The following is a 72,089-nucleotide window of genomic DNA, read 5'->3' as shown; positions in this document are numbered from 1 at the left end:
GTGAGTTTTCTATTTGTTCAGTGTGGCGTGGGTGTACTCCACATGGTATCCGTGGGGATATTTGTAATAGCATTTTGGTTATGTGATCAATAAAGCCTATGTTTCACTAGAAAAAAACTCGTCCGCTGGCCTTTCGAAAGCCCACGTTTCCCTGACGTAAACAAACTGTACATGACAAACTGATGCAATAGGCTTCTTGCTGTCCGAGAATTTTCTAGCACTTGCTCATCCTTTGCAAGGTACTCTTGTGCGCGGAATACAGGGATAACTAGTCCATCATACTCATCTGAATCGACCCCGTCAAATGAAGCGTTAAGCGCAAGTTTTGACCTTTAGACTCAGCATATGTAAAGTGTATCCACAAGACAGAATAAATACATCTGTTTCAGAAATAAGAAACATGCCCACTCAGAAAAAAATATATACCGTCACACTGGTAATAAGAACCACCACGGGGTACATACATCCACCTTAATTATCAAACATAAATTCAACAACAGCTTGGTCTAAACACATGAAAGACAACCTCCAAAAAGACTTCTTTTTAGATAATAGGCCGCAGCTAGGCTTTATTTTTTTCGATAATGGGCGCTTTATTACTTCAAAAATATTACACCCGACACTACATAGTTAGGATGCACACAACCATACAAATATAATAAGAACAACGAAAAAGACTGAAGTTCACAACCAATATTGAAACATAGATAAAACACGTCTATGGAGAAGGGGGCCAATCCGCAAATCACGCTGACACCCATGTTGGAAAAAAAATATCATTCAATGTATCATCCAATTGTGTAAACACCTCCGTAAAAAGGTCGCAATTCTCCGCACGATGTAGAGGCAAACACAAACGAAACATAGTTGTACAACAGTAGATGGCATGCATAAGAGAAGAAGACTTATTGTTTAAAACCTTGTCATTTCTACATACCCGTAGCGACCAAATAACGGCAATATCTCCCACCCTAATAAGTAATTTAAACATATTATCTACACCACTTAGCCGGTTGCTGATTTTTTTTTTTGCAACAGTACGTGGTGGATACAAGATAGACCCTATTTGGATGGTTGGCCATATAGATCTCGCAAAATTGCATTGGAATAAATGCTTAATATTCTTGTCATGATGACAAAAGATGGATGTTTTTTACTTCCCTGCCAATTGCGTTTTGCAAGGTTACCCTTGGTGAGAACCACCCCATGAAAGGATCGAGATGGTAACCTAGAGGGGTGAATATGTTCTACAAAAATTTATCCAATTTTATTTGAAATTTTAGGCTTTTGCGGATAGATAAAGTGGTCTAATGCAAAACTAGATCAACAACCTATAAAATATGATATTCAATTTCAAGCATGATGGCCATCATAGAGTAAATAAAAAGGGATGTAAGTAAGCAAATGTAGGGATACGTTGCATAGAAAACAAAAAAATTTCCTACCGCGAGAACGCAAACCAAGCCAAGATGCAATCTAGAAGATGGGAGCAACGAGGAGATGATCGAGACTCACCCTTGAAGATTTCCAAAGCCTACAAGATGAGGCTCTTGTTGCTGCGGTAGACGATCACTTGCCGCTTGCAAAAGCGCGTAGAAGATCTTGATCACGGTGCCACGATCGGGCAGCACCTCCGTACTCGGTCACACGTTCGGTGTTGATGAAGACAACGTCCTTCTCCCCGTTCCAGCGGGCAGCGGAAGTAGTAGCTCCTCCTTGAATCCGGCAGCATGACGGCGTGGTGGCGGTGGCGATGGAGAACTCCGGTGGAGCTTCGCTAAGCGTTGCGGGAGAGGTGGAGGAGGTGGGGCGGCTAGGGTTTGGGAGAGGGGGAGGTGGCCGGCCACTATGAGGGGTGCGGCCACAATGGCTTTGGTGTGGCCGGCCCCCTCCCCTTGCTCCTCATTATATAGGTGGAACACCCAAGAGTTGGTCTACAAGTCTTCGAATAAGACCCCAAACCAAAACCTTCCATATGACATGAAACCTACCCAAGGTGGGATTCCCACTTGAGGTGGGACTCCCACCTTTCCTTGGGAGGGGGTGGCCGGCCACCTTAGGTGGAGTCCACCTGGGACTCCACCCCCTAGGGTTGGCCGGCCATGGTGGTGGAGTCCCTTCGGGACTCCGCCTTCCAAAGTGATTTCTTCCGGACTTTTCTAGAACCTTCTAGAACCTTCCATAAATGCACCGGATCATTTCCAAACTTGGAATATGACTTCCTATATATGAATCTTATTCTCCGGACCATTCCGGAACTCCTCGTGATGTCCGGGATCCCATCCGAGACTTCGAACAATTACTTCGAACTCCATTCCATATTCAAGTTCTACTATTACAACATCAAACCTTAAGTGTGTCACCCTACGGTTCGTGAACTATGTGGACATGGGTGAGAACTCTCTCCGACCAATAACCAATAGCGGGATCTGGAGATCCATAATGGCTCCCACATATTCAACGATGACTTAGTGATCGAATGAACCATTCACATACGATACCAATTCCCTTTGTCACGCGATATTTTACTTGTCCGAGGTTTGATCATCGGTATCACTCTATACCTTGTTCAACCTCGTCTCCTGACAAGTACTCTTTACTCGTACCGTGGTATGTGGTCTCTTATGAACTTATTCATATGCTTGCAAGACATTAGACGACATTCCACCGAGAGGGCCCAGTATATCACGTCCGTCATCGGGATGGACAAATCCCACTGTTGATCCATATGCCTCAACTCATACTTTTCGGATACTTAATCCCACCTTTATAACCACCCATTTACGCAGTGGCGTTTGATGTAATCAAAGTACCTTTCCGGTATAAGTGATTTACATGATGTCATGGTCGAAAGGACTAGGTAACTATGTATCGAAAGCTTATAGCAAATAACTTAATGACGTGATCTTATGCTACGCTTAATTGGGTGTGTCCATTATATCATTCATATAATGATATAACCTTGTTATTAATAACATCCAATGTTCATGATTATGAAACTAATCATCTATTAATCAACAAGCTAGTTAAGAGGCTTACTAGGGACTCTTTGTTGTTTACATATCACACATGTATCAATGTTTCGGTTAATACAATTATAGCATGGTATATAAACATTTATCATAAACATAAAGATATATAATAACCACTTTTATTATTGCCTCTTGGGCATATCTCCAACAGTCTCCCACTTGCACTAGAGTCAATAATCTAGATTACATTGTAAGGTACCTAACACCCATGGCATTCTGGTGTTGGTCATGCTTTGCCCTAGGGAGAGCTTTAGTCAACGGATCTGCTACATTCAGATCAGTGTGTACTTTGCAAATCTTTACTTCTCCATCTTCGATGTACTCGCGAATCGAATGATAACGCAGCTTGATATGCTTCAGCCTCTTGTGTGACCTTGGTTCTTGTGCATTGGCGATGGCACCCATGTTGTCACAGTAGATGACTAGTGGGTCCAATGCACTAGGAACCACACCGAGCTCTACAATGAACCTCTTCATCCATACCGCTTCTGATGAAGCCTATGAAGCCGCTATGTACTCCGATTCTGTTGAAGACTTCGCCACCGTGCACTGCTTCGAGCTTGCCTAGCTTACTGCAGCACCATTCAATATAAACACGTACCCAGATTGTGACTTAGAGTCATCAGGATCAGTGTTCCAACTTGCATCGGTGTAACTTGTTACAACGAGCTCTTGGTCACCTCCATAACAAAGAAACATATCCTTAGTTCTTTTCAAGTACTTCAGGATATTCTTGACCGCTGTCCAGTGATCCATTCATGGATCACTTTGATATCTGCTAGTCAAACTAACAGCATGTGCTATATCCGGTCTTGTACATAGCATGGCATACATGATAGAGCCTACTGCCGAAGCATAGGGGATCTGACTCATCCTTTCTCTTTCTTCTGCCGTAGCCGGATCTTGAGTCTTACTCAAGACCTTGCCTGGTAACATAGGTAAGAATCCTTTCTTACTTTCGTCCATTCTAAACTTCTTTAGAATCTTGTCCAGGTATGTACTCTGTGATAGCCCTATTAGGCGTCTTGATCTATCTCTATAAATCTTGATGTCTAATATATACGATGCTTCACCAAGGTCTTTCATTGAAAAACTATTATTCAAATAACCTTTTACACTGCTTAATAGTTCTATATCATTCCCAATCAGTAATATGTCATCTACATATAATATCAGGAATACTACAGAGCTCCCACTCACTTTCTTGTAAATACAGGCCTCTCCATGACACTGTATAAACCCGAAGTCTTTGATCACCTTATCAAAGCGTCGGTTCCAACTTCTCGATGCTTGCTTCAGTCCATAAATTGAACGCTGAAGTTTGCATACTTTGTCAGCATTTTTAGGATCGACAAAACCTTTGGGTTGTACCATATACAACTCTTCCTCAATGTCTCCATTAAGGAACGCCGTTTTGACATCCATCTGCCAAATCTCATAATCGAAAAATGCAGCTATTGCTAACAAAATCCTCACAGATTTTAGCTTTGCTACAGGTGAGAAAGTCTCATCGTAGTCAACACCTTGAATTTGTCGGAAACCCTTAGCGACAAGTCGAGCTTTATAGACAGTAATATTACCATCAGCATCTGTTTTTCTCTTGAAGATCCATTTATTCTCGACAGCCTTGCGGCTATCAGGTAAGTCTACCAAAGTCCATACTTTGTTATCATACATGGATCCCATTTCGGATTTCATGGCTTCTTGCCATTTGTTGGAATCTGGGCTCATCATCGCTTCTTCATACGTCGCAGGGTCTTCATCATTGTTGTCCACAATCATGACATTTAGACAAGGATCATACCAATCAGGAGTGACACGTTCCCTTGTTGATCTGCGAGGTTCAGTAGCTATCTCATTCGAAGTTTCATGATCATTATCATTAGCTTCCTCTGTTGCCGGTGTAGGTGGCACATGAACAACTTCCGGTACTGCGCTACTCTGATCAACAAGTGAAGATTCATCAATCTCATCGAGTTCTACTTTTCTTCCAGTCACTTCTTTAGTGAGAAATTCTTTCTCAAGAAAGGTTCCGTTCTTAGCAACAAAGATTTTGCCTTCGGATTTGTGATAGAAAGTGTACCCTATAGTTTCCTTAGGGTATCCTATGAAGACACATTTCTCCGCTTTGGGTTCTAGCTTGTCCGGTTGTAACTTTTTTACATAGGCTTCGCAACCCCAAACTTTTAGGAACGACAACTTAGGTTTCTTATTAAACCATAATTCACACGGTGTCGTTTCAGCGGATTTTGATGGTGCTCTATTTAAAGTGAATGCGGCTGTATCTAATGCATAACTCCAAAATGATAAAGGTAAATCAGTAAGAGACATCATAGAATGAACCATATCTAAGAGAGTTCGATTACGACGTTCGGACACACCGTTTCGTTGAGGTGTTCCCGGCGGTGTCAATTGTGAAAGTATTCCGCATTTCTTTAAATGCATGCCAAACTCATAACTCAGATATTCACCTCCGCGATCAGATCGTAGAAATTTAATCTTCTTGTTACGTTGATTTTCTACTTCACTTTGGAATTCCTTAAACTTCTCGAAAGTTTCGGATTTATGTTTCATGAAATAGATATACCCATATCTACTCAGATCATCTGTGAAGGTTAGAACATAACGATAACCACCGCGCGATGCTACACTCATTGGTCCGCACACATCGGTATGTATAATTTCCAATAAGTCAGTAGCTCGCTCCATAATACCAGAGAATGGAGTATTAGTCATTTTTCCCATTAGACATGCTTCGCATCTATCAAGTGACTCAAAGTCAAGTGATTCAAGTAATCCATCAGTATGGAGTTTCTTCATGCGTTTCACTCCAATATGACCAAGGCAGCGATTGCCACATATAAGTAGAATTATCATTTAATTTAATACGCTTAGCATCAATGTTATGTATATGTGTATCACTACTATCGAGATCTAACAGAAATAAGCCATTCTTTTCAGGTGCTCGACCATAAAAGATATTATTCATAAAAATAGAACAACCATTATTCTCAGACTTGAATGAATAACCGTCTTGCATTAAACAAGATCCAGATATAATGTTCATGCTCAACGCGGGTACAAAATAACAATTATTGAGGCTTAAAACTAATCCCGAAGGTAGATGTAGAGGAAGTGTGCCGACAGCGATCACATCGACTTTGGATCCATTTCCAACGCGCATCGTTACTTCATCCTTTAGTAGTCTTCGTTTATTCTTTAGTTCCTGTTTCGAGTTACAAATATGAGCAACCGAAGCAGTATCAAATACCCAGGTACTAGTACGAGAACCAGTAACATAAACATCTATAACATGTATATCAGATATACCTTCTTTCTTCTTCTTGACAAGGCCGCTCTTCAGATCCGCCAAATACTTGGAGCAATTACGCTTCGAGTGTCCCGTCTCCTTGCAGTAGTCGCACTCAGCAGCAGGCTTAGGGCCCGTCTGTGGTTTCTCAGGAGGCGTGGCAGCTTTCTTGCCACCCTTCTTGAATTTTCCCTTAGACTTGCCCTGTTTCTTGAAACTGGTGGTCTTGTTGACCATCAACACTTGGTGCTCTTTCTTGATCTCAATCTCAGCAGATTTCAGCATGGCGAAGAGTTTAGGTAACTCTTTGTTCATGTTCTGCATATTGTAGTTCATCACAAAGTTCTTGTAACTAGGTGGCAGTGATTGAAGGACACGATTAATCCCCAGTCTGTTAGGAATCACTATTCCCAAGTCATTGAGTTTCTTCGCATGCCCGGTCATGGCGAGCATGTGCTCACTAATGGAGCTGCCTTCTTCCATCATGCAGCTGAAGAAGTGTTTCGATGCTTCATAGCATTCCACGGCCGCATGAGTTTCAAAGATAGCTTTCAGCTCATTGACCAACTCATGAGGATCGTGGTGCTCAAAACGTTTTTGAAGATCGGCTTCCAGACTGCACAGGATGGCACACTGAACTTGAGAGTACCGAGTTTTCCGAGTCTCGTAAACATTCTTTACTTCATCGGTTTCAGTTTCTGCAGGAGGGTCACCTAGCGGTGCATCAAGCACATATTGCAGGCTTCCACCATTGAGGAAAATCCTCACATGACGGAACCAGTCAGTGAAGTTGCTACCGTTGCTCTTAAGCTTTTCTTTCTCTAGGAACTGGTTAAAATTGATTGGGGATGCCATATCTACAACATATATTTGCAATAGTTTAGACTAATGTTTATGACAAATTGAGTTCAAATTTAATTCAACAAAATTAAAAAACTAGGTGAACTCCCACTCAAAACAATATCCCTCGCATTGTCTTAGTGATCACATGAACCAAATCCACTACATCAAGTCCGATCATCACGAGACAAGATGTAATTTCAATGGCGAACACTCAAAGTGTTCATCATATCAATCATATGATTCATGCTCTACCTTTCGGTATCACGTGTTCCGAGACCATGTCTGTACATGCTAGGCTCGTCAAGGCCACCTTAGTATCCGCATGTGCAAAACTGGCTTGCACCCGTTGTATGCACTTGTTGATTCTATCACACCCGATCATCACGAGATGCTTCGAAACGACAAGTCTTGGCAACGGTGCTACTAAGGATGAACACTTTATTATCTTGATATTTTAGTGAGAGGGATCATCTTATAATGCTACCGTCGCGATCTAAGCAAAATAAGATGCATAAAAGGATTAACATCACATGCAGTTCATATGTGATATGATATGGCCCCTTTGTCTTTGCGCCTTTGATCTTCATCTTCAAAGCACGGACATGATCTCCATCATCAACGGGCATGATCTCCATCATCGTCGGCGTAGCGTCAAGGTCAATGGCGCCGTCTTCATGATTGTTCTCCATGTAGCAACTATTACAACTTCTTTGAAATACTACTCAACATGAAATTTAAAGACAACCATAAGGCTCCTGCCGGTTGCCACAATACAATAATGATCATCTCATACATATTCATCATCACATTATGGCCATATCACATCACCAAACCCTACAAAAACAAGTTAGACGTCTCTAATTTGGTTTGCATATTTTACGTGGTTTAGGGTTTTCGAGTAAGATCTAATCTACCTACGAACATGAACCACAACGGTGATACTAGTGTTGTCAATAGAAGAGTAAATTGAATCTTTACTATAGTAGGAGAGACAGACACCCGCAAAGCCACTTATGCAATACAAGTTGCATGTCGAGCGTGGAGCAAATCTCATGAACGCGGTCATGTAAAGTTAGCCCGAGCCGCTTCATCCCACTATGCCACAAAGATGCAAAGTACCCAAACTAAAGACAACATAAGCATCAACGCCCACAAAACCATTGTGTTCTACTCGTGCAACCATCTATGCATAGACACGGCCCTGATACCACTGTAGGGATACGTTGCATAGAAAACAAAAAAAATTCCTACCGCGAGAACACAAACCAAGCCAAGATGCAATCTAGAAGATGGGAGCAACGAGGAGATGATCGAGACTCACCCTTGAAGATTTCCAAAGCCTACAATATGAGGCTCTTGTTGCTGCGGTAGACGATCACTTGCCGCTTGCAAAAGCGCGTAGAACATCTTGATCACGGTGCCACGATCGGGCAGCACCTCCGTACTCGGTCACACGTTCGGTGTTGATGAAGACGACGTCCTTCTCCCCGTTCCAGCGGGCAGCGGAAGTAGCTCCTCCTTGAATCCGGCAGCACGACAGCGTGGTGGCGGTGGCGATGGAGAACTCCGGCGGAGCTTCGCTAAGCGTTGCGGGAGAGGTGGAGGAGGTGGGGCGGCTAGGGTTTGGGAGAGGGGGAGGTGGCCGGCCACTATGAGGGGTGCGGCCACAATGGCTTTGGTGTGGCCGGCCCCCTCCCCTTGCTCCTCATTATATAGGTGAAACACCCAAGAGTTGGTCTACAAGTCTTCGAATAAGACCCCAAACCAAAACCTTCCATATGACATGAAACCTACCCAAGGTGGGATTCCCACTTGAGGTGGGACTCCCACCTTTCCTTGGGAGGGGGTGGCCGGCCACCTTAGGTGGAGTCCACCTGGGACTCCACCCCCTAGGGTTGGCCGGCCATTGTTGAATTGTGTGAAATGCAAAAATATAAAGATGTAGATGGTGACATTATAAAATTAAAATTGTTCCTTTTCTCATTAAGAGGAAGAGCTAAAGATTGGTTGCTATCTCTGCCTAAGAATAGTATTGATTCATGGACTAAATGCAAGGATGCTTTTATTGGCAGATATTATCCCCCTGCTAAAATTATATCTTTGAGGAGTAGCATAATGAATTTTAAACAATTAGATACTGAGCATGTTGCACAAGCATGGGAAAGAATGAAATCTCTGGTTAAAAATTGCCCAACCCATGGACTGACTACTTGGATGATCATCCAAACCTTCTATGCAGGACTAAATTTTTCTTCGCGGAATTTATTGGATTCAGCTACTGGAGGTACCTTTATGTCCATCACTCTTGGTGAAGCAACAAAGCTTCTTGATAATATGATGATCAACTACTCTGAATGGCACACGGAAAGAGCTCCACAAGGTAAGAAGGTAAATTCTGTCGAAGAAACCTCTTCCTTGAGTGATAAGATTGATGCTATTATGTCTATGCTTGTGAATGATAGGACTAATATTGATCCTAATAATGTTCCGTTAGCTTCATTGGTTGCACAAGAAGAACATGTTGATGTAAACTTCATTAAAAATAATAATTTCAACAACAATGCTTACCGGAACAATTCTAGTAATAACTATAGGCCATATCCTTATAATAATGGCAACGGCTATGGTAATTCTTATGGGAATTCTTACAACAATAATAGGAGTTCACCCCCTGGACTTGAAGCCATGCTTAAAGAATTTATTAGTACACAAACTGCTTTTAACAAATCTGTTGAAGAAAAGCTTGGGAAAATTGATATACTTGCTTCTAAAGTCGATAGTCTTGCTGCTGATGTTGATCTTTTGAAATCGAAAGTTATGCCTAATGAAAATCATCATAATAAAATTGTTACTACAGCAAATGCCATTCAAGTTAGAATTAATGAGAATAAAAGATTAATGGCTGAATTGCGTGCTAGGTGGGATAGAGAAGAAAATGAAAAACTAGCTAAAGAGAAGAATGTAGCTAAAGTTTGGACTATTACCACCACTAGTAATGCTAATGCTACACATGTTGCTGCACCTCCTACTAATAATAATAAAAGAATTGGTGTTAGCAATGTTTCCACTTCTAATGCAAAACGCGAGAAAGCTTGCACTGAAAGCGCTAAAGCTGCTGAAAGCTGCCCGTGATAAAGCGCTAAAAAATTTCCAACATTGGGGATGATGATCCCATTGCTTTAGATTATAATGGTTTGAATTTTGATGATTGCCACATCTCTGAAGTTATAAAGTTCTTGCAAAAACTTGCTAAAAGTCCTAATGCTAGTGCTATAAATTTGGCTTTCACACAACATATTACAAATGCTCTCATAAAAGCTAGAGAAGAGAAACTAGAGCGCGAAGCCTCTATTCCTAGAAAGCTAGAGGATGGTTGGGAGCCCATCATTAAGATGAAGGTTAAAGATTTTGATTGTAATGCTTTATGTGATCTTGGTGCAAGTATTTCTGTTATGCCTAAGAAAATTTATAATATGCTTGACTTGCCACCGCTGAAAAATTGTTATTTGGATGTTAATCTTGCTGATCATTCTACAAAGAAACCTTTGGGGAAAGTTGATAATGTTCGCATTACCGTTAACAATAACCTTGTCCCCGTTGATTTTGTTGTCTTGGATATTGAATGCAATGCATCTTGTCCCATTATATTGGGAAGACCTTTTCTTGAGCATTGGTGCTATCATTGATATGAAGGAAGGTAATATTAAATATCAATTTCCTCTCAAGAAAGGTATGGAACACTTCCCTAGAAAGAGAATGAAGTTACCTTTTGATTCTATTATGAGAACAAAATTATGATGTTGACACTTCGTCTCTTGATAATACTTGATACACACTTTCTGCGCCTAGCTGAAAGGCGTTAAAGAAAAGCGCTTATGGGAGACAACCCATGTTTTTACCTACAGTACTTTTTTTTTTGTGTCTTGGAAGTTGTTTACTACTGTAGCAACCTCTCCTTATCTTTGTTTAGTGTTTTATTGTGCCAAGTAAAGTCGTTGATAGAAAAGTAAGTACTAGATTTGGATTACTGCGCAGAAACAGATTTCTTTGCTGTCACGAATCTGGGTCTACCTCCCTGTAGGTAGCTCAGAAAATTAAGCCAATTTACGTGCATGATCCTCAGATATGTACGCAACTTTCATTCAATTTGAGCATTTTCATTTGAGCAAGTCTGGTGGCCTAATAAAATTCGTCAATACGAACTGTTCTGTTTTGACAGATTCTGCCTTTTATTTCGCATTGCCTCTTTTGCTATGTTGGATGAATTTCTTTGATCCATTAATGTCCAGTAGCTTTATGCAATGTCCAGAAGTGTTAAGAATGATTGTGTCACCTCTGAACATGTTAATTTTTATTGTCGCTAACCCTCTAATGAGGTGTTCTAAGTTTGGTGTGGAGGAAGTTTTCAAGGATCAAGAGAGGAGTATGATGTAACATGATCAAGGAGAGTGAAAGCTCTAAGCTTGGGGATGCCCCGGTGGTTCACCCCTGCATATATCAAGAAGACTCAAGCGTCTAAGCTTGGGGATGCCCAAGGCATCCCCTTCTTCATCGACAACATTATCAGGTTCCTCCCCTGAAACTATATTTTTATTCCATCACATCTTATGTGCTTTGCTTGGAGCGTCGGTTTGTTTTTGTTTTTTTTTTGTTTTGTTTGAATAAAATGGATCCTAGCATTCACTTTATGGGAGAGAGACACGCTCCGCTGTAGCATATGGACAAGTATGTCCTTAGTTTCTACTCATAGTATTCATGGCGAAGTTTCTTCTTCGTTAAATTGTTATATGGTTGGAATTGGAAAATGATACATGTAGTAATTGCTATAAATGTCTTGGGTAATGTGATACTTGGCAATTGTTGTGCTCATGTTTAAGCTCTTGCATCATATACTTTGCACCCATTAATGAAGAAACACTTAGAGCATGCTAAAATTTGGTTTGCATATTTGGTTTCTCTAAGGTCTAGATAATTTCTAGTATTGAGTTTGAACAACAAGGAAGACGGTGTAGAGTCTTATAATGTTTACAATATGTCTTTTATGTGAGTTTTGCTGCACCGGTTCATCCTTGTGTTTGTTTCAAATAACCTTGCTAGCCTAAACCTTGTATCGAGAGGGAATACTTCTCATGCATCCAAAATACTTGAGCCAACCACTATGCCATTTGTGTCCACCATACCTACCTACTACATGGTATTTCTCCGCCATTCCAAAGTAAATTGCTTGAGTGCTACCTTTAAAATTCCATTCTTCACCTTTGCAATATATAGCTCATGGGACAAATAGCTTAAAAACTATTGTGGTATTGAATATGTACTTATGCACTTTATCTCTTATTAAGTTGCTTGTTGTGCGATAACCATGTTTCTGGGGACGCCATCGACTATTCTTTGTTGAATATCATGTGAGTTGCTATGCATGTTCGTCTTGTCTGAAGTAAGAGAGATCTACCACCTTATGGTTAAGCATGCATATTGTTAGAGAAGAACATTGGGCCGCTAACTAAAGCCATGATCCATGGTGGAAGTTTCAGTTTTGGACAAATATCCTCAATCTCATATGAGAAAATTATTAATTGTTGCCACATGCTTATGCATAAAAGAGGAGTCCATTATCTGTTGTCTATGTTGTCCCGGTATGGATGTCTAAGTTGAGAATAATCAAAAGCGAGAAATCCAAAATGCGAGCTTTCTCCTTAGACCTTTGTACAGGCGGCATAGAGGTACCCCATTGTGACACTTGGTTAAAACATGTGCATTGCGATGATCCGGTAGTCCAAGCTAATTAGGACAAGGTGCGGGCACTATTAGTATACTATGCATGAGGCTTGCAACTTGTAAGATATAATTTACATGATACATATGCTTTATTACTACCGTTGACAAAATTGTTTCATGTTTTCAAAATCAAAGCTCTAGAACAAATATAGCAATCGATGCTTTTCCTCTATGGAGGACCATTCTTTTACTTTCAATGTTGAGTCAGTTCACCTATTTCTCTCTACCTCAAGAAGCAAACACTTGTGTGAACTGTGCATTGATTCCTACATATTTGCTTATTGCACTTATTATATTACTCTATGTTGAAAATATCCATGAGATATACATGTTACAAGTTGAAAGCAACCGCTGAAACTTAATCTTCCTTTGTGTTGCTTCAATACCTTTACTTTAAATTATTGCTTTATGAGTTAACTCTTATGCAAGACTTATTGATACTTGTCTTGAAGTGCTATTCATGAAAAGTCTTTGCTTTATGATTCACTTGTTTACTCATGTCATATACATTGTTTTGATTTCTGCATTCACTACATATGCTTTACAAATAGTATGATCAAGGTTATGATGGCATGTCACTCCAGAAATTATCTGTGTTATCGTTTTACCTGCTCGGGACGAGCAGAACTAAGCTTGGGGATGCTGATACGTCTCCGACGTATCGATAATTTCTTATGTTCCATGCCACATTATTGACGTTATCTACATGTTTTATGCACACTTTATGTCATATTCGTGCATTTTCTGGAACTAACCTATTAACAAGATGCCGAAGTGCCGATTCTTTGTTTTACGCTGTTTTTGGTTTCAGAAATCGTAGTAACGAAATATTCTCGGAATTGGACGAAATCAACGCCCAGGGTCCTATTTTGCCACGAAGCTTCCAGAAGTCCGAAGAGGAGACGAAGTGGGGCCACGAGGTGGCCACACCCTAGGGCGGCGCGGCCCCCCTTGGCCGCGCGGCCCTGTGGTGTGGGGCCCTCGTGCCCCCTCTTGACCTGCCCTTCCGCCTACAAATAGCCTCCGTCGCGAAACCCCCAGTACCGAGAGCCACGATACGGAAAACCTTACTGAGACGCCGCCGCCGCCGATCCCATCTCGGGGGATCCAGGAGATCGCCTCCGGCACCCTGCCGGAGAGGGGATTCATCTCCCGGAGGACTCTACGCCGCCATGGTCGCCTCCGGAGTGATGTGTGAGTAGTCTACCCCTGGACTATGGGTCCATAGCAGTAGCTAGATGGTTGTCTTCTCCCCATTGTGCTATCATTGTCGGATCTTGTGAGCTGCCTAACATGATCAAGATCATCTAGCTGTAATTCTATATGTTGCGTTTGTTGGGATCCGATGAATAGAGAATACTTGTTATGTTGATTATCAAAGTTATGTCTATGTGTTGTTTATGATCTTGCATGCTCTCCGTTACTAGTAGATGCTCTGGCCAAGTAGATGCTTGTAACTCCAAGAGGGAGTATTTATGCTCGATAGTGGGTTCATGCCTGCATTGACACAGGACGATGTGAAAGTTCTAAGGTTGTGTTGTGCTTTGTTGCCACTAGGGATAAAACATTGATGCTATGTCTAAGGATGTTGTTGTTGATTACATTACGCACCATACTTAATGCAATTGTCTGTTGCTTTGCAACTTAATACTGGAGGGGGTTCGGATGATAACCTGAAGGTGGACTTTTTAGGCATAGATGCCGTTGGATGGCGGTCTATGTACTTTGTCGTAATGCCCAATTAAATCTCACTATACTCATCATAATATGTATGTGCATGGTCATGCCCTCTTTATTTGTCAATTTCCCAACTGTAATTTGTTCACCCAACATGCTGTTTATCTTATGGGAGAGACACCTCTAGTGAACTGTGGACCCCGGTCCAATTCTCTATACTGAAATACAATCTCTTGCAATCTTTGTTCTCTTGTTTTCTGCAAACAATCATCTTCCACACAATACGGTTAATCCTTTGTTACAGCAAGCCGGTGAGATTGACAACCTCACTGTTTCGTTGGGGCAAAGTACTTTGGTTGTGTTGTGCAGGTTCCACGTTGGCGCCGAAATCTCTGGTGTTGCGCCGCACTACATCCCGCCGCCATCAACCTTCAACGTGCTTCTTGACTCCTACTGGTTCGATTAAACCTTGGTTTCTTACTGAGGGAAACTTGCCGCTGTGCGCATCACACCTTCCTCTTGGGGTTCCCAACGGACGTGTCAACCACACGCATCAACCTTCAAATAGACATAGGTCTTCAGGAGCTCCACAACGATGTACAAATGCGTGGTGAGACCGTGGTGGAACTGAAGGACATAGCTATGCTCACCAAGCGCAATGCGAACAAAGACAACATTGTCGAGACTCAACTGGAACCCAATGCCGACCATGAATACTCATATGATACTGATTTTGATAGTGAGGCTGAGAACCCAATGCCTAGAGATGAGAGTGGTGATGAATGGTGAGGGTCTTTTATGCTTAGTACCTACATTGTCATTATGCTTAGTACCTACATTGTCATTATGCTTAATACCTACATTTTTCATTATGCTTAGTACCTACATTTGTCATTATGCCTAGTGTTTACTCATTTTCAACATGCTTATTAATTATTTTCTCTTTTTTCTTATGCAGGTAATTGCCCAATATGAGCGGACGGAAGGCATCATCGAGCTCCTTGCTTGATCAGATGCATCAGCGGAAGCCAGGGCCGGGTGGTACCAGACGGAGTGGAAGACCCATTGTTCCCACCCGGCGTTACGAAGACGCAGACGGAGGACGGGGAGGACGAGGGGGTGGACGAGGGGGTGGACGAGCTGGAGGACGAGGGGGAGGACGAGCTGGAGGACGAGGGGGAGGACGAGCTGGAGGACGAGGGGGGATGCACAGCTCCTTCTAGCTGACATTCCCTCTGCTTCTGGCTCAGTGGCTTCACAGTCTATGGACGAGGAGGAGGACACTAGGGAGGAGGAGGAGGAGGACACTAGGGAGGAGGAGGAGGAGGAGTCTAGGGACGAGGAGGCTTCGACGGAGATGGCTCCGAAGAAGTTGCGGATTCGTGGGGAAGCGCAGGTTCCCGATAAGAGTAAGGAACCTGCTACGGAGGATGACAAGTGGCTCCTTGTCCCAGGAAAGATAGAGTAAGTAGTAAGGTGATTTCATTTTCGTTATGACACTTAGCATTTTCTAATGTTTGATAATTGTGCAGAAATTTCACATATACGGGGAAGAATGTTCGCGTGCCAGGGAGTCTGATTGGAGCTGCTATTAGGAAGTACTGGCCGGGGATGTACACTCCGGTCCTTGGAGGCGAGTCCAAGCTAGCCTACACTTGGGAAGACTTTGAGATAGCGCCTTACCCTAGCTTTACTTCCGCCGCCGACGCCGTGATCAAGAAGTTTTGGGTACGTAATGCATACTCTTTGGGTTTCGTTCATATGTAGTTGATAACCCCACCGTGATAACTCATGCCTCTCACACTTTCTGTTATGCTTGATTGCAGCGCAATTATAGGGTGGCGACTGAGCATAAGGAGAGGGCGGACGTGATCCTCCGTAACATGTGTCGGAAGTTGACACGGCAGCAGTGGTACAACCAGAGGATCACGTGCATCGGCCACTTCTATGCTGAGCAGGGCGTAAGGTACACAAAGCCTGAGATTGTGCAGGGACTCGCCCCGGCTATGACGATAGAGGAATTCATGTCGGTAAGTAATTGTCAATGCGATTCTATGTACTGCGGCTAACTTGCAACTATATTGTTTGTTCTTCAAATGAGTTTTGATTTTGCAGGTTGTACCACATTGGGCTGATAATAATAAGAGGGCCGCCTTCATGGAGTTGGTCAAGAATTGGGTCGGCGAAAACCCCGATTTCAAGGTCGTGAGCGACCGGAACAAGGCCAACCGTGGGAATCAGGGAACACACAGTGCGGGGAGCAGCAGCACCAATCGCTATCGGGACCGTCTGGTACATATAAAAATGGAACAAGCTGCATTTTTTTGATTTTCGATGATATGCATAACATTTGTTTTGTGATGCAGGGGAAGAAGCTCGGGAGGGAAGTTGGTGAGATGGAAGCGTGGACGCACATGAAGCTGGTGACGCCCGGTCCGAACGAGCCTCGGCCCGCGCCAGAGATGTACTACGGCAAGGCCAAAGAGAGCAAGGAAAAATACTGCGAGGAGTACGCCAAGCTCCATCCAGAGGTGGAGGACCTGATGACCGAGCCGGTCGACGAGGTGGCGATGATGCTGGCGGGGTCCGACCAGCCGCATGGACGTCCTGCCTGCCTTGCTGGGGGTTTCAAGCCTCAGAGGAACTTCACGCAGATCAAGGCTACCCTCCCCTCCGGCAGCTACGCTACCTCCTCGCGGACTACATGCCGTTCTCGGGTAGAGGTAGATGTAAGTCATCCACACTTTCATCCTCTGTTTTGACTCTTGTTCCTGAATGGCTATGTTGATGAGACGCATTATTTCTGAAATTGTAGACTCAGCTCAAGGAGGCCTATGCAGTAGCTTACGAGGAGTATCTCGAGAAGATTAAGGAGCATGACCTTGTGAAAGATGCCTATGTCCAGTGGACGAGCAACCAGATGGCGGTAAGTTTCAATCTCTATGGTTGCAAAACATCATAAGTCCCCATGTTTGAATCTGAGCTATCTCTCCCGTTCCTTGCAGAGTTTCACTCGGTTCATGATGGCCCAGTGCGAGAGGAACCACTCCCAGAGCCACCTCATCCGGGGCCGACGCCAGTGTTCCCGTCCAAGGAGGAGTTCTATTGCATGTACAAGCGTCAGCGTCAGTTGACCCCGGTAAGTTGCTAACTTGGCTAAGTTGCTAACTTGGTGTGACATGGCTAAGTTGCTAACTCCCTCCAACATGTAGTGATTGGGAGAATCCGGGAACGACACTCCTTGTGGTACGCCGATGCACCCCGGTCGCCATTCTCCTGGTGCTTCTGCCGAACCTCGGCATGGTTCTGCTTCCGGTGGCTCTCGTCGTGGTTCTACCTCCCCGAGCACCGTCGAAGTAGTGCGGCCTCGCTTCACCCAGTCGGAGCTAGATCAGTACTCGGGTCCGCCGGGTGGTGCACCACCATAGTTTCTACATTGTACTAGCACATGACACATGCTATATGTGTAGAATGATCTATGTAGGATGACTATATGTACCGTATTGCTTGTGTGCTATATTTGTACTAAATTTGGGATTTGGTGCCATATTTGTGCCATATTTGTGCTATATCTGTGATGTGAGCTATATGTGTGCAATTCATATATGATACTGCTATTTTATATGCAATTGCTGTGCAAATGGAGCAAAATCAGGAAAATAAAAAAAAACTGGGCAGCAGCTGTGCCGACGGTGTCACCGTCGGCACATGCCCATAGCTGTGCCAAATGGCAGGGTCTGTGCCGACGGTGTCACCGTCGGCACAGCTGTGCCGTTTCGCGCGTTTTTTTCCAGCTCAAATCGCCACGGTTTCCCGCCGGTTCTGGGAAAAAAAAGGTGAAACTGTGCCGACGGTTTCACCGTCGGCACAGGTGGGCACGTTGACGGCAGCCGGCGTGACGGCGAGCTGGGTGTGCCGACGATGGTGCGGCCGATGGCCACCGTCCAGCCGTCGGCGTACGCCTGTGCCGACGGTGCCCTGCTACGCCGACGGTGCCTCCGCGAACCCCGACGCCAACTGTGCCGACGACGAGACGCCGACGGTGACCGTCGGCAGAGACGGTGCCGACGGTGGACTTACCTGTGCCGACGGTGCGGGGCCGTCGGCCCAGAAGTTTGTTCCCGTAGTGGAACAGAGGTTCGGCGTGGATCCATCTATCCAGCCAGGATAAGGTGTCTACATAGTGTTCATAACTCCACAAAGACTTCACTCTGGCAATACGGCTTTTGATTAAATTAGGGACTATCTATTTGGCATTCGAGTGTTTTCTTTTTAGACATCACTCGAATTTCCTGCACCAATAAGCAACTGCCAGCTGTTCGTGGTCCCTGTGCCAAAAATTCCAGAAAAGTGGGCGTGTTTGGCTTGTACCGGTTTGTTCGCTGACAGCTTTTGACCAAAAAAAACCAACAACTCCCGCTCGTTGCATCGCGTGACCAGCTTCTTGGTTGGCAAGAAAAGGCAGCAGAACGCATCTCTTCCAGAAAACAGACCTGCTGATCCAATATGTGTGTTGGACAACAACCAACTAAGCCAGGTACCTATTCTGCTCTCTGTCCTGTGTTGCTTCTTCCTCCAAAATCTCCAAAATCCTTCCTCAAAAGAAATCCAGGGACATGTAATCCATCCTGCTGATCCAGTATGCTCGTCCTGCATAGATCAAGGACATCAATGAACATGATCAAAACCATTTAACATGAGGAAACTAGTATCCTGTTTGTTCTCCATCAGTAACATGTAATCCATCCTGAAAAGACATTCTTCCTGAACTATATTTTCCATGAACATTAGGAGGAATCCAGTACCATGGTTTATTTCCAAACAAAATAATTATAGTTTCTCTTTCTGAAAAAATGCCAAACTTGATTGTGAAAGAAACCAACAGTAGACATCAACTTGACTGACAAAATGCCTATCTGATATTATTCTGCTAGAAAATAGACATGAACTATATTTTGCACTCTCTGTTATCACACCATCAAAAAAAAGAAAATACACTACCTTTAGAACTTGCTGAACTTACTACTAGCTTAAATGTTCTCATACAACTGGGACATAGAAAAGAATGACAGGAAAATAAGTAACTAGCATACTTCCATGTTATAGTCATCTGTTCTCTTTTGGTATGCACTGACTTTCCCCTGAGTTGCTTTGTTCCAGTGATTTCGCCAACTTGGTGGCAATTAACAATTCATTTGTTTCTTTACATATTTGCTAGCTAATTATTTTAATAACCCCATTACCGAACAACCACCTTCGTTGTTTCTTCCAAAAATGAATCAAGTAGGTTTTATACTCAGTAAGATAGCTACTGTACACGTTCGTAATGGGGAAAATTTACACAAAAAAGCTTATAAGAAACCTTTGCTTGTAGGATTTAACATTTTCACAACATTTTCGAAAAATATTAACTGCATATAGAGAACAAATAAATAAGAAAGTGGTCTTTGCATAGCACACATGACTATAACATGTATTGCCAACACCCACTGATCATCACAAAAAGGAGATGCGGGTATGTGACACTAATTTACATACCTGGAATGCTCCAAAGTTGTGCTGAGATGACAGAGAATGGCACCACAGCTTGTAATGTCCAAACAGAAACCATGGAACTATGCTCAAGTTAGTTTCCATCTGACAAAGAAAAAGATAAGATTTTGTTTTTGTTAAAACCTGAAACAACTCCTATAGTGAATAGTAAATATTTATTTATGTGGGAAATTTATAGATATAAAAACAGAAAACTAAGGTAGAATCATACCGGGACTATTCTCATTGACACGTTCATTAGGGACAGGCAACTCTTCTCCATTGTTGTTACCTGTGATTGTAGGACTTTTCTGAAATCCTTGAGGAAATTTAAACTGGAAGAGATTCCCTGCATAAAATTAGTGGAAAAAGCATAAATTTACACAGAAACATGAACATTATATTGCTAAAATGATTTAGAAGGTTTAGTCAGATAAAACCTATTGAGTTGTTGCTGATTGTTCGCTCATTCACATGTTGGGGATTGTGCAAACAGTTGAGCACATCACAAACTAAACATTGTGACCACAATTCGAAATCCTTAGGTTTCCCAATGTTATTTGTGAGTACAACATGAACAATATCTTCAATAACCTATTTAAAAAATAAGTGGAAACAATCAGCATATAAGGAGCATGCACTGCATTTACACTCATATACAGTGCATATACATCTATAAAACGAAGCATATATACTGCATTTACATCCCCATATACACTGCATATACATGTCATATACGGAGCATATACATCTCATATACGGAGCATATACATACGGAGCATATATTAACAGCAAAAAGGAACTAAGTTCATGTACATATACAGTAAAAAGAGTATGCCTACACTCTTGCTACCAAACATATTACAGTACAAAGTTTATCATGTGCTTATCAGGATAGTAAAATATGGGCATAACAGTACTAAGAAGCAACTATCCCATAAGTGTTTCAGTTTGAGTACATCAGGACAATGAAAATACAACTGGATTTCTGAGGTATTTGTATCAAAAAAACTTGCTATCCCTTTTACAAATCTAAGTGGAACATTTGTTTTACAAACTTTAACATTCAATCCATCCCATACTCTTCTATCACAGATATCTGCTTAGGAGTCAATCCTCCGATTACTGATGAAAATATGAAAATAATTTGCCAGAATACCTTGTTGAAACCGTGGTCTCTGCATTTTCTATCCTAGCCTTCTTAGGCTGCAAATTTTAAAAATATATAATATTAGGGAAGTTGCTACATTGAGAGTGACATAATGGAAAATGAACTACTGCTTGCAATGAAAATAATCTTGAACACTAATTTAAAAAACAAAGAAATGACAGAAAGTTGTAAACCTTTCAATGAAAATGAAAATAATATTAGCCTTCCCAAATGAATCTTTCAAAGTTGTAGAATATACAAACCTGGTGATAGGGAGTAGATGGATCACGTAATTTTGATGCCATGATTTTACGTTTTAGCCTCTTAGCTTTCTGCAAATAAAATAAGAAGTTATTGATCAATTCTCATAGTTCCTTCTCACATGTTTTTGAAGGCACTTTAAAAAAATCAAGAACAAAACGAAAATCAAATATCTAACAATCCGGGAACCAAGTCAAAATAGAACTTACATTTTTCATGTAAAACTCTATGAGCGCCTTATCAAAGTTGTTACCATTGATGACTGTATTCTGATTATCACACAACAAACAGAAGCATCTTAGCAAAAGCAAAGGTAGTGTCAAACTAATGTTGAAGTCACCAGAACAAAAAAGGCAGTGCAATAGTACCTCAGTACAGAATTCTTCAATGCTTCCTGACGATCAGTCCATTCAGAGTCAACATTGTTTGTACCAGCACGGTTTGTGTGAACTTTACCCATTTCTCTACAATCACAAAACAGGAAAAGCATATATATCACACAATGCATTTACAAATCTTTATAGATCCTATATGCACTGCATATATATCTCATAAAATGATACTTAGAAACTGAAGATGAGAAAAATGCATATACAATGCATATACAGTGCATATACATTGCATATACTGCATTGCCACAATGCATATGCACTGGAAATACACTGCATATGCGATGCACATATGACCTAGAAAACGACAAGAATAAAATCTGGATAGTGCGTGCATAAAAATTCAAGTTCGGTTGGAGCCGTAACAAGTATGCCAAAAATTCATCATTTAGAGTACGGCTAAAATTTGTCGGTAGCTTCTACAAAATCTCACTATGTGCTAACGTTTGCATATGCACTGCATATACACTGCATATACACTGCATATACAAATGCATATACACTGTATATGCATCCTACATACAAGCACTTGGTTACTCTCTCGACCAGGTCATCATAAGAAATGAGAGAAAAAGGATGAAAACAATTTCTATCCCTAGCCAGAGAAACTGATAGAAATGATACTAAGAAAATCAAGATGAGAAAATGCACATACAATGCATATACACTGCATATACAATACATATACACTGCATATACATAAGATCAAACAGGAACAACACCAACAGCAGCGAGCAGCGACACCGAAAGCATACAAATATAAGATGAGAAAAATGCATATACAATGCATATACAGTACATATACATATACGACGCCCGTACCAATAAGCTGGAGATATACAAATGCATCTACGAGATATACACTTGCATACAGTGCGTTTACATATAAAAAACAGACAGTATATACAAAATTAATAACAAAACACGCTCCCTGGATGCTTGATGCCCCTGCATTGCTTACTGATACATACAGTGCATCTACGATTGTATATAAACTCTATTTACTACATATACCACTGCATTTACATACTAACAGAGAGGAAAATCCACACAACCTACATTGTGTATACATTGGACTTTCTCATATATACAGTGCATCTACAAATTGTATTTATTTCTCCATGTGCCAACCAGCCACCCCGCTATTAAAAATTGTTAAGATGGAAAATGGACAAACTGGTTCCTAAAAAAATGGAGTATAAAATGTAAGAAGACTTTCATAAACTGTTAGCAATCAATGATGTGGGACTATCGGGAAATTATTAGCAAACTGAAAACACCGCAAAAATGTAAATATCACTGCAAGCTCATCGTTAAATCAGTAGTGCTCAATGCAGCACTCAAACTAAAGATAAGAGACTCATAGTGTTATCAAGTCTTGAAATAAAATTTCATAAGCACAGAAATTTCAGTTTTCCATGCGAGCATCTTGGCACCTTGAAAATAGCCTCTACTCAAAACTATCAGACTAAACACCACATGGTCTAAAGCACACAAAAAGAGAACTCTATTTTCCAGGGGAGAAATGGACGCAAACTTTCGGTTCTCACCACACACGGCAGAGACATAGGTCAACTAAAAAAAAAAGAACAACCAGTGATATGGTAACATCAGGGAACTTGCAAGAAAAAGCTATAATGCACTACCATTGGTTTTGATCATTATTATGCCAGTCGGTGGGCCAACGTCGCGCCCCTGTATAAACAACAACATCAAAAAAAGACGACACCCCACCTCCACCCCGCTAAGGTACAAACACAACAGGAAGCAAGAAAGGCGACACACAAAACATATGCATCTGCATACCCCCTGGATATTGGGAAATTTGCATCTCTCCATATTGTAGAAAATACAGTAAAATCATGCTTGCAAAAAGTATGTATCTACAGATAGCCAAATTTATTCCAACCCCCCCCAATAGAATACTTCCCAACAAAGCAATGTGTATATACCATATACCTCTATACATATACAAACAAATTAAGAACAGCTTTACTCATCATTTACTGGTTTACTTCGTTCAGAAAAAGCGACAGTAAGAACTTGTGCACCCCTCTGCTATATGCTTTAGAGATGAACAATAAACACAGTGCAACACAAAGTATACATTCATTCACGCATGATAATCAAGCAGATCACAAAACTACAAGTACTATCTTCTTCATCATCAATCATCAAAAAAAGCCAGAAGCCAAGGTATTATGCATCCACCATTATGGGACTGCTTCATGCTACTAAATTACTCCCTAAAACATCACTTACACAGAAGCATCCACGGGAAGCATCTACGGGAACATATATGAACACCCAAAACTACAGAGCAAAATCTACAGATCAAGAGGACATGAAGCATCCACGTGAAAACAAAAAGACTGGATCCCAGCAACACTCACAGAAGAACTAACTACCATGACACTCACACGGCAAAAGACTGAATCGCAGCATATATTGTAGAACCTAATTTGACGAACTAACCGGAGGCTTAGCGAAATCAAACTGGACGTCTCTCTCTACAGACGAACGCAAGACCGAATCCCAGCGACACTCACACCGATAAACTTCAGAATTCGAAAAAAAATAGAGAGCTGCAGTATTCAGTGCCGAATCTGACTCTCCCGTCACCAGTTCCTCGCGGCGCTTGCAGTCCACACACACACACATACTCACAAACACGCACGCACGCAGGGAGCGAGGGACACGCTTGCAGTCCACACTATTTCTGAAAAAATCAACAGATCAACAGGTGGCCTCGTCATGAAACAAAATCAAGAGATCCATGGAAAAATCCGCCGCTGAAACCTCGCCACCCACATCACCAAACACAAAAGACGACTAGAAATCCTACACGCAGGTCACCTACCACTCACGGAAGTCGTCGTTGACGACCAGCAACAGCGAGGGATTTGGGTCGTCGCTTACCTTGGGGACGAGCTCGACGAAGAACAATGGAGATGCCGCCCCAGGCACGACGCCCCCCAGCCCCCACTCCCACCCCCGTAGGCTGCGGAAGGGCGCACGGGCAGACGGGCTCGACCGCGGCGGACGGCCTCGTCTCCGACAACGGCGGAGATTTCTCCCCCTTCCGCGCCGCTCTCTCTCCTTCCCCGCCGCTTCTCAGACACTCAGCGGGGGATTTGGGTCGAAATGAGGAAAAGCCCGTTGAAGATTGTGCGTGGCCCCCCGAAGGAAAAAACCGGTGGAAACAAAAAAAAACCAGGGAAAAGAAAAAACCGTACACGCACCAGTCAACCATGGGTGAGCCAACAAACATGACTTTGCCGGGTGAAAATTTACACGCTACAAAATTCGAGTGATGGCGAATTAAAAAACAACCGAGTGATAAACAGCAAAAGTGTTAAATTAAGTCGATTAATCTACCAGTGTTCTTTCATTATATTTTAAACAAGTAGCAGTAACCTCATTCGTGCTCGAGTAAATCTTTCCATAAGAAAATAAATTCTGATGCTAAAGACCATCGTCCTAGTATGTAGAGCTAGGGACAAGGAATTCATAATGTTTTTGTTACTAGTTGCGGGTTGGAACTGATACTACTACGAAATTGTCTACCCTGACATGATTGGAGCACGGCTCTGCAGATGTGGCACAGTCCAACACCCCGTCATTTACTGACTCTCCAAGCACAACATGCTTCCTCTGTACATCCCAGCGATATAGCGAACTCCATGGTGAGGAACATCTGTACAGGTCTTGGTTCTTGGATCATAAATCCGTGTTCTCCAATCTGGCTCTGGCCAACTCCAGTTCCCAGAAGAGTGGTTTCCAGAGTAGTAAAGAACGACCCTGCCGTCGTCCAATACCCTCAAGAGCCGGACGTTTGATGCAAACATCCAAGGTTCCGCCATGGGCAATTCCAGTCTTATGCTGTGCCCCTTGACCCAAACGCCATTCTCTAAGTCCGTGGCGAACCATACGTCGATCTGTGCCATGGGATAATCATGGTAGTCAATGGAGTGACGAAGCATAACTAGGCTGCCACTTAGCTTTGCCAAAGTCACTTCGCAGTCCAGATTAGTGTTGTCGATTGCCGGAGGACCTGCGAGTGTCGCCGGCCTCCACTCCTCGGTATGGAGGTCGAACGCCAGGACACAGTTTGTGTCAATCGCGGAGTTATCGGCACCACCAAAGATGTCGAAGCTGGGGAATTTTCTGTGCGGCAGGAAGTAGGCGACACCTTGGATGACAGCGCTGTGAGCGACGACGTGGTACGGAGCGGTGTGAAAGTTGACGCACAAGAAGGTGCTCGCCACTGGCCTCCAGCGGTCATCGCCGAGGGTGAACACGTGGCAGTGTTGCTCCATGCGCCGGTTGGCCGAGTAGTTGTAGCGGGAGACGACGCGGAGGACCTTGTGCTGCCCCGTGGAGGCGACCCGCCCGAGCGCATAGGACCCTTCGTACAAGGATCCGACGCTACGCTGAAGACCGTCGGAGGGCAAGGTGGAGGCGGCGCCGGTGTCTGGGTCAACCACGCGGACGCGGTTGTGGTCTATGAAAAGGTGCAACGGGCCGGGGTGCTTGCGCGACACACCGACGTGTTCAGGCCCAATGGTTATCTGTCGGACGACGCTGCCGGACAGGTCCGTCATGTCGATGCGGTCATTGTCGCCGGCGAGGGCGAGGATGAGGCCTGGACGCAGGGCAGCGTGTGCCTTGATGAAGGACGGGTCGGAGAAGAGCGAGCGCCACGACCGGCAGGCGGAGCGGAAGCGGCATAGCGGCTTGGCCGGGACGCGCAGCAGGACCTCCAACAACTCGTCCGGCGACAGCACGATGCCGGCATCGGCGGGAGGGACCGTCGATCGCTTGCTCGCTGGCTCCATCGATCGTGCCTTCCTCTTTCCTCCCTCGTTAATTCAGCATGCGGCAGGAAATTCGGATCGTGAATTCGTGATTAGCGGTTAGAATTTATCGATCGGCCGGGGATTTGCCCGCGTCCGATAGACTACGCCACTCCGGGTTGGAAACGAACTACGCCTTTAGGTGCCCCAGAGAAACTCTTGGCCCAGTGGGTGTCCTATCAATAATCCTACACCTACGGAAACCATCCTACAAAATAATCTTACGGACTGACGTGGTGTCTTATGTTTGGTCCTGATTTTTTTTGTCCTTAATTTGTGGAGCACGTTGTGATCTGCTAACCCACAGGTGGCTGTCCGTAAAAAAATTCTGTAGGAAAACGTCCGTAGATGTAGCATTGCTCGTGTCCTATGCCCTATGCGTGTCATATCTAGGCCACCGGCCTCCCAGGTTGGGCAACAGGGCAGGGATCATTCGTTCGCGCCCTTTTTTTTTTTCTCGATTGGTCTGTTGCAGGATAAAAACAAAACCTGCTGCCTGTTGGAATTATGTGTCCTAGAACTATATTTAAAATACTTAGAATTATTTTATATTTGGAATACCACATTATGGAAATATGCATGTATTTGACATGGAATTAAATAGTACTCGCTGCAATCTACTCCAATTAAGTTTTAAAAGCTTAAGGAAGTTGGTCGGTTATCAATGGAATCACTGTTCAAAAAATCATCCGATTCAACGATTAATCGCCCAATTAATCCCTATTCAGTGGTCACCGATTAGCCGATAAATTCATTTATCGTCCGATTAACTCATTTATCGCCCGATTAATCGTCTGATTTGCCTATTAATCGCTAATCGTCAGCCAACCGAGTTGAACCCGATAAGCGATTTTCTCAACATTGAATGGAATATAGTATACTTCGTATTTGTACCGGAAAGACTACACGAGTACCTTGATAATTTTAAGGAATTTGGTCATGGATTAGGTTACAACCCTAATAGGGACGACGTGCATGATTAATAGAATTTATACATATGATCACGGCGCATTGCTCACAACTGTATGTTCCATGTTCCAGGGGCTCAATGAGTAGAATCTGCCAATAGACAAACTATATCGTGGTTGATAGTTTCATCTGGACACTATCCGAAAAACTAGCACATATATAAGAATTATGAGCGGCACCGCGAAAAAGCGCAGAGAAATAGAGGGTAGACCACAAACTCCAACGAATAGCGGATACTACTCTCGATCGGTCGATCGATTGATCTGCTTAACTATGATATTTTCGGTTTTCCTAAAACTTAAAGTAATCTTATTTTTGATTTTTAAGAATTAGGGTGCGTCTACCAAAAATTATTAGGTAGGAGGGGTGTGAACGATTCCAGCTTTCTTTTTTTTTTTTAGAATGTGAACGATTCCAGCTGAGGTCAATAGATATGAACCGGCCAGCCGGCGGCCTTTCCAAAGGCAAAAGCCCAAAGGCAGCAAGCTAGCAAAGTAACCGGGAGAGGTTGATGGCCACGCCAGAAAGCGTTCGGGATCGCCATCCCTTCTGTGTGCGCGATCTTCAGCGAAGGTGCGGAGTACTACTACTACCAGCCAGTCGCCGAGTGGTCGACGATCTGAGGATCCATCGATCTTTCCTCATAATGGCATTTGCACCTATGAATTAATGAATCAATTGGGCAATGGCGTGACCGGAAAAGCTCCGCCGCGGCAGCGGTTTTGCTACCTCGTTTCGGTGCCACCACTGTCGCGTCGGCAGCACATGACGTACGTGTACGTCGTCGACCTAGGAGCTGGTAACCGCTCCCACGAAACCAGGAACCGCTCCGACAACGGGGCGATCTCTGCCGGCAAACTACACCAGCCAGCCGCCGGTCCCTGCCTCCTCCATCAGCCGTTCCGGCGGCGGGAGGGGGTGGGGACCCCGGACTATCGGCTCCGGCCAGTAGTTATTGGCAAGTGTTTTCTTGGGGCGCCGTTTTATGGAGAAGATTGTGTCGCGTCAGAATAATTTGCCTCTGCTCTTTCTCCATCTCGGCATCGCTCTAACCGGTGATGTCGGAGGGCAGGTGGTCTGGTCTTCTCGCCGGTCTTCGGATCTGGTAAGATTCGTGTTTGGCGGTTGGCGTTCGGCACTCTCGCGGGTGACGGTTGCGTTGGCTGCTGCAGTTATGTCTGACGTCTTGCAGTTGGGTGTGAGGATGACGGCAGGCGGCAGCGTCTGTCTTCTTCGACTGAGTATGGAGATGATGACGGTGTTGGGATCTGGTGACCATGGGGAAGATCCCGGTCGACGTGCCACAAAGTCTCGGGCTCGTCCTCTGCGACGACCCGGTTCATCGGCTCAAAAAGCATCATTGAATGCGATGGTGCTCTCCCAGATCTAGGTGTGGTGGTTGTTCGCCTCTTTTTCCAGCGTTACGATGATGACAGTGGAGGAAGATGGACGATGTTTCGGCGAGGCACAAGTTTCTCCAAGGGTGAACTTGTAGTTTTACTTCTTGTGAGTTTTCTTGTGCAAAGTTGCTTGATGCAAATGTTTGTCTTGTGTGGTGACCATATGTGTAATCTCTGTAAACAGATTGTCGAATGAAATATATGGTTACATAAAAAAAACATGATGACTAACCGACTCGCGCACTCCGGCATTACGTGCCGGCCAGTCACGCCTTGATGTCACACTTGGATGGTGTGTACGCGAGTGCTCTAATCTAGTATGACATATGTGCACGGGAATGTGCTCATCTGATCCAAATTAGTTAACGAGGTTCCCATGAATCTAGATAGATTTTAAGCAACACTTTTTTCTAAATCTACGTCAATTAATTTAGATCCGAGGCAATAGCTTGTTGTGGCGCATCATCTTGATGATCTGGCTAAATGTGCAATAAAAGATTGTTAATTCATGCCTGAATTATTTGCCTGCAGCACGCAGGCTGAGAGCTAACACTTCAGTACATGGAAGGGAATATATGCTTTGCTTCCGGTGGCTCGTAGAACAAGGTAAAACAGTTCAGAGGTCCCTAGCCAGGATTTAGCTAGGATTCCTTTTCAGAGCAAAGAAGGATGGATCCATGAAGGTCGAATTCAGTTTCAGCAAAGCAAGCAGTCGACTGATGCTAGTACACTATCAAGAACTGACGTGAGCAAAGATCAGCGTGGAAGATAAGAAAGGGGCCGGAGGGAGGCCAGATGCGTTGTCCGAGCTAATCCGGTCGCTGATGCAACATCGGCGGGGCTCTATCTCTATTCTCTGTCACCTAATTTCGCCACCTTCGTCAGCAAACGTGAACCCAAATGGTTTGCCTTGTCAGCTGCGTTTAGCACTATGCCGACGCCTTCGCAATTCAGTTCTGGCCCTGTTCTACACAGAAGAGAGGGGGAGAGAACAGGAGAAGCGGGGAATTAAGCAGTAGCAGTGTAAAAGAAACGTCAGGGACTAATAATAACTCTATCTTTATTATTTCAACCACAAACAACGCCAGAAGACGGTGCGGCAGCATAGGTACAGAGTGAACAACAGACTGTCTCAAAACTCAAAGGAGGGTGGGAGGTCAAAGTGCACCGCGGTTGCATCACTGGCACGGTGGTCGGTGGACGACATCAGTACATCTTCTAGTATATATGGGTATAATCCGAAAAAGCCCCGACTCCGGGGCTAAACATTATCTCGCGGACCGGGAAGCTCTCATGCGAACGAGACCTTGATGCCGAGGAGGGCCATGAGCTGGGAGACGAACTCCGGGTGCGCGGGCCAGGCCGCGCCAGTCACGAGGTTGCCGTCGGTGAAGCACCGGTGGATGGGGTCAGGCTCCAACCAGGTCGCGCCGGCAAGCACCACGTTGAGCTTCACGGCCGGGTATGCGGTGCACTTCCTGCCCTGCATGTGTATCATACACAAAACGGCGTGAAATCAGTTTCCCTGGGTCAACTACATGAACAACATAGACCATTTGTATTTTCCCTATAGTAACTAGTATTACATCTTCATTTTATCAGGTACTATGATCCACGACGGTCGTGTTTCGTTTTGTTCAAACCACAGCTTGCTGTAACCAGGAAGAGTGAAATTGATGCAGATCAGCAACAGCAAAATGGACATCTGTTACTACGTACCTGAAGAACCCCAGCAGCAGAGAGTATCTGCTGGCCATGGCAGATCGACGCCACAGGCTTTCCACTATCCATGAACCCCTTTGCTAGGCTAAGCACTCTATCATCCAGCGCGAGGTACTCGGGGGCACGTCCACCAGGGATCACGAGCGCGTCGTAGCTCGAAGCATCCAGGCCACCAAACGACGCGTTCAAAGCGAAATCATGGCCAGGCTTCTCGCTGTAGGTCTGGTCACCTTCGAAGTCGTGGATGGCGGTCGGGCACTTGTCCCCGGCAGCCTTGTCAGGGCAAACCGCATCGACGTGGCAGCCCAGGGCTTGGAGAGACTGGAACGGGACCATCACCTCGTAATCCTCCATGTAGTCCTGTTTACCATGAAATAATTAAAACAAAGAAGGTTTTACTCAAGTGGTTACAGATTATGAAAAATGAGAAACAATACACCAGTAATCTGAAATAAATTTGACTAGCCCAAAGTTTCTGCGATACATACCCCGCAAAGGAAGAGTATTCTTTTGTTTGAGCCTGTCACAGAGCCTCCAAGTGCTTTTACAAACAGGCTGATGAATTCAGGGTGACCATCATAAGCTGCTGCCGTGACAAGATTACCGTCAGCAACACATTTTACCATAGTATCAGCTTCTACCCACTTGGCCCCAGCAGCAAGCAAAACTGGTTTAACGGCAGGGTACGCAGTGCATGTACGATTCCGGACCACTCCTGCTGCTGCCAGAATCAACTGTCCATGGCAAACTGATGCAATAGGCTTCTTGCTATCAGAGAACTTTCTAACCAGGTCGAGCACTTTCTCATCCATTGCCAGGTATTCTGGTGCGCGGCCTCCAGGGATTACCAGTCCATCATACTCAGCGGGGTCGACCTCATCGAATGAAGCATTGAGTGTGAAGTTATGGCCTTTTGACTCTGCATATGTCTGCATAGCGCATCCACAAGACAAAATGAATGCAGAGCAGAATTATGTCAGAAGTACGAAAGAATACCATGACACCGATAATAAAAAACCATCAACAGACGCATACAGCTTGGTCTAATTTTAAATATAGCCTGCTGTCATGATTAAACTAGGCTACGTCTCATCAACTGTGCAGCAAGATGACGTCGATTGACAAAAACTTCACTCTCGCAGTACTGCTTATGATTAAATTAACTTTATTAATCAACTCGCGTTATTTCGTTCTATTTCAGTTATGAGGATAGGAGCAATGACACAGAGGTGGTTTAATTGATCGATCGATCGGCTTCATAATATCATGGATTGCGAGTCGACGAGTCGACGGGTCGTTCTGGGGCAGCGACTCAGAGACTAGTCAAGACTAGTCTCGACTCAGCAAGACTCATGTTTAACACTAAATTACTAATGTGTTTAATGTAGGATAGAATATAAGGCTAGGGATAGAGGAGTGGGGGAAAACCTGGGCAATTCCTTCCAATGGCCAAGGCCTTCCTCTTGTCCATGAACCAGCAGCCTACAGGTTGGGGACAGGGGAGTGGGGGAAAACCTGGGCAATTCCTTCCAATGGCTGGCAGGTTCTTGCAGAGGCGGCGGCCAAGGGAGAGAACACCAAGATGTGTTTTGGCTTTTGGGTTTGAGCGGGGGAAACTGTCTCTCGATCTTGGTTTCACGGGGGGAACACGGGGGAAAATGGGAATGAAAGGAAAGAATGGAAAAAATTATAACATGTGGGGTCATTTTTTAAGTCGATCAACTCACAAACCTAGACTAGTCGAGACTAGTCAAGACTAGTCGATCGACTCGATCGACTCATCAAATGAGTCGAGTCGACTGGCCGAGTCGACCTTGCAAATGCGACTCGTAGACTAGTCGTCGACTAGTCTCGACTAGTCTTTCGACTCGAAATCCATGCATAATATACAATCTCCAACTGGAGCTATTCATTTTTGTACCTCCGTGATGGACCCTGAACAAGCCGAGCTCATCGCATGCAGGAGGGCACTCATCCTAGCCAAAGAAGCCAGTATTGACAAGATTCAGTTGGAGTCAGGCTGCCTGGGAGCTGTGGCAAAAATCAGAAGTAGTGAGAGGGACCTATCCCATCATGGTTCGCTTGTGGAGAAAATAAAGAAGCTACTGAAGAGCTTTGCTGCGCATGGTGTCAGGCATGTGCAGCGTTCGAGCAAACGGTGTGGCGCGTAGTTTACCTAAGTTGGGCTGCGAAAATAAGCTTTGTAAAACATGGATGGATTATCCACCAGACTTGATTGTGTCTCTGTTGGCATCCGAATGTGCTGGTTAATATAATTGTTGTTCTCCAAAAAAGAAAAAGAGGAGTGGACACAGACAAAAGATTCAACGGGGCAAAAGCATTTGCAGAGGCACTTCTGTTGTACATTTTTTCTTCAAAATTCAAAAGAATCTCAGAAGTTTGAGCGGGGATCAGGACTGCTGGACCCCCACTTGGCTCTTTCTGGGTCCGCCATGGCTTTGCTCATGTTCGTCATGAACAATTTGACATAATATTCTTCTAATCGAAGAACGGAACACGGTATCCTCGCTGATGAGGGGCTATGATTTAGTGGTACACAGGACTTGAGATACCTGTGTTCCAGCCTGAGTGATCTACTGGCCGATATATCGGTTTGAGCAAAGTTAGTGCAAATGCAACATGTTTTGCTCATTTAAAACAAATCTAGTCAAATAACTTTTAATTTCCAATTCTACTTGATGTAATTAAAGAAACTATTTCCAGGTTACCAGTAACCTCCTCAGGTTAAATCTTTCCATCCGGTAACCGTAGTTGTGATTCCATTCGCATCAAGAAAAAATTGTGATGCTAGACCATCATGCTGTATGATATATTTATCCAAGACACAAAGTAAGTATGTCAAGTTAGGTGCAACGAATGCTACCGGTTACAGGTTGCAACTGACACCACTAGTAAATTTTCTAGCATGACTTGATTGGAGCATGAGACGTAGTTCTGCAGCAGACTTGATGTGGCACAATCCAACACCCCATCTTTCACTGACCCTCCAAGGACTACATGCTTCCTGTGTACATCCCAATAATATAGCGAACTCCATTCTGCGGGAAATTCTTACAAGACTTGGTTCTTGGATCGCAAATACGTGTTCGCCAGTTTGGCTCTAGCAAACTCTGGTTTACAGAGTAGTAAAAGAGAACCCTGCCGTCGTCCAATACGGTCAAGAGCTGGATGTCTGGTACGAACTTGCAAGTCTTGAACATCAGAAATTTCAGTCTTATGCTGTGCTCCTTGACCCAAACACCTTTCTCCAAGTCCGTGGCGAACCACACGTCTATCGCTACCTTGTGATGACCACAGAAGTCAAAGGAGTGACAAAGCATAGCTAGGTTGCCATTTAGGTTTGCCAATTTCAGTTCGCAATCCTTATCGGTGATGCTTCTTGCCGGAGGACCCGGAAGTGTCGTCGGCCTCCACTCCTCGGTTTCGAGGTCGAACGCCATGACACAGTTTGTGCCTATCCCGAGGTTACTCTCAACATGGATTACATCGAAGCTGGGGTATGTTCTGTGCGGCAAGAAGTATGCCACGCCCTGGATGACAGCGTTGTGGGCGGCAACGTGGCGTCGGATGATGTGAAACTTTACACACAACGGGGCGCTCGCCACTGGCCTCCAGCACCGCTCGCCGAGAGTGAACACGTCGCAGTGTTGCTCGATGCGCTCGTGGTAGCGGGAGACGACGCGGAGGACCTTGTGCTGCCCCGTGGAGGCGACCCACCCAAGAGCATAGGACCCTTCGAAGGAGGACCCGGCCCTACCCTGAAGATCGTCAACGGGCAAGGTGGAGATGGCGCCGGTGTCCGGGTGAACCACGCGGACGCGGTTGTGGTCTAGGAGGAGGTAGAGCGGGCCATGGTGCGGCACGCAGATGGCTTCGGGCACAATGCTTATCCGTCGGACGACGTTGCCGGACAGGTCTGTCATGTGGATGGCGTCGTTGTTGCCGGCGAGGGTGAGGATGAGGCCTGGACGCAGGGCAGGGTGCGCGCTGATGAAGGACGCGTCTGAGAAGAGGGAGCCCCATGACGGGCAGGCGGCACGGAAGCGCCAGAGTGGCTTGGCCGGGACGCGAAGCAGGATCTCCCACAGCACATCACGCGACAGCGCGGCGCCGCCGGGTTTGGCGGTGGAGACCATGGAACGCTTGCTAGTTGGCTCCATCGATCTTGCCCTGCCTTTGCGGCCTGATGGTCGATCAGATCGTCGCAGTTTTCCAGAGAGGCCGTAGAAGTACAAGTAGATCAGATCGCTGGACCAACTCGTGGGCCGCGGCCGCCTGCCGGCAATGCAGGCAACGGGGCGACGGAAACGGATGCTTCGTTTGCGTCCGCTGTAACCCAAAAATGCGTTTGGTCCCTGCTCCAGCGGGGCGACGCAAAGTGACCGGGCCGTCCGCGGCGACGCAAACCTAGCGCAAATATGCGTCAGGTTTGCATCTCCGGCGGACACGCCAAGTGTCCGCCGAAATGTTTTGCCTAGTCTGAATTTCCCCTTCTTCTATTTGATCAAGATTTCGTTATTGGGTTAGCCATACACTTCACATGTTTCTAGCGATTCACATGGCATCATCAAATGATACAAGTCTGGATACCACCTATTTTCATATTGAAAAGATTCCAGTACCTTCACCACAAACACAAGGCCTGCTGCTCCCTAAGTTGTAAAGTCGCCCGTGCAATAGCTATCGATACTATATTAAACCAAAAGCAAATGAACTCAAGGGGCACAAATGAGAGTGATACATTGTATTGTGTCTATGTTGCGATTGGACAAAAACGCTCGACTGTGGCACAATTAGTTCAAATTCTTTCAGAAGCGAATGCTTCGAATTCATATGTACAATTAGTATAATTCTGATTGTTGAAGTCAAAAATTCAAGTCTCTTGGCTCTTTTCACGCTTTCTCACAAACGGATTCAATGGCAGGGAGGCCGATAACATTCCTGCTAGTGGCCATTCCCCGCGCGAAAAATCAAAGTAGACCGGTAGACCGGCGCCAGAAGTCCAGAAGCGATGGACGTCCTCGCCTCTGCAGCCACCACCATGGATTCCGAGGTAACCCTCGCACTCGCCGCCGCCCCAGACTCCCCCATAGCCACGACCAGAGCCACAATGGAGGCCGCAGCTCCGGCGGAAGCAAAGCGGGCCGCCACCGGCGGCCGGGACGCTAAGCCGAAGGTGGCAAAGAAGGTGTTGTCCAAGAAGGAGAGAGGCGTCGAGGCCGCGAAGCGTCGCGGCCAGGGCAGGAACCTGAAGGAGAGGAATGCAGCAGTCGCCGCCCTGGAGGCCAGCTAGCAAGCGTGGCAGATGCAGCTGAAAGCGAGCGCCGCGCAAGTAGGCCTCCATCCGAGCTTAGCAAGGTCGATCTAGCCCGGGAGGTACAGGCCATTGCGTTCACCCAGAGCTTCTTGGAGAAGACGATGACCGAGAATCATGCCGCCATGGTGAAAAGGGACGAGAAGAAGCGTTTGAAAGTGGCCGCAGCTTCCATCTACCTCAACCTCACGAAAAGATGTTATTAAGGTCCAAAGGATGGACGTCGAGGCCAAAATGGCAAACGCCGAGGCCAAAAGGATGGACGCCGAGGCCAAGACCCGTGCAGAAGACACAAAGATCATGCTAGCCGACTTGAGCAGCATCGACGACGACACCAGGGCCTGGTTCATGAAGAGGCGTGCCAAAATCCGCGCGCGAGACGCCTGATCAGCGGCCCCAATGTGTAGCACCATGGCCTCCTTTTGGACTTCATATGCTGTTCAGGTCTTGTTGTGCCTTTTTTGGAGTCCACTTTGCGCCGTACCATGTGCAAAGTGTGATGAACTTATTTCAGACCTTGATTTGAGCTAATTTGAGGCTATAATTTCGTGCAAATTTGAGCTAATTTGAGGCTACAACCTCTTTTCTGAATTTTCTGAAACTAAACTGGACCGCGCCAGAAATACGTCGGTCCGCTGGAGCCACCCGACGCAAACAGATGCACGACCATTTTCGCGTCCGCGGGCCAACGCAGGCAGATGCTCGCGGACATTTTGACTGTCCGAAACGCGTCGCCGCTGTTGGAGATGCCCTTACGTGAGGGGTCTGCCTCCGCCAATGCAGCGACACGGCATGCAGGAGAGTCGCGGTGGCGTTCAGAATAGTAGCGAAGAAGGAACCGTGGATCAGTGCTTTGAGATTCGGTCGCCAGTTGTCGCGTGCTCGAGTCGGTCCAGCAATCCGGCCCACTGGGCCAGGAGTTCGACTTCCTCTGGAGCACGTACCGACCTAGTTTTCGTTTCCAACCCGGAGTCGGACACGGCAAATCCCCGATCGATAAAATCTCCCCGCCAGGCCCTAGGGAGCAATCACCGAATCACGATCCGAGATTCCTGCCGCCGCGCGCCGCCATGACCTCCGTCGAGCCCTTCAACCGGCTGGTGCGGCTAGCGGCGCGGGCCTTCTACGACGACGAGGTCCCATCCACGGGCGGCACGGGCGGCACGCAGCAGCAGCACGCGCAGGCCGGCATGGCCGTGGTCGTCCTGGACGCGCTCACCAGACGCAACGGGCAGTGGGTCCGGGAGGACGACCTGGCCGCCTCGCTGCGGCTGCAGCCCAAGCCGCTCCGCCGCGTGCTGCGCTTCCTCGAGGCGGAGATGATGGTGGCCACCGACCACCGCAAGGAGCCAGCGCCGCCCAAGCCCGCCGCCGCCGACAGCTGCCCTGGCAACGACGAGAAGGAGAAGGCCAAGCTGCACGTCAAGTCCTACTGCTGCCTCGACTACGCGCAGGTCTGCGACGTGCTGCGGTACCGCATGCGCCGCATGCGGAAGAAGATCGACGACGAGCTCACGGCCGACAGCCGGAACACGGTGCAGCAGTACGCGTGCCCCAGCTGCGGGAGGCGGTACTCGGCCTTCGACGCGCTGCGCCTCGTGACCGACGACGGGGAGGGCTTCCGCTGCGAGCACTGCGGCGGCGAGCTGGTCGTGCAGAACGACGACAGGATCGCCGCCGCGGCCGAGGAGGACGACGGCGATGATGGCGGCGACGACAGCAAGGCGCGGAAGCGCAAGCGGCGCGTGAAGCTGGTTGACATGCAGCGGAGGATGCTCGAGCAGCTGGAGCCGCTGCGGGCGCAGATCCGGAGGGTGGAGGGCCTGCCCCCGCCGGAATTCATGAGCTTAAGGGCATGGCAAAGAGCAAATGCTGTTGCTACTACTGCTGCGGCAGCAGCAGCAGCGGCGGATGGAAATCCGTATTATCATCCAAAGACAGAGTTTGACGTTGCGATACTCACGCCGGGCTCTGATGGCGCGGATCAATCTGGAACGGGCGCTGACGCAGGGTTCAAACCCTTTCCTGCTTGGATGATCACACCAGGCATGAATCTAACAGACGAACAAAGAGGAGAGACCAGTGGCAGCGCAGCATCTTCCAAAGTGGGTGAAAAAACTGAATGCCAAGATGATAAAGAGGAGAAGATGCTGCAGAACGAGTACGCAGGCGCTGATTTCGGGCGGCAGTTGGGCATCAAATGCAAACGTGAGGATGGAGACATCGACGAAGAAGATGACATTGAGTGGGAGGAGGGTTAAGACATAGCGGATGTGACAGTTCGCCTACAACTAATCATTTTAGAATTCTAGTAATAAATTGAGGATTGAATCTCCTTTGTAAAGCAGTTGTTTATTAGCGCTTCTGTTACTTTCTATTAGCTCTGAAGAAAACTGAATGCTCTTGTGACTGTAAAGAACCTGATCACTGGGTTTCAGGATGAATGGAACCATGTGTTCCTCTAAAATTTCTTTTGAGGATTCACTGCATATTCAAGACTAGATATGTAAAAAAAAAAAGCAGAACTTGGGAAGAATAACACTACACTACAAAGACCTCTAAAGCCTAGTTTTCATACAGAAGCAACACAGTCTGGGGAAAAACAGGGAGCAGTAAAGTAGTGATGCACCAACATGGAAATTGGGAAAAAGCATTCAATTGCACTATGGTGTGTACTTTGTAGCATTATTCAAGATGTGCTATTCATGAGTGAAAAGTCCTCTGATGTTAACCATATTTACGTGTGTATAAAAACTTCACCTAAACAAAAGATCCTAAAGATGCATTTGATTTAAGCGTTAGCTCATAATATGATAGGTTCCCTGTTTACACACTAATCAAGCATATTTGCATATTTACGGAAGCCAACTAGAACTAAAATAAAAGTAAATTGCTGTAAGAAAATCACCAAGCCCCAACAACTCATATCAATCATTGAACTCATTACCCATAGAACCAGTATGCAATTGCAGGTTGTATATTTCCACACCACATACAACCTACATAAACTACCTGATTTGCGAGCATCCAAGCCCGTTGTTCATCATTTTGTACAGCTAGAACTAATTACATGTGTGCCAAATAGAGAGAATCTGCCCAATCATTATATGTAAACTAGGGTTTTTTTACAATCAACAAAAAAGTTTTACACCATTTGTAGGCAAGATGGAAATGTGTGTTTACCCTCCAATTGCTATCACACTGTTTTCACAAAACAAAACAAAACAAAAAGCACTGAGAGAGTTCAACAAGTTCAGGTAGATTTAAGAGGAATTGCGTCTTGACCTTAGAAAACATGCCTAGTCTATACAGTTCAATCAGAAAGTAGCCACCCAGCTCATCAATAAACACAGCATGGAGTCTTCAATTCATCATTTGAGATCATCCTGACAACTCTAATTCGCCCAGTTCATCACACTGTGCAACCCAGCCAAACCCTATCCACTGGAACATACAGTACTACTAACTAAGAAGCAGCAGACAGGGGAACAGATCCAAGTACCTGGTGGCCGGTGGGCTGGTGCACGGCGGTGCGGCAGGCGTCGCCGGCCTTCTTGCCGGGGCAGGCGGCGTCCACGGACACCCCGTACGCCTGCAGCGCCTGGAACGGGACCATGGCCTGACCCCATCCATCGAGCGGTCCAAGAACCAAATCGGAATCAGCACACACACACGCGAATAGCAGGAAAGGGAATCGATCGATCGGTGCAAGGAGGACTGGAGCAGGGAGCGGTGATGATTAGCCGACCTCGTAATCCTCCATGTAGTCTCCGCAGAGCAGGAGCACTCTCTTGGCGGCCATGGCTGATCTGGCGTGCTTCTACGGCGTGCAGGCGAGATGTTCGGGAATTTGCCGAGCTCGAAGTTTGGACTGTGGAAAGGCTCTGCTGAACTGCTGAAGTGAGGGAGCAGCGGCAGCGCTATGTGCCACTAGAGAGTCATCCAGAGAAACGAACACCTGGCTCTCGTTTACTTTCTTCCTATTGTTTCAATACTTTTTTCCCAGCTCTTTTATCTGTGTTTTTTTTTCGTTTTCATCAAAATTTCTGAAGTTCATACTGTATAAAATTTGTCCAAGAAACTTCTTTAACATATACTTGTGTTTCTCCAGAACTTTTCACAGTGACAAAAAAACTACTGTTTGCAAGTTAAAATCTAGTGCCACAAGACCTAACATGTACTCCCTCCGTCCATAAATAGATGCCAAAGATTTATTCAAATGTGGATGTATCTATACACTAAATCGTGACAAGATGCATTCAAATTTAGATAAACTTTTGGCATCTATTCATGGATAGAGGTAGTACATGATGTACTGGTATACATTATGAAATGCTAAAGTTTTATCTCAATTTATTCTTTTCATGAGTTCCAATAATTTTCCCACTTTTGTTATCAGTTTTTTTTCGACCAAACTTTCTTCAAATTTATCAGAATTCACCAACGTTTTTTTGGGGGACAGATTACTGTTTTTCTCCAGAATCTGTCATGTGGTGAAAACAAAATCCAATATTGGCCCTTAAAGAGGCAGGATCATAAGATCTCACACGTACATTATGCAATTACACGCTTAACATGCAAGGGTGTGATCAAGATCTGCCAGGGCAGCATCATGTGATCTTCTGAGATTGACGCAAATATACTAACCATCTCGTGGTTAGCGAGGTTGGATGCTCTGTGCTGTGATATCTCCCAAGCTGCTGATTTGGCCATCATCAGCGGAAAGAAAAAAAGCTTAATTTACTCTTGGTACTATCGTCTCCAAATTCGTGTCAGAAGCAAATACATTCAGCATCGCACAAGATCGGGAGAACTAATGCATTATCTATGGTTAAAGAATGAGAAAAGCAGTTCTTCAGATGTGTTCATCGAAAGCCACAGAATGATCTGATCACACTGCCACTGATGTATGTCATATGCTCCACTGATGAAACAAAACTGACTCTTGACTTCAAAATCAAACATATGCAATCATGCATCCCAGGGAAAAGAGAGCTGCTATGCCACAAAATTTACATTCAAGAATCACACAGAAGGAAACACAAGCTTTTTCCTGTGTAAAGAAAAGATACCATCCCATGATGGCGGGTTATTTTATCCATCTCGGGCACAAAAATCAATGAAATCATCTTTGATGTTAGTAATGAAGCTAATACAATACATGAGTTCCAGGATAGATCATCAGAAACGCTGGACAAAGTGCAGCTGTTTTTACACGTAAAGGCTTTCTCGTTTATAAAATCTACCTCACTTAATACCTGACCTATATATTACTTATCAGTTATCAGCCATTGGAAAGAGCAGGCTTTTTGGCACTCAATCGACTGACAAAGAAACATGGAGCGCCACAGAATTTTATCCAAGAGAATCAACTATGAAACCGAGCATTTCAGCTTGGCCTTGAACTTGAAGCGACATAACCAAGAAAAGGACCAGAGGCTCAAGAGAAGACGACCCCTACTTTCCGGGCAAAGTCATCGTCATCGTCATCTTCAAATTCCTCATCGTCTTCTGGATATGCATTCTCATCTTCAAATTTGTATTCATGGCCTTCGGTTGCCTCGTAGTCGGACTCCCCCTCCCTCTGCTCATAGTTGTCAGCCTCTTGAGTTCCTGCCAGATCCACTTCAATAATATCTTCAGCCTCAGGTTTGTCACTGTGGGAGGAAGATTGCCCATGGCCATCCACAGGGATATGTCCTTCCTCTTTATATTCTTCATCGCCTGATCTGCTCTTGTATTCTTCAGAGCTGGCAATGTTCTCATAGCCTTCCTTCTCAGCTTCAACAAAAGGTTCAGGCTGCCCATGAGAGACCAGAGCAGATTTATCTTCTTTGACATTGTGGGCAGACGAACCATTGCTGACTGCAGCCTGCCTTTTCCTCTGTAAGATGAGGCTGAGAGGCTTTGGGCCTTCGAAATCAAGAGATGCTCCAGGTTCAACGCTTCCGTTTGCCTTCCTAGACTCTGGACCAAAGTCTCTGCGGGTGGCAAAGTTGAGTGAATCTGTTACATTCCTTCTCAAATGCTGGCCTTCTGCATTCCTGCCACTTGAAGCACGTTCGCTTGATCTTCGTTCGCTTGATCTCCGTTCGCTTGATCTCCGCCGGGTCCTCTCCTGATGGTGCAGTACCTCGCGATGCCTGCCACCCTGAATATCCATATGATGCCTAACTGGAGACAGTCTGTCCCGGAGTTGTCTTCTATCTCGCTCAGTCTCAGCGCGAGTATCAAGTCTATCAGGTGACCTTCCAGGAAGCTTTATTCTGCCTTGCAGACGGGAGCTTAGAGTGCTTCCTCGAGAGCCCTGATGGCGATCTCTGTGCGTATGGTGACCATCGAATGCCCTTTCCCTGTAGTGTTCATCCCTCCGGCGCTGCTCTCCACTGCGTTCTGGACTAACGACTGAAGACCCGTTTATTTTTCTCCGGCGGAGCCGGTGACGTAAATCTGATCCATCTATCTCAACAGGAGCAGTCTCTCTGTGTCGAGGCCTTCTTTCTGAATGGGAAGGCCTGTCCATGTTCCTCTCAGATGATGTTCTATGGCGCTTCCTCTCATAGCCATCATACATTTGCCCGACCGTTCCTTGCTCACCCATTCCATTGAATAGCTCCCTTTCATGATGCAGCGGCATTTCAAAATCAGCCGGAGCATATTCATAATCTTCTACTTGATATATATCCCTTCCAAAATCTTCACCATCATAAGCAGCACCATCGGCATCATTGTGCACAAGAACATCAAAATCCTCATCATCTGCATCTCCACTGTTCTCTGACAGGTCATCTTGAAGAGGTGTTTTGTAACTTTGATTCCATTCTTGTGCAAGATCACTTTCCAAAGGAAGATTGTTCTGATATAACTCCTCTTCTGAAGAGGTTCTGAAACTTTTATTCACTGCTGGCATACTGTTTTGTACCCTCTCTGACATTGGCACAGACTTCACTACATTGGAAGCTAGTTCAGCTTGTATTGCAGCTGTAGCTGTCTTTGCAGAATTTGCTGTAGGCCTATTAACTGTTATTTTGGAGCTGCCATCGATTACTGGGCCAGCTTGCTGAGTTATTATATGTTTATTCTGCGCAAACTCCTTAATACCCAAAAAATCCTTCTTTTGGGTCTGAGGCTGCTCCACAGGAAAGGAAGAAGCCTTCACCACCTGCTCTGGTGGATTACTGCCAGCGGACTGCGGATGGTAAAAAGGGCATTTGTCACCTTTTATGCAGTTCCCTTTCTGAAAGTAATAGCATGGGACCATCTGCTTGCCCGAGTTATAAGCAGCATAGTTTGAAGAAGCTGCAGGTATTCCAGTAGTTGGAGCACCAAACATACCATCAATTGGCTGTACAAAGTAGAGGAAACAGAAGCTAGCTTCAGATACCAACTTCAAATGATAAAATGTCAGAACAGTAGAAGACTATAGCTGGCAAATGGAAGCATGACAGTAAATACAAGCGATCTTATGGTGCATAAGCAGGAAAATGAAGGGAAAGGGAGCATACCGGATGGCGAAATGAACATTTTGGATTCAAGCAATTGCCATTTAACCAGTACCAACAGTCTCTAGGGTTCATCCGGGCACCCTCGCTGTGACGAAAATCACATTCATTCCCCTGAAAGAAGGAATAAAAGTCAATGAAAATATTCTGACAGGTAACTGATGAATACTACGTATCAATTATAAATATTCAATCATGGTATACATTGTATACTGTAGCACAAAAATGAGATAAAGAACTATAGACAGACTAGAGAAAGCGAAGTGCAGAATCCTAAAAGGTAAATCTAAAAGCGAAGTGGCAATCCAACAATACTTTCAAACACTGTCAACCTAAAGCACCCTACAGTGAGAAACTTACACCCCATATAGCATATACAACGCATAGGGTATTCCAAGGTAAAATAGAGAAGACCTATGTGGACATAATGTATGAACGGTAACATAAGTATTACTTTTGTAGTACAACAGTGGTGGACTAGCTATGCATGCCAGAATTCAGGATGTTTCAAATGTACAAGACTAATGCCATACCACGGTAATATTCTAAGAAGTTTCTCCTAATATCTTAAAAGTGATAAACACAACTACATAGTCGGTACAGGTTGATGAACAGCAAGTATGTAGTCTTAACATACAAAAGTAGTTCACAGAGGTATTAATGATGTAATCTAAACATATGGTATTCGATGGCATGTGCTTTCTTTTCTAGAAAGAGGAACAGGAACAAACGAAATTCAGACATGAAAGCATATACCCAGTATCTTCCATACGAACCAGGAACTGGGCAGACAAATTTAGCCTACCCGGTGAGAGAAGAGACAGTACAATTCATGTCGACACCTTATCCCCACAGTTAAACGCCGTATAATGAACACAGCAATCAATCACTGTCGACATTCATGCTACCTTGTTTTCATCCCAGGAGTTTCACTTTCAATTAAATATAAGCCTACCATCACAATTTTCGTTATTAATTAACAGGGACAAGTCTTGACATGGCCATTTTATCGTGGAACTTGAATAACTCGGAACTCAGCACCCAAAGATAAATGGTGTAAAATCAACGCAACAGTCAATCGCTGTAGGCACTGATGCTGCCTTGTTTTCATCCTTGGGAGTTTCTCCTTTCACTAAAAAATACATCAGCCTACTACCGCAATTTCCATCAAGGAACAGGGACGCGACTTGACCTAGCAATATAAACAGGCAACCTGAAAAGCTAAACTCACGCATAAGAAATATGCTGGGACGAAAGCACTCGATCTTGCAAGCGTGAAATTACTCTGGCACTTAGCTCGGATACGAGGAGCCCTACCTATGTGGACATAATGTATGAACGGTAACAGAAGAAGTATTACTTTCGTAGTACAACAGTGGTGGACTAGCTATGCATGCCAGAATTCAAGATGTTTCAAATGTACAAGACTAATGTTATACCACGATAATATTCTAAGAAGTTTCTTACACTATCTTAAAAGTGATAAACACTACTACATGGTCAGTACAGGTTGATGAACAGCAAGTATTTAGTCTTCTACATACAAAAGTAAGTTCACGGAGCTGTTGATGATGTAATCTAGACATCTGCTATTGGCATGTGCTTTCTTTTCTAGAAAGAGGAACAGGAGCAAACGAAATTCAGACATGAAAGCATATACCCAGTGAGTAATGAACATTTCCTATCAAGTAATCTTCCATAAGAAGCAGGAAAAATCAACTGGGCAGACAAATTTAGGGTATGTTTGGTTGGTGTCGAAATGTGCCCAGCCAAAAATTTGGCAGCCTATGGTATTTTGGTACTTGTTTGGTTGGTAGCCAAAATTTTGGTTGCCCATGGAAAGTTGACCACCCACCTCACATTTCCTTCACAACTTTTGCCAACTTTTTGGCCAACATGGGGCTAAGGAATCCTTCACCAATATTTTGGCTAGCCAATGGTTGGCAAAAATTGGTACGGCACAAAATGGCATGAACCAAACACACCCTTAAGCCTACCCAGTGTGAGAAGAGACAGTACAATTCATGCCGACACCTTCTCCCCACAGCTAAACGGCGTATAATGAATGCAACAGTCAATCACTGACGACATTCATGCTACCTTGTTTTCATCCCAGGAGTTCCACTTGCAACTAAATATAAGCCTACCATCACAATTTTCGTTGTTAATTAACAGGGACAAGTCTTGACCTGTGCCATTTTATCGTTGAACCTGAATAACTCGCGCCCAAAGCTAAAATGTGTGTAATCGACGCAGCAGTCAATCGCTGCAGGCAATGAGGCTGCCTTGTTTTCATCCTTGGGAGTTTCTCCTTTCAATGAAAGAATACATCAGCCTAGTACCGCAATTTCCATCGAGGAACAGGGACGCAACTTGACCTAGCAATATCGACAGGCAACCTGAAAAGCCAACCTCGCGCGCGCATAAGAAATATGCTGGGACGGAAGCACTCGATCTTGCAAGCGCGAAATTGCTCTGGCGCTTAGCTCGGATGCGAGGAAGCCTAGCCTACCCCTGACGCCGATCCCCGAACAAAATCATGAGCTATAATAGAGCAATCGGCGAGCATGGAGAGCAATCGGCGCGAACCAAACGAGCATGGAGGGGGAGCAAACAGAGCAATCGGCGCGGCGGTGTTTACCTTCTTGCAGGTGACGGGCGAGGCGAGGAAGTAGACGCAGTCGGTGTTGCGCCGCAGCGCCTCCTCTTCGGGCGTCATGGGCTTCGGCGGCGCCTCCGCCGCCGGCGCCGCGGCGGTGCCGGCCGCCTCCATGGCCCCCGTCGCGAGGGATCCTCCTCCTCCTCCGCCGCCGCCGCCCCCCGCCCGAACGAAGGAGCGCGGTGGGTGGTGGGGGGACGCCGATCGCTCGCGCGCGCGCGCCTAGGGCGGCGGAGGGGCTAGGGTTGCGGCGAGGCTGGCTGCGGCGGCGCGGCGATGGGATCTACCTAGGTGCAGGAGGTTAGGGTTGGGGGAGGAAGGCGACGGACGGGCTCGCGTTCGCGTTTGCGTTTGCGGCCGCGTGTGGACTGCGCTGCGTTGGAGGCGGAAAAACAAATATATGATGGGAGCCGGGGAAGGGGACAATGGAGATCCACACCGTCATAGGCTTTTCTTCTTCTCCCCCCATCCATTATTAGTCCCTTTTATTTATTTATTTATTTTCTTGGTGGATTATTGATAGAAATTGGCCTAATCTTTTATATCATCAAAGGTTTAAAAAAAGCTAGGTCTAAGATATGTCAATAAGGTTGGGGTGTGAGGTAGGGCGGCGGGAAGTGCGATGTGATGGCCACTACATCGATATGAGTGGATGAACCGTACCTACGTACTGAGGGACGGAGGGAGGGAGAGAGAGAGACGCAATGCTTCGAGAACTAGGAGGAATGCTCTAGGTTGGTGTCAGGTGACCACATGGTGAGAGACGAAGGTACCTTCTTTGGAGAGCATGTCTAAACCGAATGAGTTGAGAAGTGAGAGCTAAACACGAGATTTGACATTGACACTTCGTAAAATCTGGAAATATCTACTCGTAGTTTTCCAGACGTGTTTGCTAGACTCTATAATATAAAGGCACTCTACCACGAGTTTTATATATTTATTTATGAACATCATGAAAAATTTACAAATAAAACGAGGGGTATAACGATTCGAGAGAAATGCAAAAAAATAGTTTTCTCATATTTATGACGAAACCACCAAAAAAGATTTTTTTTCTTAAACATGCCAAGCATAATAATACAAACATTTTTTGTAACAAAATAGTGTTACAGTTTAGCACTAGAAATGTATATGTAATGATAAATATGTACAATAGGAGAAAGAACTTAATATAAACTTGTCTAGTTGCTAGTATTACTATTTAGTCCCCGAAACAGTTATTCCATATGTAATATATATAATATTGCATCGATAATGACAATATATGAATAGCTAGTTGATTTATCTAACGATAAAAATGTTTAGCATAAAATAAAGATGTGGTTACATTCTTATTCTTATCTTGCCCTAGACACGCAATATGGTTGGCTCATTTGCATAGGTCTTCTTAGATACAACATGGCTAAAATGAGTTGATATTTGCAAGAACACAAATTAATTGTAGCTAGTTTCGAAATAAGAGTATCGAATCACGAGCTACTAGTTAAGGTCTTAATGCCCCTTGCTACTGCCTATTAAAGATTACTTGTAAATTGTTTTCTAATCACATAGTGTTTTAAGGGGGTGGTTGTAATTGGATGGAAATAAAGTAAATAAATCAGTAAAAAGCATTATAGGAAATGGGTTGAAACTTAATAAGACAAAGTGTTTTCAGGGATTATTGGATCCGCCTCTAGCATTATGATTCATGTTAATGAAGATGAATTATACTTTTAATCATATTGTGTGTGGGAGAAGTCTGTAATAAGATGCGTCCATAAAGTCATCGGTCATTGCATCTCTAAATAACCACAGCAGCCATTCTTCTGCAAGCCACATATTGACTATTGCTATTAAAGGTTTTACCCTGTGGTTATTGATATGAGCTTGGTGAGTCCCTCTTTATCTCTGTCATCCATGTGTTAAAGTGCCGATACGGTAATGCCACTTCTCGTCGTTCACTTTACCACACTTCAAAGGGTAATTCCCTCTCGAGACCATAAGGCAAATATTACATGGTGCACAACATATAATATCAAGAGAGAGAACTAACACACATTAATACTTAAAACTATTAGATTCATCTCATATTCATGCTAGGTTTTTCCATCTCCCCAAGAACTAAAGGAACTACTCACACATGGAAGCAATCAAGAACATCATCATAATCTTGTGGAGGGGATGAAAGGAATGAAATGAATTCTAATACAAATCCACAATAGCAATCAAGATTAGAACTATGGTTGGAGATGAATGACGTTGGCGATGCAACGGTTGATGATGAAGGGGATGATGCCTTGTCCTCTGAGGATCCACGTAGCAACCCAGATGTTGTCTTCTGCAAAATTCCTTCTCTATATCTGATCTAGGCAGTGTTTCTCTGTTTTGCGGAGCTATGTGTCTCGGATCTCTGTGCCGTCTGCGCGAGGTGAAAGTATTTGACGAGGCGGTTCTCCTGGCACATCGTACGGGCGAACGGTATGGGTGGGCTCCCCTGTACCGATGCCCGCTAAACTTACTGCAAATTGTCCTCGCATCCTCCTTTTGCCCAGGTGCATAACTAAATGCAAATGATTTCTATCATGTCAAAATGCCAGAAAATGACATTTTTCATTGATATTTCATCGTTGCTTTATTATTTCAAGATCTTGTGTAGACAAGCATGAAAGGGCGCGGTAACGCTGTAAAATACAAAGATCCTACTACTACTCGATGATAACTTAATGAAATAACGATGTAAAAACATGCTAAAAATGCACTCATCATGAGTACCACACAACAATGCCATCTTAATTTCTTCTTGTTGATCATATCATATTATTCTTCAAATTAATGATTTTGATGTCAATACTCAAGATATATCTTTATCTTCATGGCATCCACACTTAAATCCAGCATATGAACTACAAACAATACCTATGGAATATTTCTTCCTATAAACTCAATATAAACATTAGTCCATAGAGATTGTCATTAATTACCAAAACCACACATATGGGCGATGTACCCTTACAAGAGCCATATCTTGAATTCTTATTTTGAAACAAACTCTCAAGGTCTTGATCTATACTTGAAGATGAACTACAAATATTACCTATGAAATAGTCCTTTATATAAAAACTCAATAAAACATTAGTCCATAGGGATTATCATTAATTACCAAAACCTCACATAGGGGGAATATACCCTTACACCCGGTCGCAACCGGATGTATCAGCGTGTGAACCGGTTGGCAGGCCTATGGGACGATCGTTCCAGCATGGGGACCCACATGCCCAGTCTGTACGCTAATCATTCCAGCCTGGGAACGGACCGTCCTGTGGCCCAACCTGTTCGTTTTTTGCCAAACAGACATATTTGTTTTTCCTATAAAAGATACTTCTTCCCCAAGTTTCTTAAGGACCTTAGGATTATTTTCTACCACAATTGTTGACCTTTAAAATATTGATTTCTCCTAATCCCTCGTATGATTCTTCCATCTTTTGAGGGCTTTGAAAGAGAAGATCGAGATCTACGATTCCCACCAATCAATTCCTCCTCTAAGTGATGAGAACCCACTGGATGTAGATCTTGAAGTCATTTGGTTGGTTTACTACATTGTTCATCTTCTCTAATTCCTCCCTATAACTTTTTTCTTTGGTTGGATCTAAGCGTGAAGGATTTGAACACCTTTGGTATTCTTGCTTTGCATCTTTGCATAATGTTGAGCTCTTCATTATGGTCCGTTCGAGTGAGAGTGAAAGAGCAAAGTCTAAACCCCGGGTTTTGTGTGTTTGATGACAACACTTGAATAATCTCATCGTGTACTTTGAGTATCTTTGTTAGATTTGCAAGTGCACGGTGACCTCGCTGGACACGTCAAGATCGGAGGACTGAAGCGTAGCTTAGGTTTTCTGGTTTTGTGTGTGTATCGCGAGGTGACATGGTTGGAGAGGAAAAGAGGAGAAAAGCAGTTTTTGTCAGACCGGTACTACCCGTACCAGTGGCGGTAGTACTGCCCCAGGTACCGCTCTGGAGTTCTGCGCTCAATTTCCCCCACAGTACAAGTTACGGTACCTCTGCGGTACCTGGAGCGGTAGTACCGCTTGCAAGCGGTAGTACCGCCCATGGTACCGCTCAAGTACCGTAACTAGTTACGGCAGTATCAATTCGGTACCGCTGTGGTACCGCTTTGGATCCAGTAAGGTTTGGACCCCATCCGGTACCTCGAGCGGTACCGCGAGCGGTAGTACCGCTATGTGTCCACGTGGACAAGATCTGTGGGATTTCGAACTTAGAGCGGTAGTACCGCTTACCCAAAGCGATAGTACCGCTTAGGCAAAAACTGGACATAACGGTTGGATTTGGGAGGGCCTATTTAAAGGGTCCTTCTTCCCCAACTCGTTTTTATCTCTCCCCTCTCTCTCTCCTCCATTGTTGCTGAGCTTAAACCTTGAGGATCTCCCCAACCATCCAACCAATCTTGCCCAAATTTTGAGGAGTGGTGGAGGAGACCCCGATCTATAGTTCTACCAAGAGAGATTTCACCAATACTTGCTATTCCTTAGTGGATCTTGGTGTTAGGGTTTCTATGATGGGATCTTGGAGAAAGTGCACCTATGGAGGCTAGCTTGGTGTTGTGCTAGCTCCATAGGTTGTTGGGAGCCTCCTTGTGGTGTGGAGCTCGCCCCAACCTTGTGAAGGAATCACCGCCTCGACCGGTGTCATAGTGGAGAAGGGGGAGTGACACGCGTACAGCACGCGACCGTTGGGAACCCCAAGTGGAAGGTGTGATGCATACAGTAGTAAGTTTCCCTCAGTTAGAAACCAAGGTTTATCGAACCAGTAGGAGTCAAGAAGCACGTTGAAGGTTGATGGCGGCGAAGTGTAGTACGGCGCAACACCAGGGATTCCGGCGCCAACGTGGAACCTGCACAACACAACCAAATTACTTTGCCCCAACGTGACAGTGAGGTTGTCAATCTCACCGGCTTGCTGTAACAAAGGATTAGATGTATAGTGTGGATGATGATTGTTTGCAGAAACAGTAGAACAAGTATTGCAGTAGATTGTATTCGATTAAAAGAAGGGACCGGGGTCCACAGTTCACTAGAGGCGTCTCTCCGATAAGAATAAGCATGTTGGGTGAACAAATTACAGTTGGGCAATTGAAAAATAAAGAGGGCATGACCATGCACATACATGATATGATGAGTATTGTGAGATTTAATTGGGCATTACGACAAAGTACATAGACCGCCATGCAGCATGCATCTATGTCTAAAAAGTCCACCTTCAGGTTATCATCCGAACCCCTTCCAGTATTAAGTTGCAAACAACAGACAATTGAATTAAGTATGGTGCGTAATGTAATCAACAACTACATCCTTAGACATAGCATCGATGTTTTATCCCTAGTGGCAACAGCATATCCACAACCTTAGAACTTTCTGTCACTGTCCCAGATTTAATGGAGGCATGAACCCACTATCGAGCATGAATACTCCCTCTTGGAGTTAAGAGTAAAAACTTGGCCAGAGCCTCTACTAATAACGGAGAGCATGCAAGATCATAAACAACACATAGATAATAGATTGATAATCAACATAGCATAGTATTCTCTATTCATCGGATCCCAACAAACACAACATGTAGCATTACAGATAGATGATCTTGATCACACTACAAGAAATATGGTGACTTGCGACCCCCCATATTGGTCGCTGGAAGGTCATTGTGCACCATCTATGACTACGCCATGACCAATAACTGTTGGTCGCCAGTTGAGCGTCACTGATGGCGCACAACGACCTTTTTTTTAAATAGTCGTAGAGGACTATGACCAAAATTCAAAATTTTGGTCGCGGGATAGCCTGGTTGTCCACATCAGATCCAACGTGGCAAATCCAACGTGGCAAAAATGTGACCAAATCAAAGGGTCGTGGATTGAAATCAGCCCAGTCCAGATCTCACATCTACATGGGCCAAGCCCAAAATTCCAGCACATTTATCATTTTTTTGTGTGAAATTTGGTTCCATTATTGGGCCAAGCCTACACTTTTTGGCTTCTTATTTTCTAAATGGGCCTTTTTATATTTATCATTTTTTTGTGTGATATTTGGTTCCATTATTGGGCCAAGCCTACACTTTTTGGCTTCTTATTTTCTAAATGGGCCTTTTTATATTACTGTTTAAGTGCAGCTTTACATGGGCCGTGAATTTTTTAAATCTCGTATATCATTCAGCCGTCATTTCTAAGAGCCCAATTTCATAATACAGATATCAAACCAATTTCACACATCCAGCACATATTCACCAATAGTACAGTAAACATTTTCAACAGAAAACAATTACATTTATCAACTTCAAATATCTATACATCCCAAGCCTAAACGCCAGAAAAACTGTTTAGACTTTTCTTGTATACTGAGCACCCGAAAGGAGAACCCAAGCTATCAAAACATACAGCATCATATTAAATAGAGGAAATTTAGTTGATAACAGATAAAACCAAAGGCTTGGGATGATGGCGAGCTCCCCTCGATGCACTCCCTACTTCACGGACTGTCAACAATAAAGGCAGCTGGCAGAGCCAAAAAGAAGTCATAGCTATCAAAGTAATAACCAGCTATCAATAAATACTGTATTTGTGAGGAAAAGGGAAATGAAATCAAATGTATACTACAAAGGAATTAAACACTACAAATTACATGAAAATACAACACTATGCAGAAGAGTAATCCAAATTAAGCAAGGAATGGCAAGTATTTATTTAATGAAAGAAAAAGTAATCAGTGTGCAAGCATTATATGTAATGATATATTTCCAATTTGAACGTAAGAACAAGAAGAATGGAAATCACGCCAGAAGACCTACATTCAAACACAACAACACAGTAGTACTGTATTGCTGACTGGTAACTAATATCAAAACCAACAGGCAGTCCACTTACAACATCAGATAGGGACTTTCAATTCTCACCACTGGCCTTGCGGACCTGCGATTCACCACAAAAAAGAGCCCGAATCAGAACGCAGTATTCACCACCAGAAATCACAGCAATTCTAATAAACAACAAGACACAAATGCTGATGAAACTGTGCTTACTAGAGACCAGCTTATTGTTGGGATGCTTCGCCTTGTAGTATTTCCTAAACCACTCCTGCAGAACGAAAAACACACCACAACCATAAAAAAGCGACGCACACCACGGGATCAAAACGAATCTCAAAACAGCACACGGATTTGGGGACTTGCATGAAAACGGAGAAGGCGCTCGGGGATGCTTGGGCTTGTTGGGGTCCTTCTCGGCCTTGGTCTTCTTCAGCGAGAGCCTGCACCATAGAAAACCGACAGCAAATTGTATAAGAAAGGAAGCAAAACGACGGGAAAGGAAACATGTCGTATTACTGATATTTCTCTCTGCAGCATACATCTCTAGTATATCTAATAGAATATTAGCAGCAACCAATGCTAAGAAAGTGCTCTAAGATTACTAGTGAACTAGTGAAACGCACTCAAGTAACCACATGAAGATGATATATACTAATTACCTACCAGGTAAATACAGATTATAGCTTAGAAATATATTACATAGTTGTAGAACGGAACAAAATTCCAGGCTTCATAGTGAATGTAACATCAACATGTAAGCTTGAGGAAATTTATAGTGATAACTATGAAAGGATGATGAAGAGGTCAATAAACACAGAGCATGTACCAAGAAGTTTTTTTTCGGGGCTATGAGTCCAAATTCTAAATCCGAGAAGAGCGTTAGTTCGGTGTTCTGTGCCTTGTTTGATATCTCCCGCAGTTGACATGATCATATACAACGCCGTCTGCTCCATCAAGCACTTCGTCATCCACTACTGCAACTGCCTCGTGTCGTGTGTGCCAATATACTACTAACTAGGATTGAAAGAGACCTCCGTATTAGGCTGTTAGCTATTCCCAATTTCCTTAGCTAGCTAGTGTGGCATCTCATACTTTTATAATTAATTAGGCTACCATCAGGTTTCACTATAGTAATAAATCTGTAAGGATTGGGATGTGGTGTAAGCATCACTTGATGCACCAGCAGATCGAGGTAATGAAGTAGGCTTTCAATTTCAGAAAAGAGTGTTGATGTGTGTCCTACGTTTTCCTCAACAAGCAACAAGAAAGAAGTTGAGACATAGTTCACCTTCAGGGCTTCCTGGAGGATGCGCTCGTCTCCATGATAGATTGAATCGCACCCGAACGGTACACACTGCTCCCCTTCTCCTCTCCGGTCGAACAGCTGCACAGGGAGAGCTCCTCCAGGAAGCCGGGCTTGGAAACCTCTGCAGAAACCTGCTGTTGATCTTGAGCTCACTCTGGATCCGGGAAATAGCCGCCGCGGAGACACAGATTCCATGTCCAAAGTGCCGAAAACTCATGGCCGAGCTAGGCTTGTCCAGCTCTCGGGCGCTGCTTCCCGATGGCGACGAAGAGGGAGAAGTGGTCGACGGGCCAGGGAAGGTGGATAACAGGCGCCAGGACGACGTGTACTGCAGCGTATGCTAGCAACCACCGCGGAGCATCGGCGGGTTCCGGCAGGTCACGAAGACGCGAGGAGCGCGGATCTGGACATGGGAGGAAGGATCGCGCCGCCACGAGACTGTGGAGCGACGGGTGGTATTCACGGTTGAGGTGGCGAGGGGTGAGACGGAGGCTGGATCTGTGGCTGGGGGCTGCTTTACACGACGCTGGGGAGAGAAGAAGAGATGGTTGGCGGCGGAGGAGGAAATGTGCTAGGGTTTGAGCGAATGCGGTGGGGACTTGACGAAATTTTGGTTTTCCCCACTCGTTCCCGTGGGCCGTGGTTCTGCAACTTCCGCTTCGGTCCTGAACCCACAGGTCAGCCTCTGTTTTCTTGGCGGGGACTATGATGAAAATTTGGTGTAAAGGCGTCCACTCATGGATTTCCTTGTTTTCTTTGTGGGGTTGTCGCTAGATAAGGTTCTTGTGCCTCCACATATCCGCCTCACTAGATATGTAAATGAAAATATTGAACAAAAAACTATTAAGAAGGAAATACAATGAATAACTTAAGCAAACTAATCGTTCAAATTTTTGCAAAATATCTTTTACCATGCCAAGCAATATTGCTAAAAGGAATTTTCTTTTTGCATTTTTTCCTTCTCTAAATTCAAATTTTGGTTTTTGTGAAGGAAGTGCCAAGATATGATGCAAAATTGGACCACCCCAATCTTCAAAAATAGTATAACATATTTTATGGACAATCCCCCAAGCTTTGTAGCTATTTTCACCCATTTAAACGGGTTTCTACTCATTCAACTCAAAGTGGGTCAAATTTAAACGGTTTTCTACTCATTTAGTTTGTGGATCCTACGGATAAGTGAAAATGAACATGAAGATGAAATGTAAGCGTAAATTGACACATTACATAACACATATGCAAAATTGGTGAGGTGGCTGACCAGTCGATTTGACACGTTGGAGAAACTTCATATATGTCGTTTTAAGGCATCTTGAATTAGCAGTCATAACCATTTAGATCGGTCGTGGTGTGCTACAAATAAGGCCGTAAACGGTACCATTTTCTCTATGACCATTTCGTGTAACGAAATTATGACCTTTCTTACCACAATGGTCTTAGAAAATTGGGGTTTGGACCCTCCCAAATGGCTGACGACCATTTGTTGCAAGATGGTCATAGGGTTATGACCAGTTTATTCGTGGTCACCGTAAGAAGGTCACTAGTTAACACATTTCTTGTAGTGTCATGTTAGGCAGCTCACAAGATCCAACAATGAAGCACAATTAGGAGAAGACGACCATCTAGCTACTGCTATGGACCCATAGTCCAGGGGTGAACTACTCACTCATCACTCCGGAGGCAACCATGGCGGTGAAGAGTCCTCCGGGAGATGATTCCCCTCTCCGGCAGGGTGCCGGAGGCAATCTCCTGAATCCCCCGAGATGGGATTGGCGGCGGTGGCGTCTCTGGAAGGTTTTCCGTATCGTGGCTCTCGGTACTGGGGGTTTCGCGACGAAGACCTTAAGTAGGCGGAAGGGCGGAGTCAGAGGGCTAATGGGGACCCACACGCTAGGGCCGCGCGGGCCCCCTGTAGGCCGCGCCGCCCTAGTGTGGCGGCGCCCCGTGGCCCCACTTTGTCTCTCCCTCGGACTTCTGGAAGCTTCGTGGCAAAATAGGCCCCTGGGCGTTGATTTCGTCCAATTCCGAGAATATTTCCTTACTAGGATTTCTGAAACCAAAAACAGCAGAAAACAACAACTGGCTCTTCGGCATCTCGTTAATAGGTTAGTGCCGGAAAATGCATAAATATGACATAAATTATGCATAAAACATGTAGGTATCATCAATAAAGTGACATGGAACATAAGAAATTATCGATACGTCGGAGACGTATCAGCATCCCCAAGCTTAGTTCCTGCTCGTCCCGAGTAGGTAAACGATAACAAAGATAATTTCTGGAGTGACATGCCATCATAACCTTGATCATACTATTGTAAGCACATGTAATGAATGCAGCGATCCAAGCAATGTAAATGACATGAGTAAACAAATGAATCATATAGCAAAGACTTTTCATGAATAGTACTTTCAAGACAAGCATCAATAAGTCTTGCATAAGAGTTAACTCATAAAGCAATAATTCAAAGTAAAGGCATTGAAGCAACACAAAGGAAGATTAAGTTTCAGCGGTTGCTTTCAACTTGTAACTGTAGGGATTCGTTGCATAGAAAACAAAAAATTTCCTACCGCGAACACGCAATCCAAACCAAGATGCAATCTAGAAGACGGTAGCAACGAGGGGATATCGAGTCTCACCCTTGAAGAGATTCCAAAGCCTACAAGATGAGGCTCTTGTTGCTGCGGTAGACGTTCACTTGCCGCTTGCAAAAGCGCGTAGAAGATCTTGATCACGGCGCCACGAACGGGCAGCACCTCCGTACTCGGTCACACGTTCGGTTGTTGATGAAGACGACGTCCACCTCCCCGTTCCAGCGGGCAGCGGAAGTAGTAGCTCCTCTTGAATCCGACAGCACGACGGCGTGGTGTCGGTGGTGGTGGAGAAATCCGGTGGAGCTTCGCTAAGCGTGCGGGAAATGGAGGAGCGGGGCGGCTAGGGTTTGGGGAGAGGGGGCGCCGGCCACTAAGGGGTGCGGCCACCTTGTGGTCTTGGGGTGGCCGGCCCCCTCCCCTTGGCCCCTCATTATATAGGTGGAAGCCCCAAGTGTTGGACTACAAGTCTCCGAATAAGACCCGAACCCAAAACCTTCCATGTGATAGGGAAACCTACCCAAGGTGGGAATCCCACTTGGGGTGGGATTCCCCCTTTCCATGTGGGGGGGGTGGCCGGCCCCCTTTGGGGAGTCCACTTGGGACTCCTCCCCTTCTAGGGTTGGCCGTCCATGGAGGTGGAGTCCCTTTGGGATTCCGCCTTCCAAAGTGGTTTCTTCCGGACTTTTCTAGAACCTTCTAGAACCTTCCATAGAACCTTCCGGATCATTTTAAATCTTATAAAATGACTTCCTATATATGAATCTTATTCTCCGGACCATTCCGGAACTCCTCGTGATGTCCGGTATCTCATCCGGGACTCCGAACAAATATTCGAACTCCATTCCATATTCAAGTTCTACCATTTCAACATCCAACTTTAAGTGTGTCACCCTACGGTTCGTGAACTATGCGGACATGGTTGAGTACTCACTCCGACCAATAACCAATAGCGGGATCTGGAGATCCATAATGGCTCCCACATATTCAACGATGACTTTAGTGATCGAATGAACCATTCACATACGATACCAATTCCCTTTGTCACGCGATATTTTACTTGTCCGAGGTTTGATTATCGGTATCACTCTATACCTTGTTCAACCTCGTCTCCTGACAAGTACTCTTTACTCGTACCGTGGTATGTGGTCTCTTATGAACTCATTCATATGCTTGCAAGACATTAGACGACATTCCACCGAGAGGGCCCAGAGTATATCTATCCGTCATCGGGATGGACAAATCCCACTGTTGATCCATATGCCTCAACTCATACTTTCCGGATACTTAATCCCACCTTTATAACCACCCATTTACGCAGTGGCGTTTGATGTAATCAAAGTACCTTTCCGGTATAAGTGATTTATATGATCTCATGGTCATAAGGACTAGGTAACTATGTATCGAAAGCTTATAGCAAATAACTTAATGACGTGATCTTATGCTACGCTTAATTAGGTGTGTCCATTACATCATTCATACAATGATATAACCTTGTTATTAATAACATCCAATGTTCATGATTATGAAACTAATCATCCATTAATCAACAAGCTAGATAAGAGGCATACTAGAGACTCTTTGTTATTTACATATCACACATGTATCAATGTTTCGGTTAATACAATTATAGCATGGTATATAAACATTTATCATAAACATAAAGATATATAATAACCACTTTTATTATTGCCTCTTGGGCATATCTCATTCAGTCTCCCACTTGCACTAGAGTCAATAATCTAGATTACATTGTAAGGTACCTAACACCCATGGCATTCTGGTGTTGGTCATGCTTTGCCCTAGGGAGAGCTTTAGTCAACGGATCTGCTACATTCAGATCAGTGTGTACTTTGCAAATCTTTACTTCTCCATCTTCGATGTACTCGCGAATCGAGTGGTAACGCAGCTTGATATGCTTCAGCCTCTTGTGTGACCTTGGTTCTTGTGCATTGGCGATGGCACCCATGTTGTCACAGTATATGACTAGTGGGTCCAATGCACTAGGAACCACACCGAGCTCTACAATGAACCTCTTCATCCATACCGCTTCTGATGAAGCCTCTGAAGCCGCTATGTACTCTGATTCTGTTGAAGACTTCGCCACCGTGCACTGCTTCGAGCTTGCCCAGCTTACTGCAGCACCATTCAATATAAACACGTACCCAGACTGTGATTTAGAGTCATCAGGATCAGTGTTCCAACTTGCATCGGTGTAACCGCTTACAATGAGCTCTTGGTCACCTCCATAACAAAGAAACATATCCTTAGTTCTTTTCAAGTACTTCAGGATATTCTTGACCCGGCTTGTCCGATGTTCCATTCTGGATCACTTTGATATCTGCTAGTCAAACTAACGGCATGTGCTATATCCGGTCTAGTACATAGCATGGCATACATGATAGATCCTACTGCCGAGGCATAGGGGATATTACTCATCCTTTCTCTTTCTTCTGCCGTAGCCGGTCCTTGAGTCTTACTCAAGACCTTGCCTGGTAACATAGGTAAGAACCCTTTCTTACTTTCGTCCATTCTAAACTTCTTTAAAATCTTGTCCAGGTATGTACTCTGTGATAGCCCTATTAGGCGTCTTGATCTATCTCTATAAATCTTGATGCCTAATATATACTATGCTTCACCAAGGTCTTTCATTGAAAAACTATTATTCAAATAACCTTTTACACTGCTTAATAGTTCTATATCATTCCCAATCAATAATATGTCATCTACATATAATATCAGGAATGCTACAGAGCTCCCACTCACTTTCTTGTAAATACAGGCCTCTCCATGACCTTTGTATAAACCCGAAGTCTTTGATCACCTTATCAAAGCATCGGTTCCAACTTCTTGATGCTTGCTTCAGTCCATAGATTGAACGCTGAAGTTTGCATACTTTGTCAGTATTTTTAGGATCGACAAAACCTTTGGGTTGTACCATATACAACTCTTCCTCAATGTCTCCATTAAGGAACGCCGTTTTGACATCCATCTGTCAAATCTCATAATCGAAAAATGCAGCTATTGCTAACAAAATCCTCACAGATTTTAGCTTCGCTACAGGTGAGAAAGTCTCATCGTAGTCAACTCCTTGAATTTGTCGGAAACCCTTTACGACAAGTCGAGCTTTATAGACAGTAATATTACCATCAGTATCTGTTTTTCTCTTGAAGATCCATTTATTCTCGACATCCTTGCGGCTATCAGGTAAGTCTACCAAAGTCCACACTTTGTTATCATACATGGATCCCATTTCGGATTTCATGGCTTCTTGCCATTTGTTGGAATCTGGGCTCATCATCGCTTCTTCATACGTCGTAGGGTCCTCATCATTGTTATCCACAATCATGACATTTAGACAAGGATCATACCAATCAGGAGTGGCACGTTCCCTTGTCGATCTGCGAGGTTCAGTAGTTTCCTCGTTCGAAGTTTCATGATCATTATCATTAGCTTCCTCTGTTGCCGGTGTAGGCGGTACAGTACAACTTCCGATCTGCGCTACTCGATCCAACGAGTATAGATTCATCAATCTCATCGAGTTCTACTTTTCTTCCAGTCACTTCTTTAGTGAGAAATTCTTTCTCAAGAAAGGTTCTGTTCTTAGCAACAAAGATTTTGCCTTCGGATTTGTGATAGAAAGTGTACCCTATAGTTTCCTTAGGGTATCCTATGAAGACGCATTTCTCCGCTTTGGGTTCTAGCTTGTCCGGTTGTAACTTTTTTACATAGGCTTCGCAACCCCAAACTTTAAGGAACGACAACTTAGGTTTCTTATTAAACCATAATTCATACGGTGTCGTTTCTACGGATTTTGATGGTGCTCTATTTAAAGTGAATGCGGCTGTCTCTAATGCATAACTCCAAAATGATAACGGCAAATCAGTAAGAGACATCATAGAACGAATCATATATAAGAGAGTTCGATTACGACGTTCGGACACACCGTTTCGTTGTGGTGTTCCCGGCGGTGTCAATTGTGAAAGTATTTCGCATTTCTTTAAATGCATGCCAAACTCATAACTCAGATATTCACCTCCGCGATCAGATCGTAGAAATTTAATCTTCTTGTTACGTTGATTTTCTACTTCACTTTGGAATTCCTTAAACTTCTCGAAAGTTTCGGATTTATGTTTCATGAAATAGATATACCCATATCTACTCAGATCATCTGTGAAGGTTAGAACATAACGATAACCACCGCGCGATGCTACACTCATTGGTCCGCACACATCGGTATGTATGATTTCCAATAAGTCAGTAGCTCGCTCCATCATACCAGAAAATGGAGTTTTAGTCATTTTTCCCATTAGACATGCTTCGCATCTATCAAGTGACTCAAAGTCAAGTGATTCAAGTAATCCATCAGTATGGAGTTTCTTCATGCGTTTTACTCCAATATGACCAAGACGACAGTGCCACATATAAGTAGAATTATCATTCAATTTAATTCGCTTAGCATCAATGTTATGTATATGCATATCACTACTATCGAGATCTAACAAAAATAAGCCATTCTTTTCAGGTGCTCGACCATAAAAGATATTATTCATAAAAATAGAACAACCATTATTCTCAGACTTGAATGAATAACCGTCTTGCATTAAACAAGATCCAGATATAATGTTCATGCTCAACGCGGGTACAAAATAACAATTATTTAGGCTTAAAACTAATCCCGAAGGTAGATGTAGAGGAAGTGTGCCGACAGCGATCACATCGACTTTGGATCCGTTTCCAACGCGCATCGTCACTTCATCTTTCAGTAGTCTTCGTTTATTCTTTAGTTCCTGTTTCGAGTTACAAATATGAGCAACCGAACCGATTATCAAATACCCAGGTACTAGAACGAGAACCAGTGAGATAAACATCTATAACATGTATATCAGATATACCTTCTTTCTTCTTCTTGACAAGGCCGCTCTTCAGATCAGCCAGATACTTGGAGCAATTACGCTTCCAGTGTCCCTTCTTCTTGCAGTAATAGCACTCAGCATCAGGCTTAGGGCCGTTCTTAGGTTTCATAGGAGGCGTGGCAGCTTTCTTGCCACCCTTCTTGAATTTTTCCTTAGACTTTCCCTGTTTCTTGAAACTGGTGGTCTTGTTGACCATCAACACTTGGTGCTCTTTCTTGATCTCAATCTCAGCAGCTTTTAGCATGCCAAAGAGTTCAGGTAACTCCTTGTTCATGTTCTGCATATTGTAGTTCATCACAAAGTTCTTGTAACTTGGTGGCAGTGATTGAAGGACACGATTAATCCCCAGTCTGTTAGGAATCACTATTCCCAAGTCACTGAGTTTCTTCGCATGCCCGGTCATGGCGAGCATGTGCTCACTAATGGAGCTTCCTTCTTCCATCATGCAGCTGAAGAAGTGTTTCGATGCTTCATAGCATTCCACGGCCGCATGAGTTTCAAATATAGCTTTCAGCTCATTGACCAACTCATGAGGATCGTGGTGCTCAAAACGTTTTTGAAGATCGGCTTCCAGACTGCACAGGAGGGCACATTGAACTTGAGAGTACCGAGTTTTCCGAGTCGCGTAAACATTCTTTACTTCATCGGTTTCAGTTTCTGCAGGAGGGTCACCTAGCGGTGCATCAAGCACAAATTGCAGATTTCCGCCAGAGAGGAAGATTCTCACATGACGGAACCAGTCGGTGAAATTGCTACCGTTGCTCTTAAGTTTTTCTTTCTCTAGGAACTGGTTAAAATTGATTGGGGACGCCATCTCTACAACATATATTTGCAAAAGTTTAGACTAAGTTTATGACAAATTGAGTTCAAATTTTAATTCAACATAATTAAAAATCTAGGTGAAATCCCACTCAAAACAATATCCCTCGCATTGTCTTAGTGATCACACGAACCAAATCCACCGCACCTAAGTCCGATCATCACGAGACAAGGTGTGATTTCAATGGTGAACACTCAAAGTGTTCATCATATCAACCATATGATTCATGCTCTACCTTTCGGTATCACGTGTTCCGAGACCATGTCTGTACATGCTAGGCTCGTCAAGGCCACCTTAGTATCCGCATGTGCAAAACTGTCTTGCACCCGTTGTATGCACTTGTTGATTCTATCACACCCGATCATCACGAGATGCTTCGAAACGACAAGTCTTGGCAACGGTGCTACTAAGGATGAACACTTTATTATCTTGAGCTTTTAGTGAGGGATCATCTTATAATGCTACCATCGCGATCTAAGCAAAATAAGATGCATAAAAGGATTAACATCACATGCGGTTCATATGTGATATGATATGGCCCTTTTGTCTTTGCGTCTTTGATCTTCATCTCCAAAGCACGGACATGATCTCCATCATCTTCGAGCATGATCTCCATCATCGTCGGCGTAGCGTCAAGGTCAATGGCGCCGTCTTCATGATTGTCCTCCATGTAGCAACCATTACAACTACTTTGAAATACTACTCAACATGAAATTTAAAGACAACCATAAGGCTCCTGCTGGTTGCCACAATACAATAATGATCATCTCATACATATTCATCATCACATTATGGCCATATCACATCACCAAACCCTGCAAAAACAAGTTAGACGTCTCTAATTTGGTTTGCATATTTTACGTGGTTTAGGGTTTTCGATAGAGATCTAATCTACCTACGAACATGAACCACAACGGTGATACTAGTGTTGTCAATAGAAGAGTAAATTGAATCTTCACTATAGTAGGAGAGACAGACACTCGCAAAGCCTCTTATGCAATACAAGTTGCATGTCGAACGAGGAACAAGTCTCATGAACGTGGTCATGTAAAGTTAGTCCGAGCCGCTTCATCCCACTATCCCACAAAGATGCAAAGTACTCAAACTAAAGATAACAAGAGCATCAACGCCCACAAAACCATTGTGTTCTACACGTGCAACCATCTATGCATAGACACGGCTCTGATTCCACTGTAGGGATTCGTTGCATAGAAAACAAAAAATTTCCTACCGCGAACACGCAATCCAAGCCAAGATGCAATCTAGAAGACGGTAGCAACGAGGGGATTATCGAGTCTCACCCTTGAAGAGATTCCAAAGCCTACAAGATGAGGCTCTTGTTGCTGCGGTAGACGTTCACTTGCCGCTTGCAAAAGCGCATAGAAGATCTTGATCACGGCACCACGAACGGGCAGCACCTCCGTACTCGGTCACACGTTCGGTTGTTGATGAAGACGACGTCCACCTCCCCGTTCCAGCGGGCAGCGGAAGTAGTAGCTCCTCTTGAATCCGACAGCACGACGGCGTGGTGTCGGTGGTGGTGGAGAAATCCGGCGGAGCTTCGCTAAGCGTGCGGGAAGTGGAGGAGCGGGGCGGCTAGGGTTTGGGGAGAGGGGGGCGCCGGCCACTAAGGGGTGCGGCCACCTTGTGGTCTTGGGGTGGCCGGCCCCCTCCCCTTGGCCCCTCATTATATAGGTGGAAGCCCCAAGTGTTGGACTACAAGTCTCCGAATAAGACCCGAACCCAAAACCTTCCATGTGATAGGGAAACCTACCCAAGGTGGGAATCCCACTTGGGGTGGGATTCCCCCTTTCCATGTGGGGGGGGTGGCCGGCCCCCTTTGGGGAGTCCACTTAGGACTCCTCCCCTTCTAGGGTTGGCCGGCCATGGAGGTGGAGTCCCTTTGGGACTCCGCCTTCCAAAGTGGTTTCTTCCGGACTTTTCTAGAACCTTCTAGAACCTTCCATAGAACCTTCCGGATCATTTTAAATCTTATAAAATGACTTCCTATATATGAATCTTATTCTCCGGACCATTCCGGAACTCCTCGTGATGTCCGGGATCTCATCCGGGACTCCGAACAAATATTCGAACTCCATTCCATATTCAAGTTCTACCATTTCAACATCCAACTTTAAGTGTGTCACCCTACGGTTCGTGAACTATGCGGACATGGTTGAGTACTCACTCCGACCAATAACCAATAGCGGGATCTGGAGATCCATGATGGCTCCCACATATTCAACGATGACTTTAGTGATCGAATGAACCATTCACATACGATACCAATTCCCTTTGTCACGCGATATTTTACTTGTCCGAGGTTTGACCATCGGTATCACTCTATACCTTGTTCAACCTCGTCTCCTGACAAGTACTCTTTACTCGTACCGTGGTATGTGGTCTCTTATAAACTCATTCATATGCTTGCAAGACATTAGACGACATTCCACCGAGAGGGCCCAGAGTATATCTATCCGTCATCGGGATGGACAAATCCCACTGTTGATCCATATGCCTCAACTCATACTTTCCGGATACTTAATCCCACCTTTATAACCACCCATTTACGCAGTGGCGTTTGATGTAATCAAAGTACCTTTCCGGTATAAGTGATTTATATGATCTCATGGTCATAAGGACTAGGTAACTATGTATCGAAAGCTTATAGCAAATAACTTAATGACGTGATCTTATGATACGCTTAATTAGGTGTGTCCATTACATCATTCATACAATGATATAACCTTGTTATTAATAACATCCAATGTTCATGATTATGAAACTAATCATACATTAATCAACAAGCTAGATAAGAGGCATACTAGGGACTCTTTGTTGTTTACATATCACACATGTATCAATGTTTCGGTTAATACAATTATAGCATGGTATATAAACATTTATCATAAACATAAAGATATATAATAACCACTTTTATTATTGCCTCTTGGGCATATCTCCTTCAGTAACATGTATATCTCATGGATATTGTCAATGTAAAGTAATATAACAAGTGCAATATGCAAGTATGTAGGAATCAATGCACAGTTCACACACGTGTTTGCTTCTTGAGGTGGAGAGAAATAGGTGAACTGACTCAACATAAAAGTAAAAGAAAGGCCCTTCGCAGAGGGAAGCATTGATTGCTATATTTGTGCTAGAGCTTTGATTTTGAAAACATATAGAGAGCATAAAAGTAAAATTTTGAGAGGTGTTTGTTGTTATCAACGAATGGTAGTGGGCACTCTAACCCCCTTGCCAGACAAACCTTCAAAGAGCGGCTCCCATTTTATTTTTATTTTTGTGTGGCACTCCTTCCAACCTTTCTTTCACAAACCATGGCTAACCGAATCCTCGGGTGCCTGCCAACAATCTCATACCATGAAGGAGTGCCTTTTTATTTTAGTTTTATTATGATGACACTCCTCCCCACCTTTGCTTTCTCAAGCCATGGCTAACCGAATCCTTCGGGTGCCGTCCAACAATCACATACCATGGAGGAGTGTCTATTTTTGTTAATTAATTTGGGACTGGGAATCCCATTGCCAGCTCTTTTTGCAAAATTATTGGATAAGCGGATGAAGCCACTAGTCCATTGGTGAAAGTTGCCCAACAAGATTGAAAGATAAACACCACATACTTCCTCATGAGTTATAAAACATTGACACAAATCAGAGGTGATAAATTTTGAATTGTTTAAAGGTAGCACTCAAGCAATTTACTTTGGAATGGCGGAGAAATACCATGTAGTAGGTAGGTATGGTGGACACAAATGGCATAGTGGTTGGCTCAAGGATTTTGGATGCATGAGAAGTATTCCCTCTCGATACAAGGCTTAGGCTAGCAAGGTTATTTGAAACAAACACAAGTATGAAGCGGTGCAACAAAACTTACATAAAAGACATATTGTAAACATTATAAGACTCTACACCGTCTTCCTTGTTGTTCAAACTCTTACTAGAAATTATCTAGACCTTAGAGAGACCAATTATGCAAACCAAATTTTAGCAAGCTCTATGTATTTCTTCATTAATAGGTGCAAAGTATATGATGCAAGAGCTTAAACATGAGCACAACAATTGCCAAGTATCAAATTATCCAAGACATTTTACCAATTACTACATGTAGCATTTCCCGTTTCCAACCATATAACAATTTAACGAAGAATATTCAACCTTCACCATGAACATTATGAGTAAAGCCTAAGGACATATTTGTCCATATGCAACAGCGGAGCGTGTCTCTCTCCCACACAATGAATGCTAGGGTCCATTTTATTCAAACAAAACAAAAACAAAAACAAACAGACGCTCCAAGCAAAGTATATAAGATGTGATGGAATAAAAATATAGTTTCACTAGAGGAACCTGATAATGTTGTCGATGAAGAAGGGGATGCCTTGGGCATCCCCAAGCTTAGACGCTTGAGTCTTCTTGAAATATGCAGGGGTGAACCACCGGGGCATCCCCAAGCTTAGAGCTTTCACTCTTTTTGATCATATTGTATCATCCTCCTCTCTTGATCCTTGAAAACTTCCTCCACACCAAACTCAAAACAACTCATTAGAGGGTTAGTGCATAATCAAAATTCACATGTTCAGAGGTGACATAATCATTCTTAACACTTCTGGACATTTCACAAAGCTACTGAAAGTTAATGGAATCGAAAAATCCATCGAGCATAGCAAAACAGGCAATGCGAAATAAAAGACAGAATCTGTCAAAACAGAACAGTCCGTAAAGACGAATTTTATTGAGGCACCAGACTTGCTCAAATTAAAATTCTCAAATTGAATGAAAGTTGCGTACATATCTGAGGATCGCTCACGTAAATTGGCATAATTTTCTGAGTTACCTACAGAGAATTAGACCCAGATTCGTGACAGCAAAGAAATCTGTTTCTGCGCAGTAATCCAAATCTAGTATGAACCTTACTATCAAAGACTTTACTTGGCACAACAATGCAACAAAACTAAGATAAGGAGAGGTTGCTACAGTAGTAACAACTTCCAAGACTCAAATATAAAATAAAAGTGCAGTAGTAAAATCATGGGTTGTCTCCCATAAGCGCTTTTCTTTAACGCCTTTCAGCTAGGCGCAGAAAGTGTGTATCAAGTATTATCAAGAGACGAAGCATCAACATCATAATTTGTTCTAATGATAGAATCAAAAGGTAACTTCATTCTCTTTCTAGGGAAGTGTTCCATACCTTTCTTGAGAGGAAATTGATATTTAATATTACCTTCCTTCATATCAATGATAGCACCAACAGTTCAAAGAAAAGGTCTTCCCAATATAATGGGACAAGATGCATTGCATTCAATATCCAAGACAACAAAATCAATGGGGACAAGGTTATTGTTAACGGTAATGCGAACATTATCAACTCTCCCCAAAAGTTTCTTTGTAGAATTATCAGCAAGATTATGTTATCACCAGAATTTGACCGGATTAGAGGTGGGCCGCGATCAAGATTGGGCTTGAAGAATATACATGGAAGATATACATGAAGCGGCCTTGTACACGAAGTTTGGGCTAGTTTGCCCGTGTATCTGTAAATATAGTAGGATACGTGTCGGTTAGTTAGAGTTTGGCTCGTGCACGGTTGGGATTATTCCCACGTTAGAAAGTCTACGGACTATAAATATGTATCTAGGGTTATTGAGAAAAATAACAATCACGTTCATCACAAACCAATCTAGGCGCATCGCCAACCCCTTTGTTTCGAGGGTTTCTTCCAGGTAAGCATCATGCTGCCTAGATCGCATCTTGCGATCTAGGCAGTATATGTTTATTCGTTGTTCATGCGTTGCTCGTGCTGAAGCTTTGTTGATGGCGAGCAACGTAGTTATCATAGATGTGTTAGGGTTAGCATTGTTTCATCGTGTCACATGCTTTCGTCCATGCAACCCTTAGACGTCTAGCCGCCCTTACACCTATCTTAGGTGTAGGGGCGGCACCTTGCTTGATCCATGTTTAGTAGATCCGATCTGTTATGATTGTTCCTTGTTCTTCAAGGATTAGTTTAATATCTGCATAGTTAGGCCTTGCAAACGGGTTGAAGGATCCAGTAGCACGTAGGGTGTAGTTTGCTAGCCCTAGATAAGATGTTCCGGGGATCAACTTCATGTTGGTTTTTAGGCGTTGTCTAGGGTTGGTTTACTATCACCGTGCGTGGCTGCCAGGCTCAATCACGCGTAGGATGTTCCGATTATGCGGTGAAAACCCTAAATCGTCGTAGGTCGTTTTAGCTATATATCGATCAAGCAGGACCACCATGTGATCGTAGACCGCATACGAACCATGGGTGGATCGGCTCCTTGAGCCGATTCACAGGACAACCTGAGAGCCGATCGAGGCTCGTATTTAATGTTTACGTGTATGCCATGCAGGAAACTAAGCGAAGCAAATCCATCACCTTCCTGACCAGGTATAGGTCAGGTGGCACGCCCTTGGACCAGCATCGGGACATGCGTACCAGGAGCTTTGCGGGCCGTCGCTCGGAGGAACCAGGGCCAGCCGCAGCTCTAGGTTGTTCCCGGCTCTTCGTGTTGCCAGCCGTTGCTCGCCGGTGGGTTTCAGACGCCAACACATTCTGGCACGCCCGGTGGGACCGTCTTCGACATCAACTGCATCGCCATCTACATCTGAGATGGCGGAAGGTACTCCAGTCACGTACGAGGATCTGACCGAGGAGCTCAACAAGAAGTATGACGAGGTCAAAGCTATCCTCGAAGCCGACCTCATCGGCTCTTTCCAGAGGACCCGCTCACACGGCATCAGGTGGAAAGGGTTCTCGCCTGAAGGCGCGCTCGATGGAGTGGACCTGTCTACCCCTTCAGAAGAACGCACCAGGTCTCTGCGTCAGGAGATTAATTTCATGGTAGCGCATTCGCTACACCGCCATTCTGAGAGCCTCGTGAACACTTTGGAGCGTGTCGCCCTTCGGGTGATCCAGGAAATCATGAGGCATCAGTACTCTCCATCAGGACCTGCTCTAGGGACTCACCAAGGAGAGATATCACTCCAGTCCCGACCACCGCTGCCGTTCGCGTTGGCAGCACCAGAAGTGCCGAGCTCACCGGCATTCGTCGTCCACAAGATCGGTGGTGACCCTAGTGATTACCAGTTCTTGTATGAGGCGCCTAAGGAGATCCCTCACGGGTACACGTGCACATACGTGCCAGACTGCAGTACCTGGGCAATCACGAACCAGACTACAACAGCAGGGACTTCCGGAACAGCAGGAGGAGCTTCTGGATCAGATCTTGAGAAGCAGACGTGGCTAGCTAAGTATGCCACTCCGACGAACCTCCAGAGCTCAACTCCTGCAGCTGGCTCAGATCGTGAGAAGCAGACGTGGCTAGCTAAGTATGCCACTCCAACAAACCTCCAAAGCTCAACTCCTGCAGTTGGCTCAGAGCTTGAGAAGCAAGCGTGGCTGGCTAAATACGCCACTCCGGCGAATCTTCAGAGCTCGACTCCTGCAGCCAGCACCGCGGATCAGATCAGTACAATCTTGAGAGACCAGTTCGGCATGGTGCCGAAAAGGAGGGCAATCGACTATTCCAAGCCGTACCCCAACGAGTACGATTTGATCCCACTACCACCCAAATATCGGCTCCCTGAATTCTCCAAGTTTAGTGGGTCAGATGGCTCCAGTTCAATCGAGCATGTGAGCCGATATTTGGCGCAGCTGGGCACGATCTCAGCATCAGACGAACTACGTGTGAGGTTCTTCGCACAGTCCCTCACAGGATCGGCTTTCGGGTGGTACACCTCGCTGCCACCAGATTCAATCCGGACTTGGAAGCAGATGGAAGAGCAGTTCCACATGCAGTATCACTCAGAGGCTTCCGAGGCTGGCATTGCCGATCTAGCACAAGTACGGCAGAAGCGCGGAGAAATAGTGTCGGAATACATCCAGCGCTTCAGGGCCATCAGGAACCGATGCTATTCGGCTCGTTTGACTGAAAAAGAAGCAGTCGAGTTGGCGGTGGTGGGTCTCGCATCGCCGATCAAGGACATGGCTTCCCAAGCAGATTACCCTTCACTGGCGCACATGGTTCAGAAACTGTCATTATATGAACAACGCCACCCAGAGTTGTACCAGGACAAATTCAAGCGTGCGGTAGTCCTGGTTGAGGCAGATGAAGATGAAGGCTCTGCGGGAGATCAAGAGGTAGCAGTGGCTGAATGGACTCGGGGGCAAGCCCCGTGTCCTGCAAGTGGGTTAAGCCACAAGGTCCTCCAAGAGGGTTTGACTTCGACGTGACCAAAGCTAAGCAAATTTTCGACCTCTTACTCAAGGAGAAGCAGCTAAAGTTACCCGAAGGCCTCAAAACCCCCACGGCACAGGAGTTGAACGGAAAGCCATACTGCAAATGGCATAACATGTTCACCCATACCACCAACGACTGCAGGGTGTGGCGTCAGCAGATCCAAATGGCGATAGAACAAGGGCGTCTAATCTTTAACCAGTACGCCATGAAAGTCGACACGCACCCCTTCTCCACCGTTAACATGGTGGAGTGCACTTACCCTGGGAGGTGCCAGCCAGGTTTCTCGTTCAGCATTAACATGGTAGGGCCTGGGCACCACTCTGGTAAGGACAGAGACGAGGGCAGCCGCTCTCGTAGCAAGGACAAAGAGGAAGCCGTTCCACGCGATCGGCTCCGACACGATGGCAAGCGCTACATCACAGAGGGAGAAGTGAAGAATGTGCGATATCAATGACCTCTCTCTGATCATCTCCTCAACAAATATGTGAGTCAGTACGACCAACGTCGATGATACGATGACGATGACGAAAGAGATCGTCTGGCTAGCAGGAACGCCAGGAGACATCGTCGGCACGATCGAGACGAGGAAAAATATGAGCGCCACGCCAAGGACAAGACAAGAGAGCATGATGACGTGGACAAGCACTGGGACTGTCCCTTCTTCAAACACTGCTGGGATTCAGGAATGAGCCGATTGCCTACAATCGACAACTGCCCAGAATGTAGACAGAAAAAGAAGAGCACAGGAGACGTGTCAGTGTTCAAGCGTCTAGGACCTCTCCCATCTCGGAACAACCAAGCTGAGTCCTCTCGGGTGGAAGATATCGAGGAGTTGGAAGACGACGACGAAGAAGAAGAAGATAAGTACCACCGGCCAAGGTGGTGCCCTGATGGACTCAGCCGTTCC

General features: G+C 44.6%; 4 protein-coding genes across 4 annotated transcripts; 1 reads left to right on the top strand and 3 right to left on the bottom strand.

The window, feature by feature from the left end:
• Positions 1-30,221: 30,221 nt before the first annotated feature.
• On the bottom strand, positions 30,222-40,198 carry LOC127337224 (protein DJ-1 homolog D). Its single transcript, XM_051364186.2, has 5 exons — positions 40,003-40,198; positions 39,757-39,873; positions 31,408-31,848; positions 30,917-31,279; positions 30,222-30,680 (listed from the first exon to the last, which is right to left on the bottom strand). The coding sequence occupies exons 1-5, from the start codon at positions 40,054-40,056 to the stop codon at positions 30,489-30,491; spliced, it is 1,167 nt and encodes a 388-aa protein (XP_051220146.1). The 5' UTR covers positions 40,057-40,198; the 3' UTR covers positions 30,222-30,488.
• Positions 36,835-38,515, top strand: LOC139835091 (uncharacterized). The gene has a single exon (XM_071825072.1). It carries the CDS (start codon positions 37,325-37,327, stop codon positions 38,513-38,515), a length of 1,191 nt encoding a protein of 396 aa, XP_071681173.1. The 5' UTR covers positions 36,835-37,324.
• A 1,172-nt stretch (positions 40,199-41,370) lies between the features above and the next one.
• On the bottom strand, positions 41,371-46,795 carry LOC127337223 (zinc finger CCCH domain-containing protein 32). The gene is made up of 3 exons (XM_051364185.2): positions 46,398-46,795; positions 43,760-43,870; positions 41,371-43,599 (listed from the first exon to the last, which is right to left on the bottom strand). The coding sequence occupies exons 1-3, from the start codon at positions 46,527-46,529 to the stop codon at positions 41,695-41,697; spliced, it is 2,148 nt and encodes a 715-aa protein (XP_051220145.1). The 5' UTR covers positions 46,530-46,795; the 3' UTR covers positions 41,371-41,694.
• Positions 46,796-52,684: 5,889 nt separating this feature from the next.
• LOC127337222 (uncharacterized) lies at positions 52,685-55,217 on the bottom strand. The gene is made up of 4 exons (XM_051364184.1): positions 54,556-55,217; positions 53,631-53,707; positions 53,481-53,535; positions 52,685-53,370 (listed from the first exon to the last, which is right to left on the bottom strand). Exons 1-4 carry the CDS (start codon positions 54,766-54,768, stop codon positions 53,344-53,346), a joined length of 372 nt encoding a protein of 123 aa, XP_051220144.1. The 5' UTR covers positions 54,769-55,217; the 3' UTR covers positions 52,685-53,343.
• Between the last annotated feature and the right edge of the window lie 16,872 nt (positions 55,218-72,089).

The sequence above is a fragment of the Lolium perenne genome, chromosome 2, assembly GCF_019359855.2.
Source record: "Lolium perenne isolate Kyuss_39 chromosome 2, Kyuss_2.0, whole genome shotgun sequence".
NCBI lineage: Eukaryota > Viridiplantae > Streptophyta > Magnoliopsida > Poales > Poaceae > Lolium > Lolium perenne.
Note: the sequence above shows the minus strand (reverse complement) of the source record. Positions and strands in the feature narration are given on the sequence as shown.

What these genes read in the sequence shown, in the direction of transcription:
- LOC139835091 (XM_071825072.1), top strand. Translation starts at nt 37,325, where the DNA reads ATGACCTCCGTCGAGCCCTTCAACCGGCTGGTGCGGCTAGCGGCGCGG.
- LOC127337223 (XM_051364185.2), bottom strand. Translation starts at nt 46,529, where the DNA reads ATGGAGGCGGCCGGCACCGCCGCGGCGCCGGCGGCGGAGGCGCCGCCG. An exon ending in CGCCCGTCACCTGCAAGAAG is followed by an intron (nt 43,871 to 46,397) that starts GTAAACACCGCC and finishes TCCTTCTTTCAG; the next exon opens with GGGAATGAATGTGATTTTCG. An exon ending in AATGTTCATTTCGCCATCCG is followed by an intron (nt 43,600 to 43,759) that starts GTATGCTCCCTT and finishes TACTTTGTACAG; the next exon opens with CCAATTGATGGTATGTTTGG.
- LOC127337224 (XM_051364186.2), bottom strand. Translation starts at nt 40,056, where the DNA reads ATGGCCGCCAAGAGAGTGCTCCTGCTCTGCGGAGACTACATGGAGGAT. An exon ending in GAATACTCTTCCTTTGCGGG is followed by an intron (nt 31,280 to 31,407) that starts GTATGTATCGCA and finishes CATGGTAAACAG; the next exon opens with GACTACATGGAGGATTACGA. An exon ending in CTGCTGCTGGGGTTCTTCAG is followed by an intron (nt 30,681 to 30,916) that starts GTACGTAGTAAC and finishes ATACACATGCAG; the next exon opens with GGCAGGAAGTGCACCGCATA.
- LOC127337222 (XM_051364184.1), bottom strand. Translation starts at nt 54,768, where the DNA reads ATGGAATCTGTGTCTCCGCGGCGGCTATTTCCCGGATCCAGAGTGAGC. An exon ending in AGCGCCTTCTCCGTTTTCAT is followed by an intron (nt 53,536 to 53,630) that starts GCAAGTCCCCAA and finishes TTCGTTCTGCAG; the next exon opens with GAGTGGTTTAGGAAATACTA. An exon ending in CAACAATAAGCTGGTCTCTA is followed by an intron (nt 53,371 to 53,480) that starts GTAAGCACAGTT and finishes GGTGAATCGCAG; the next exon opens with GTCCGCAAGGCCAGTGGTGA.